Below are 72,089 nucleotides of genomic sequence, written 5' to 3'. Positions count from 1 at the left end.
TTTCCCCTTAGGGAGCAATGAACCAGACAAGGTGATCAGTCATTTCATCTGCTGATCACCTTGGTGGTCTTTGGCAAAGCTGCTGTCAGGGATTCCCCTGGTGTGTGGCTGACCTCTCCCTCAAGCCTCTCCAGTCATCTGCTGGAAGGGGAAACGCACCGTGTTGCCTCGGCTGGCCCTCCTGGCCGATGAAACCTGAGCAGGTTGCTTACTTTGATGTGAGGGCAGACAGGAAGGAGCGCCTCGTGGTAAATTCATTACTGTGGAGCACCAGCTTCGTCACAGCGCTGCAGATCCAAATCTGTAGACAGTTTATGTTGTGGTTGCTTACAGCTTTGGTCACTCACCCCCTGTCCTTTCTGTAGTAAATAAAACTAATTTATTACTTGTTGCTATCACGTATTATCTTCATTATTGTGTTTTTTCTGTCTTTATTATAGGTCAGAAAACTAAAAAACTAATGTTTTTTAAAAAATAATAATATTAAGATTTTCTTCTGTATTTTTTATTGAAAAATCACAAAAGACTGAGTCAGTTGCAAATATTGTTATAAAGTGACTGTAAACCAACCCAAACACATTTTGTGCATTACTTTCTTTTTTGCCTTTGATGACAACATTGCTGTCAGTGTGCATTACTGCCACTGACAGAGATTACATGAAATGTGCAATAATGTCATTTTATTGGGATTCTAAATAACTGCTCTTAATAATCTTAAACCTGGTTTAAGATTATTTAACCGGGATTAAGATTATTTACTGTTAAGTAAATAATCCTATTGTTGCATCTTATTCATGTTCATAAATTTCAGGAGTTTCCAGCTCAAAAATTAGACCAAATTTGTAATAAACAGTTGGGTTTTCTGCAGGCTTTCAACCATATAATGTGTGGAAGCTCTGAAGTTGAAGAATGACAACATTTTTATTTATCATATTTTCAGAAACTACATGAGCTCAGGGTCATGTGTTATTTTATTTATTTTCATTTCTTCATTTGATATTTATCCTTGGCTGAAATGTTATTTTATTTAATATCAGTTACAAAGGCAGCCCATATTATGAGAGATTATGTCAGATGTCCTTCATGACATGAAAACATACTCAGAGTGATCTCTGTGAGCTTTGCTGTCAATCTAAATCTTTATTATTTGTCATCCACTTTATCAACAAACTATGATAAGATAACCCAGAAATGCTCTGAAAACAAAAGTTAAAAAGTCACAGCCTGCAGTGTCTGTGATGGTTTTGGGTGAAGGTTTAACATTTGTTACATTTGCTTCAAGAGTAGTTTATTTCTTTTCTTAAAAGGCAGTGCAGACACTCATATTTAAAGCATATGTGAAAAATTGCCCAGGTAGCTGTAATTCTTTATGCTTTAATCCCATTTAGTGTTTATGTACTTTCTTATTGGGATAAAAACTATCCTGTGTGTGGGTGTGTTTGTGCATGTGTTTGTGCGTGTTTGTGCGTGTGTGTGTGTGTGTGTGTGCAGGTTTGTGCGTAGTGTGAGTAGCCAGGATCTGGCAGGTCACAAAGGCAGCTTTGTAAAGGAAGTTAATGAGTGTTTTGTGAATGCCTCTTGATGCTGAGCAGCTCTGAAACACCTCTGCAGCGCATCAGTCTGGGATGTGTGTGTGTATGTGTGTGTGTGTGTATGTATGTGTGTGTATGCATACAGTAACTGTGAGAGGTGTTTGGACTTATTTATATCTTCTTTTACACAGTGATTTATTATGTTTGTTCTCTATTTATGTTCTGGTGGTTTTGAGGATGTGTGGAGTTTGGTGGGTGGTTGATTTTCTTTTTTTTTTCATTATATATAGATATAGATATATAGAGGGTAAAATTCTATGGAAATAACGCATATTCAACCAAAGTGCACATATTTCCTTTCATGCTGCACATCTCCTCTACTCCTGTGGTCAAGTACCTTGCAGTTATTATAGCTTATTTGTTCAAGTGGTGAGGAAATATTAAATATCACAAGTTCTCTGCTGAGACTGGCCAGTAATTATCAACAGATGTCTGCCAGTTTGGCAAATTGCATTTAAATATGTGTATGTGCACTTGTGTGTATATGTGTGTGTTCTTGCATGGATGCTGGTACATTGGGCAGAGACCAAGGTGCGTGAAAATGGAGGGGTTGTGTCATCATGAAGCTGATTGAAGGCTCCCACTACAACTTTGGAAATGAGGAATAAATTAGATGGAAAGTTTGGAGCAGAGAGCCTCTGAGCAGCCGCCGGACGCCCCAGGTGACCAACAGTTGGCCGTCCTGCATAGGATCAGTGTGAAGTTAACAGCTCAATTTTTTCCACTTTGGGCATTATCTTAACCTTTCCTGTGTACCTCGGATGACTAATATGAACCGTGTGTCAGGGTGATGTGAATTCTTCACCTCCAGAGAAGAGACAAACATTTTGAAGAGTAAATGATGTAAACTCATGGGTTTAAAATTTTCTTTCTTTTTTTGTTTCTTGGATACAAAAATAGTCACAAAGATAATGACAAGACCCCTTTTGTCTTTTAACATTGTTATAATGCAACAACAGTTCTACTTCATGATAACATTTTTCAGATCTGTATCATGCTTTTCTTTTTTTTTTAAGTCAAATCAAGTATGGCAGCTGTTGCAACCTGCCAGTTAGACAAAAGAAATAATAAATGTACTGAACTTTATTGCACATTCTATCTTCTATCCCTTTTAATGTTGTACAGTCAGATTTACAGTACTGTGCAAGTCTTGAGACTCCCCTGTTTTTTTTTTTTTATTTTTCTTTTTTGGCAACAAGAAGCCAGAGTTTCTTGTAATCTCTAAAGGTGGTCTTAAAGAAAACTTCTGAAAATATTATCCAGGTTTTTCTTTGCACATGCTGCTTTTTCACTCATTTTCAGTCCTGACTATTTTTCAGAAGAATGTGTGTTTGCTTAATCGCTTGGTATATATGAATCATTACAGCAAAAAAGGCATTTAATTCAGCCAGATTTGTTTACATGACATGACAAAAAACATGTAAACATTTTCTTTATGCATTTTGTTACTAGCGACCTGTTGAAAAAGACACATAATTCACCCTCGTTTCTTTGGTTGCATCGATATTTTTGCATTAACAAGATGATTCTGTAAGAAGTTACTAATACATGATAGATCAATTAAAATTTTTATTTATAAAGCCCTTTTTATACAACAAGTAACACAAAGTGCTTTCCAAGTGCTTTTTTTTTTTTTTTTTTTTTTTTTTTTGCAAATTAAAACACAAGCCAGCACACATTCAAGTTTATATCAGAACAATTTAAGAAACACACACGCAATCAAACTTTCCCTTTCTTTGCCCCACACACGTTTTAGTACAAACTTTGGGGACAACTAAAAAGTCAGTGCCAGAATTGATTCGTCTACTCTCTGGCAAAGCCTTATGGTCTCTTTGAAAGGGACTGTCAAGAAGCTATTCTTCAGGGAGGAAGAACTAGACTGAAAATCAGTGGCAGCAGGTTTTACGGTGTGATGAATCCTCCCGAGTCCGCTATTCAACAACACTGAGACAGTGTGGGATCATCTTTATGAAGTGCAGAAGAAGAGCTGTGAATGAATGTTGTTCAATAAGCCTGGAGAACTATTCCTAAAGTCAAGTTTTTGCCTCATAAACTTTATTTTCATTTATGTTTGCATGTTTCCGACCTTATTTTACAGATTTAAAAAAACTAAACAAAAAGAATGATGTCTTAAGGTCTTTGCAGAGTATTGTATATTATATTTTTATATCCATCTTTATAGTTTAACATGTTGCTGTTGCTGCACAACAAGCTCTGTGGAGTCTTATAATCTGGTTCCCTTAAATACCCACTGCAACAGTTGGACAGTACTCCTTCAACATTTTAGATTTGGTCACTCCGCTAAACTAAAAAGAATTAGCTAAATGTAATGTTCACATTTCAACAAAAGAAAGAAATTTAAATCTGTTTAATTTCAGTAAATAAGTTTAAGCCACATGCTGAGGTTTCACTTTTCCAATTTTTATCTGTATTTTTATTGGCTCTAAAATAATATCAACTAAATTTCATATCAACGTAATAGCATCAACTGAATTGTTTGTTTTTATTCTTTCATTTAGAACTGTTTAACTCGCTGGGTAGGTTTTGTGGTTCACATAAAGTAAAATGAAATGAGGTGTTAAACATTAGCTTTTTCTTACACAGTGAGGTTGAGATTGTTGGTTTGTCTGCATGGAGGGTCAGAGGTCACCAGGGCTCAGAGAAACGAGCGCTGAATGACAGGAAGATCCCCCACACTTTCTCCACACGTTCCACCCAAAACACTGACCTCTCTTGTCCCCCGTGGGTGCTCACCCACCACAGGCATTAGGCACTTAAAAGAAACTCTAAACCAGAAGAAGCACATTGGACCATGTGCCAAATTACATTAAGAGGTGACACCGGCCCAAACATGTGTCGATCTGCTACACTTCTCCTTTCCCTCGCTCTCTCCTCTTTAATCTCTTTGAGACTCATAAAGACTGTTGTGCATGCTGATCCTTTTTAACTTGATTAGAAGTTCAAAGATGGACAAATTGGCACCAGACACTGATAAAAACAGATATGATCCCATTAGTGTGAGTCTGGAAACTTCCTTAAATGGTTCATAATTCATAATTAATGCCTTTTGTTTAATTTGTTTAATTATGTTGTTTTTTATTATAAAAATCAATAATTGTACGGACAACTTTATGATTCAAAATTATGTCTGCAGGTTTAAACCTTACTAGGTTATCAATAAAACCCACTTTGGTTAATAATAAATGAAGTGATCGTGTAGAGTTTTGCACAGAAGTTAAGCTCGACTACTATTTTTCCAGGTAACTTCTCAAAACCCCATCCAAGAAATTTTGGTGTCTTGATCTAAAGAAGCTGAAAGCAAAAATTAAGTATCTAAAACAAACTAAATAATAACTAAAAGTGAAAGAAATAATTGACTAAATATACAGAAATATGGAAATGGAAAATTGTTTCTACCAGGATCAAACCAGGATCTGTAGGTTTAACATCTGGCCTTTGTTCCATACAACCATTGTCCGTAAAACATCGGAAAGTGGATCTTTTTTTGTACCTGACAATTCCTCAAGTGATCATGGGAATCTCTGATTACCACAACAAGGAATCAAGTCAAATCAAGCTGCAGAAAGCAGCTGTTTTTACTTACTTATTTTGTATATTTGTTTTGGTTTTTTTGTGGGGTTTTTTCCATGGTTTCTTCACACTTTACACGCCACCTTCATGCAATATGTTGCTAAAGACACTGGTTATTTCTCACATGTCATAGCTTCCTAAACCTACAACAGATTTTAAGCTGAACTGGACCACAGTCGAACCAACAAAGACAAAGTTTTAACATCATCTGAATTGTCTAATAAATCTACTGTAGTGTGTCACTATGCACTGATGTACAGTAAACGACAGATTTGTACTCAGTCACTTCTCTGCATTTTACAGCAGGAATAAGTTGCAAAATCCATTTGATTGTCTTCCACACCTCCTCTGCTCATCCCTGAGCTTCTCTATCTTTGCCTGTATACATGCAGTACAAAGCATGCTGTGTTAAACTGCTGCTTGTCCTCTGAGAGCCAGCCTTGCTTTTTTAGCTGGAGAACATAAGTGCTGACCCCAGGACAGAACCCTTTCTCCCCTACTGTGAGTGACAGCCCTGCTTGAAATGTGGACACAGGACCTTGTTGCCCCCAATGGGAGGTAAGGGGCACGCTCCCTCACAACACTACAGCCTGGGTGGCCTCAATCACAGAGGATATCTTCTGCTGGTGGTACAGTACATGCAAACATCCTTAAATGTGAATCAGTATATTATGTTACAGTGAAAACCTGCAGGGCTATCTTTCGGCCTGCAGGTTATGCTTGTGAAGAAAAGGTCTAACCTGCGTTAGGTCTTTAAAATTATCCGTGCTGATTGAATTTCTTGTTTCTTTGCTCTGCAGATTAAACCTGGTTTGTAAAACAAGAACATTAAATAATCAAGCGTCGATTTTGGCCGTTAAAGAAGAGCTACACACACAACTCCACCAATCCATAACATCATATGAAACTCAAACTGACTCACCCAATGTCTGCCTTTTTAAAACAAGCTCCCTCTCGGGCCAAAATCATTAGTAAAGTAATCCATCAGCCTAACTCTGGCTCACTGACCCAAACCACAATGTCAGCCTGTACAGACAGAGCTATTCACTGTTCAGAAGGCAATACAAACCTTATCTGTCAGGATTGGGGGGGGGATGAACTTGCAGATTGCAGAAAATGAGTGACAACAGACTGAATCTTGGGAAAACAAAAGCATATCTCCACACTTTCTTTCACAAATAGGGTACATCCATGAAACTAGAGTCCTTACTGAGGATTGACAACATTATTCTCAAACTCTGAAACCCATTCTGCTGCCTCTCCTCTCACCTTCAGGCTGTTCGAGGAAACAGTGGTTACACTAAACCAGGTTTTCTTTGGCCAGAACAGAAGAGGTGTGCTACACACTGACCACTTATTGCACTAGATGCCAGTCATAGTCCGCTGATGTTTTTGTAAAGAAGTTTGGTGAAATATCAGTCTTCTTCTTGCCCCTTTGGTGCATGTTCTCTCAAAAAATTTGCCACTTTATTAGCCCTTGAACCTCGAACATCTGATGAACATATATGATTCATTGGAGTGCAAGTCAGCCAAAATGCTACATTCACAGTCCAGGACAGCTTTGCCAAAACACGGCCTGGAAAAATTTTTATAAAATGAACGCAGAGTAGTCTCTGATGAAACTATTGTTGGCTGAAATAACAGAAAAAAATGCAATATATATTAATTTAATTATGTAAATAAACTGTTTTATAACGCAAGCATTTGCTTACTGTATGTATTTAAAGTGGGAGGAAAAAACTCTGCTTCTGCATCTCGCCAAGTATGAAGCTGTGTGGTGTACAAACAAATAAGCCCAAACAAGTCCAAATAAAGCAAAGTACTTTGGCCTCATTTATATAACTGGGGCTCTTACAGTTGGACTGGCCTCCTCTCTTTAACGTCCTTTGATGCGTTCGGGTCTGTGGTGCAGTCAGATCCCATCAGACAGGCAGACATAACGTAGATACAGTGCACCTGAGCTGCTGAAGCTACCACAGAGAGCAAGTGGGGAGATGTACTGGTATGCAGGAAAAACCAGCTCTATTTCAGGCCCTTCGAGGGCTTGAAAGAGAGAGCTTCCTTGTAATCCCATCCGTCATATTTACTCCCCCCCCAAAACATTCACAGGAGCCTGAGCTCACCCCTTCTTCAAACAAGAACTGTGCGTCTGAATTAAACATCTTAATAAGAGGAAGAAGACGGAAAAGGGGATTCACTATGCTGATCACTGCTAAGAGATCAGCAGAAGGCAAGTACCTCCTCTAAGATGATATGCCATTGCACTTCAGATTGTGGTGAATCACTTTGTTCAAAGCTAAAAGCCTGCCTCTGCATCCTCAGGGTCCAGCCAGCTCAGCAGCTTGTCAGCCAGTCAGACTCTTAAAGGGGTATTTAAATGTGCGCCTGCAGCAATGCACTCTCTCAATGACCTCTTTATTTGTTAAAATAGATTATTTTAAATAAATTACAGAGCACTTTCACTGAATAAACAGAGACTTTGGGGCTGCGGCCTGCATCGCATACTTACCACAGCCACAGAGATCCTAAATGACTAGTGAGCTGTGTAATCGCCTTTGATTTCACTGATAGGACTCTGATTCTTTGAGTAAAGAGATGCAGCCATTGAGAAATTTGAAAGGCAATACCACTAAATGGGGGGAAAGCCAAAAAAAAAAAACGCCTCATGTGGGGAATATGAACTTATGATGTTTCTAACCCTGCCATGTCGACGGAGTAGTCCATTAGAGGAACAGAGGGGAGCTTGAGGGAGTCCTGTCATTTATTCCCCCCACAGCCTAAAAGGTTTAACACTCCTTCAGCTTGGATCTGTGCCATGCATGAGACGCCACCCTCAGTGAGGAAAAAAAAACTGAGAGGAAAAGGCACAGACCTAATTTCTTCCTCCTCTCTTAACCTTTAATATCTTTTGTTCTGATCAGCCAATCACATCACAGGTTAGAGCTGCTCCAGATGAAGGCGGGCTTTTCCACCACCACAGCAACCACAGAAATGCAGCATAAGAAGAAAAATAATTTATGTAACTCCAAACCAGTCCAAATATTCTGTCCCTTTACTTTTTAATTAGTTAATTTCTCTGTATGTTGTTTGATTTTCAGCCTATGTTTTTATATTTTTTCCAGGTTTTTTCTTAGAAGGTGAAAAATGCATGCTCTCACTCTGTTCTGCATCTGTTTGCAGCTAATTTAGTGTGGCAGGGTCTAGTTATGCCTGGGTTACTGTTTCAGAGAAATGTAGAATAATAAAATGACAGGGAAAGAGTTGGCCGACCAAAGCAAAGAAACCATAAAGAAATTACATTTGATTAACCTTATGAGTGCTTGTTTCAATTCTCACAGGTCTATTTATCTTTGAACATGTGGTCGACATTCCTATAGCTGCACATTTCCCGGCATGTCTATTACATCTAATCTGTGACTGGCTCAAAAAAATAAAAAATAAAAAAAAGATTTGCAGCATGTGCGCATACGTCATACATGCAATTATGAAATAGACATTTGAAAAGATAATTTGGCCCCAACTGTCATTCTTCATGAGTGCACAGATCATATATAGCAATAATTCATGTTGCTTATGTACAGAATGTAATGTAACATACTGTAATAATTTTATCATTTGGTTGTGATCTAACATCAATAAGGTTTCAACTCATGATTGACATTGTGCTAATTTGCTAATTATTCTAGCCAATCATAATTTTATCAAGAAAAATGATTAACCATTTATTTATTATTATTATTTTATTTATTTATTTTTATTATTATTATTTTATCCAGTCAGCAAAGACATAAAGAGAAGCTCTGATCCTAACATCTCTGGAGCTGGAACAAATGTTTTTGGCACTTTTGCTTGAAAAAAAAAAAAACTGAAAAAAGATCCAGTGGTTTTCACATTTGTTGTCAATTTTCTGTTGATTAATGATTAGGTTCAATTCCAGACGTTTTGACCTGTGACTCCTCAAAATAAAGCAGTCATCATGTGGCATATGTCTGTCAGTTCAACCAAAGAAGGATTTTTTTCCTTCTTTGGTTCCTTCTTTTTTATGTTTTTTAAAGTGGATTAAGCTGGTATACAAAATAAATGGATAGATTTTAAAATAGGAAATTTGAGCTAATTCACTGAGGCAAAAACGAAAAAGCCCCTAAAGTACCAGCAAGAATATCATCATTGTGAAAATTAAAAGATGATAATAATAATAATATGTACAAAGTGTCATCTTTGCTTTAGTTGCTCCAACCCCTGTGACCCTGGTGCTGTCACCATAGCTGTGATTTTGATTTGTCAAAACTTAAATATCTATTTAATTTTAAAAAAAGAGAGAGAGACCCACAGGAAGTCTGTTAAATCCACCACATTTCCTGAGGTCTCCAAAGCCAAACATGTTATTATTACTCTTTTTTGTTGTTGTTGTGTGTGTGATTATGAATAATTAGAAGGAAAACTTAATTCATAAGCCATTAACTATTATGAATAGCAATTTCTGTGACCCTCTCAGTGGCTCTTTAAGGCCACTCTGAATGCAGCGCACAGAGACGGCTCAGTTCTCCCCCTTTCTGGCAGCTGTAATTGAACCTAATAGCTGCAGCACAGACATAGGGAACCTCTTTGACACCTAGACCAAATTTTCTAATGAAACGATCAAATAAGCATCATCCAGCCTGGAATATCAAAGCCACCGGCAGCTGGCAGCATGTCACAGTCTGACATTTGTGTTTTTTTTAAGCACTGCCAGGCCCGTTTTCCTCCATGTCCTCTGGCCTTGTATTAACACTAATAATAGGGAATGGGCTACAAGCAGAAGAGATGCAATGATGAATGTAGGAGACTTTTGCCAGCTGCTGAGCATGAGAACTTGGCTGATTGCATCTTTAATGGAGTATGACAAGTCATAGAGCCTGTTTATATGTGTGTGCATGTGCATGTGTGTGTGAGAGAGAAAAAGAGATAAATGGATATAAAAAGACACAATGGATGAAAAAGGAGAATAAAAAATTGGTGGCATTTAAGACGTATGTTGTGTTAAAGCTGAAGTTATTTTAACTTTTAGATTATTTTCCCTCACCTTATTCTTCTTCTTTTCATTTGTTTTTCTTCACATAAGTACATTTTACACTTGGTCATATACACATTTTTTTTAATCACTTTAGGACAAAGATATTTAAAGTGTAAGTTTGACTGTTTCTGTGGGGCTCCTGACAGTTTTAGGAGAAGCTTCATAAATGGTGGCAAGAAAATATTGTGTGAATATTATTGTGGAATTTTTGTGATATGGTTAAAAAGTTTAGATAAGAATGTGGGCTGTTTTTCACAAAGTCACACATCAATAAATATCTCAGAACAGACAGTCAGAGGTGTCAAAAAAAACTTAACTGAAGCTTTTTGCTCAAGTAGAAGTGTAAACGAACTGGTTTCAAAACTGTTTAAAGTATAAATATCAAAGTAATATCAGGGGGAAACTGCCATTGAGTACAAAACCTTAAGCTGCACCACAGGGGCCAACACTGCTTTACCCCACCTCCCCCAAAAATAAACATTATTTCAAACAACTATAATGACTATAATTATATATTTGAATGTTAATGTTGGAAAATGTGCAACGTGTTCTCTTGCGTCTCTGCCGTGGACATCTTTGTGCTAGGCTGCATATGTCTGCTATGTGCTGCTGGAATGTGTTATGCGCAGGTGCAATGGAGCCCATACAAACCAATAGTGTCAGAATCAGTGTTGGTCGAAGGTAATGTGGAGCCCTAGGCGAACCTTAACTGTGGTATCAATATTTAACACATTGTCGTTTTTTACCTAAAATTCCAGCAGCAACAACTGAGGAGTCAGTGTTTGGCCCTTCATCACGTTTTTGCATTGAATTGATGCACTTTAAAAGTGCATTTGAAATAGTAAAAAAAATATCTCTTAAAGCTCTCACAGTTCAGTTTTATAATATGAACTAATTATTTAAAGTAAAGCACAATGATAATATTGCTTTGTTACTTCCATTTACAAAACCATACTGAATGAACTGGATTGTTCTTTTGCAATATGTTTGCCTTTTAGGTGGGCTTGCTACCATCTTGGTATTCGTTTTTTCTATTTTAAATACTTCATAACTTTCACTACAGGCAAGCAGCTAGCTGAGTCTTCTGCTTATTGGAGTTTGTTAAACAACTAGCCAAAACATCGCCGTCACCAAGTGGTGGGAAGCTGCATTGGAACTGAGCTTCTCATGATAACGATAAAATTGTTCTTGTGTTGGTAAGAAGGCTACTCCTTATAACTACCAACAGCTTATGCCTCTTCATTTTGATACCTATTAACTACATGAATTAAACACAACTGATTTAGCATCCAAGATATCCTGAGAATTATGTAAAGAGAAACCATCACACCATATTGTACAGTGTTTGCATCATTATGAATTTGGTATAAAATCGACATATTGGTATTCTGTAAAGCAAAAATATGTTTTCTTTTAGGTAAATGACAGGTTTTATGCCAAATACAAGTCTCTTTAGTATTGCAAGCTAAACTAAAATTTATTTAGAGAAACCCACAAAGATTAAATTAACATTTAAAAAAAATTGGCAAGCCACAGGTTTCTTACTTTGCTGGCGTACATGCGTTAGTATCTGCCTTCTTTGTGAATTTATAAATAAGTCTGCAAAGTTCTTTTCCAAACTTGTCCTAAAAGCTCATCACGGATACAGACATCCTATTTTAAATGGCTAAATGAGTTCCTAAAACAGGATTGCACTTTCTTAGGGATTGCCAGATTATACACATTTGAGGTTCCAGTATGAACCATCATTATGTAGCATTCTGACAAGTCTTTACCAGATTTTGGACATTATTATTTGTTAATGGTACGGGGAATTAAACTGTTAGCTGAATCACTGAATAACAAAATTACAGATAATTACAAGATTTATCTGTTTCAAAATGCTGCCTTCAGCTGTCCTTAGAGTACATTTCTAAAACAAGACAGTGATTTAAAAACAAAGGAATCTGCAGATTAATCTTTTTTTTTAAATTCTGATTAAGTTTGTTTTTTTTTGTTTTTTTGTCACATTTCTGATTTGCATGATTATTAGAACAAAATGCTGGTTTGATCTTTTTAAAATGAATAAGAAAATACAAATAAAGTATGAATTATCATTGACAACAGCATACAAAATAGTTAAATGAAATTCCTTTGAAATACTTTATAGACTGTGGGAACATAGTCACATTAATGCTTCTCCTCTTTAAAAGGAATAAAAACATAAAAAGATGTTCAATTCTTGCACTTGGTTGTTAAATAAAAGAAAGAATATGATTTGCTGAAGCTCTTCCTTCTAAGTTTGATACCCCACCCCAGCAGGAGTGGTTGGACCTTTTCAGGAATCCCCCGTGGACCTGCGGATGTCGTCAGTCCGCTGTCTGCTTATTTTTCCTGTTTCTATTGGGACTGAACACGTGCAGACCGGTGCCCACTTTTTCCCTGCACTTGTTTAGTTACATTTGTCGTTCTCTGAGATAAGAACCAGATTTAACTTGTTGAGCTCCAAGCAGCATCTGGGTGAGAGGACGCTGGCAGAAAGACCTGCTGAAAAAAGTCTTACTGGGGGCACGACTGTGTAGTCTGCTCTATCTCTACAAACTTGCCCCTATCATGTTACCTTTCAAGTGCTTTGTCACAGCAGAGAGGCCAAGCTATTCTGGTTTGCTTCTCCTGAGGGCCTCAACGTCTGAAGGGGCCTTTTTTAATAACTGTATGGACAATGACTGTATGGAGAATGTTTCCAGCTAGCCATACACTGTTTATTTATGGAATATTTTCTGACACCTACTTATGCTATTATTGCCCCCTTTCTTGGAGAGTCCCTGAATGCTGCTTTACCTCCAAAAACAAAAGAATAATAGTTTTTTTCTTCTAACTGTGACTAACAAAAGTAATAAAAAGGTGTAATACGATTAGGTAATACAGTTTCTTATACTGTGATTTGTATTATTCAGTGTTAAAATTATTATCTGAAAATTTAGTTCCAGGGTAGGTGCTTTTCAGCAACCACAAACGTCTGTATGTAATTACACCAATGGCTTGCAGTCTCATTTAACAGTGACATTACTGCATAATATTTTCAGAACATCGCCTAGATAGCAAAAAAAAACGTTTGATCAAATATTTCTCAAATGTGCATTTTTGTTTTGCCCAAATTTGGCCATGATTATGGTGTTAACTAAATGTAAGTGCGGCTGCCAAAACTCAGCTACTTGACCCCCACATGTGGTCCACAAGGATATTGCCATAATCTGTGTCCAGGCAGGCTTCCCGTATTAGGACCACTTCTGGCCCACACAATAATTGCCGTAATCCACTGGCCAACAACTGACATCTGGACCACATGTGGCCCACAGGAGACTTGTCACAATCTAAGCCAGGCTGGCAACTGACATCCAGTCTACGTCTGGCCCACACAAAAGTATCCTGGATCCGGCCCAAACATGTCTGCTATCTGGGTCAGTAACTCGACTGAGGATAAAAAAGAGCACCTTAGAGAGGTAGAGTCTCTCAGAAAAGATTAATATAGGTTCTGCAATCTGAAAGAAAACTACATTGTCCAATTTCAGAGCAATTTCAGGATAATATTCCTTAATGTAAGATTATGGAGACTTTCAATATTACATTATCTACTGTACATAATATACCGAAAAGATTCAGAGAATCGTATACAAGTACGGTGGCAGGGAAGTGCAAAGCAATATTACATCAAGTGGAGTTAAACACTTAACTAAGTCACTGAAATCACTGCATGAGCCCAGGAACACTTCCAGAAATCATTGTCTGTGAGCATATTTCACTGTACTATCAAATGTGCGAAAAGCTTCTATTGGACAAAGAAGAAATTGTTTGTGGCCCTTGTCTGGGCCAAATTTAATTTAAAATGGACTGAAGTAAAAGAAAATGGTTCTATGGTCAAACAAGTCCAAGTTTGAATTTCTTATATCAAACTGTGGATGCTTTGTCTTCTAGACTGAATAGGAAAATTATTATCTGGTTCATTTCAAGCACTCAGTTAAAAAACCTGCATCTCTGATAGTAAGGGGCTGCAGAAAAGTCTACTGTCAGAATGCTCTATACACCCTAAAGAGGCATGGTGACCTCTAAAGGGCATGTGATTAATTGCCAAAAAAAGCCAAATTGTCAATGATGGACCGCACATAATATTTACAGTAAAAGTCAAATCAGATGATATGTGATGAGCTCTGAAATTTCTACAGGAATAACAGCATGCTGTATTACCTGTCACTAAGTACTCAGGCCAGGGTCTATTTCTGTACCATACAGTGGAAAAGCTGTTTATTTCTAGAGTCAAACTGGAAAATTATCCAGCAGTACCTGCTTGGGTTAATCTATCCCAAGGTCATCTGGAATTACAGCGGTAGAGTCTGTTGATGCTGAAAAAAGCTGCGACCCAGACCGGGGTGGCAGTGGAGGAAAAGGCGAGAGACTACCTACAATTTTGCAAAGTGCTGCCTTGCTGTTTTTATTTACATATTACATAGTTCCAAACTTTTGTTGGAGCATGTAGACACTTGAGTTAAATGGATTTTTAAAAATAAAATCAAAGATAATGAGTTAAAGTCAAAGATAAACATTTATATGCTATTTATGTATGTTTTTATAGTGTTATGTCAAAGTCCAAGTACGTCAATGAAAGCAGGAAAATCTACATCTTATAACAAAATACTAGAAAGCAGTGTACTTTCCACTGTGTCTGGGTATGTATTGCACAGTTATGTCAACAAACGTTAGATGTCAACAGTCCTCAGTCCACCGTACAGCATATTAAATACTCTTCATATACACGTAATTAATACTGTCTTAACCACAGTCTGGGTGGAAGAGAATGTAAATTTAAAAGATGTTTTTTCAGGGGGCAAAAATCCAAATGACTTTCATCAGCATTAACATAAAAGAAAATTAAACAAGCATAAAACCTCATTAGCTCATCTTCAGTATGCAGCTATTTCATAAACTAGTAGAAACTGATAATTGCTGGTTTTTCACAAATGTAAACTAGCACCACATCAGAGTACACAGTACATACATAAACAATTACCAGAATTAAAACCCATGATACTTAACTTGAGTAAAAAGGAGGAATATCACAGTATAAAACTGTAACAGTATGAACCTTTTAGCCTTTTAGTCCTGCAGATTTCACCCACCACAAAAAAAGAAAAAGAAAAAAAAAAGTGAATACTGACACCTTTGAAGGGTTAAATCTACGTGTTGTTAACTTTTGAGTAGGGTTTTAAATGTACATGGTCCAGGGGGTGTTTGTTAAACTTTGGTCAACCATTTGATGATAAATAATGAATAATATTTTTTCTATTTACAAATTACATGTAAAAACTTGGAAGATCTTTTTAATCATCATGCTGAGACAAAGTGTTTATTTTATGATTGATTAGAAATGCAGTGTTCCTCACCTAACATTATATTCTTTATAACATGGTGGGTTTGACATTATTTAAAAAAAATCGCTTCTATATATTAAGTCACTGAATTAACGTTCAGCTTATCTGTGTTTTATGTTGTCCCAATGTTTCGCTTTTTAAAAGATTTAAAGAAACTGCTCTCTCAATTTTCTGTTATGAATCTACCTGGAATCACAATATATGCAGTGATTACTTTAATGGTAAAAAAAAAAAAAAGAAAAATTGTTGCAAAGGCAACACGTGTTAAATGTTTTTAGCAATGCCACTGTGTTTTATTATATTCTTGTTCATGTTGTGGATTTTTGCATGTGTATATTTTTGTGTCTGGATCGTTTAGCTAATTGTGGCATATTTTAAATATCAAGAGTCCCACCTTGTTAAACTTGGGTTAAATAAATTAAAATGAGCAAACACGCAAAAAGAGCCTTCTATGAAAACATAATATATTGACATGTACAAGACAGACTCTATACTTTTAAGATCAAACAATCTATCAAACTCATAAGTCGCTTATTTTAGCTTACATGTTCATCTTCCCACTTACTTAAAGGTGTCTTCTGAAAGTAGAAATATAAGTGTTTGTGTGCCACAAAGTGTTCCTTACTATCAGGGATCAAACCTGAGCTAAACACGTCTAAAAAATCGAACTCCTTGTGACCATCTTTCATCAATCTCTGTCACTGTTATTCGTCTAGACTCCCGTTCTTCTAAACTTGGTGAGGATTGTTGCTGTATTCTTCTCTGTTTAGACAAGACCTTTCCTCTAACACCGTCTGATTTGCCAAAGGCTCTGCACAATTAGGAGTTCAAACACTTTTCTAACAGGTAGGGATTTTTCCAGGACTTCACTCAGTCGCTGCCGCTGACTTTTACTGCCTGAAGGTATGGGCTTGTCTTGTCTAAGCAGTGGGCGCTAAAGCTTTGAGATTGACAGAAGTCCTCTCTCCTCTCTTCTCTTTTTATTTTTTTTTTTTTTTATCCCCCATTCTTCCCCATCTGGTGCAGCTGCCGGGAGAGGGGCTTGTCTATGACCCCGTTGTCAAGGACACAGATGGGAATTAGGAAAAGTGGACTTGTTTCAAACAATTATGGAAATTACTTTAATATCTTAAAACAAAAAGACGGGGCAATATATTTATTTGAGATGTTGACTGTCATCTTAAATTTCCACTCCAGTGTGTGAGCATATGTGTTTTTGTTTGACGTACAAACTCCAGTAAAGAATGATGTGGAGATTGCATCCCCAGGTGTGTTTGGTGTAGGACGTAATCTTTCAGTTTGGTCATTGATTTTAAAAATCAGGTCTAATGCAAGCACCTGCCTGAGGAGTGGGTCGTGACCTCGAGCTTCCAACCCTGAAATGAAAACCAACTAATAGAGACCCGTCTGTTAAATTGTAATTGAATGTTACACAGCACTCTGAACTCAGTGTAGTCCATTTTGTTGAAGGATTTAGGGAGACGCTCCAATGACAACTTAATTTCATCAGGGAGGAGCAGCAGCAAGTGTTTTAGTTTGAGCTTCTTTCTCAAAATACTGCTCTTATTAATGATAATTGGTTTTAAAAAGGGAAAAAAAGGTGACACATGTCTGACTCTTGTTTATCTTACATTTTAGATAATTTAGGGCACACTTTTTTCTGAAGGACAAATTAAAAGCCTCAAGCACAATGTCTTTTTTCATTCAAAATATAAATATAGCTTTGTCATGTTCACAAGCTTTATATATATATATATATATATTTATATATATATGTGTGTGTGTGTGTGTGTGTGTGTGTGTGTGTGTGTGTGTGTGTGTGTGTGTGTGTGTGTGTGTGTTCTCATAAAATGTGTTTTGTATATTAGTTATTTGAATGCTTTAAACTTCACTGCACAAAATATGCAGTGTTACATATTAGAGGTCTTTTTTAACACGGATTTACATGTTAGATTTGAATTTTGTCCATTTAAATACATCATTGTACTCAGTCAAATATATGATCCAGTCTTGAAATTTTCACATCACAATGAACTGAAATGTGGAAAAGGAGAGCGTGTGAGTTCAATACAACAGAATAACTAAACTCAAACTGGAAAACATTATTACATAATTAATAAATCAAAATATCCAACACTTGACTGCTTTGATTTATTGTGAAAACATGCCGCAATATCTAAACAAATTTCCAGAAAAACAGTTGAGCAGTTTTTTTCTTTTTGTTTTTCTTTAAAGTATAGATGTTTAAATGGTTTCACATCTAACTGAATTAATCCCAAATATTAAATTTAAATAGTGTTTTCCACTTTCATTCCCATTGTTTGGGAACAACAATATTTAAGTATGCACAGTATAATAACATCAGTCATTAGTATAGATCTACATTTGGCTTCTTTAGTCACATACAGAGTTTAATTCAAAGAGTCACATTACCTGCCAGAAGGTTTTATAACTAGTGACTGATATAGTATTTGGATTGGTTAACAATGGTTCTGTTTGGACAATAAAATAAAGAAGCAGCCAGGGGGAGCTGTGTTTACAGAGGAAAGGAGGAAACAGCATAGTCTGTGGGGAATTGTGAAGGTGTGGTCCTCTTGCTGTAGGGACTTAACTCTGTTTACACAGTTATAATATAAGGGATGCTTTTCTAAAGCGGATAAAAGGTAAGTCCCTGTTATATAATTTCAAGGTGAATACCAAGGATTAAAAAAAATAAATAAAAAGGCTGTTCCTGTGACCTAAATTTGACTTATTTTAAGCTTAGACTATTGCTTTGACTTAATCAATTTAAGATCAACCAGAGCTGGGATCAAAGTAGAAAACTAAGAAGTTGTTAGACAATATTAGGTCTGATGAGGCTCCGACTTGGTTTGCTCAAATCTGCAGTGTAACTCCTCCGTCTGTCCCCTCCCATCTTACCTCCTTATCAATGTCTTCGGATACTTTAGACTTGTGCAATATTACATTTCTGACATTTTTGAGTAATGCAAAACATAAGCATGTTAGAAAAGAGAAACATGGTCATCAAACTTTCTGGAACCTGGAAAATGTGGTAAATATACAGATTTTATCATTTATGGGAACTTGACTTAATGCAAAACGTGCACATTATGATGATAAATAGCAGATCTATATTTTTAATATTTTGGAAACTAAAGTTAGTCAGTAAAGTTAGTAAGGTCTCTTTCGTCAGACCGCTGCGTTCATATGGACCAACATAGAGCACTTTTGTATAACGTAATCATGTTTCAATATAAAGACTAAATGTAAGTAACATTAGTCATATTGTGTGAAGAGGGAAACACTGGTACAAGCAAACAAACAATTTAGGCCCACATGCGTTTCTGCTGGGATTCTGTAAATGCTTCGTATTTTGTTGTGCACTCCAACTGGGGGAAAAAAGGGGAAATAATACATTCCTGAAGATGACATTTCTGTTTGGCTGATTTCAAAGCAGGAGTCATGCACAATAATAGCCAAGGGCAAACCTGGGATTGAACTTGTCTAATGTTTCCAAAGCGGACAAATGTGAAAGGCCCCATAATTGATACACAGGACCCCAGAGGGCACGACTCCTGTCAGGTCGGCTACAGACAAGAGCTGCCAGAGCCACGCACTGCTGGGAATACTGGCTAATTAGAACAGTTTAAACATTTCCTGGTTTGAAGAACTTAAAGACCAGAGGCCACAATCACATGAACAATAGCCTCTCACTTAACAAACCCCCACATGAGATTGGAATGCATGGTGACTTTTTACAAAGAGTGGAACAAAACAGCTAATTAAACCTTAAAAAGAAAAGATGTGCCTATAGATCATCCATCCGTTGTCTTAATCCAATACTGGGTATGGGGCAGTTAATTAAACAGAAATCAGTGATCCTGACATGCAGGTTTTTTGAAGGGTGGAAGGAAGCCAGAGAAAAACCATACATGCACAGGGAGAGCATGCAAACAAATTTCCCTAATATTCTCTAATACCAGTTTCTCTTTTAAAAGATGTTTGGCTTATCTGCAAATTAAGTGAATTTAAATTAAAACCAAATCTGTATTAGTCTCAAATACAGACTTACTTGCATTTGTAACCACTTTACTGTATTAGAGAAGGTAGTGGTCATCTAGATGGCCTCTAACACCCAGGTTAAAGGGCTAGATGATCACTACTGCTTGTGCAAAAGATAATAAAATGCCCCAAACCTACTATATGTGTTTAACCAAACATATTCAGAATTTTTAAATGTAATGTTCATAACTGATATTCTAAATGTCTATTTCCATTAAAAATCTTTCCTCTAAAACTACTTATAGACCCGCCTTTACACTGTTTGCTTAAACATAAAAACAGTACAAATATAAATAAATTTATCTCAGCTCATTTCAGCTTATCATGAATTTAATTAATTTATGAAAATAAACCTGCCTGAGCCATCAGTACCACTTGATTTGGGTAATTCCCCGAATAATTGTTTGTTATCGCATTTTTAACAGTTTTACTATTCTTACTAAATTATTAACTGTCATCTCAACCATTTGTTAAAAATCTTTGATTCTTATTTAAAAATTTCTCTTGCTTTTTCTTAATGTGAACTTTAAAGGGTTAAAATACACAAATTCATAAACATAAAACTTAAAACATAAAACATAAAAATAGAATAAAAAAACAATCCCCAAAACACACAAACATTACAACAATGATATATCACTATAAATTAGTAACAAAAATATAATAATAGTAGTAATAATATAATTACAACACAAAATGGACCATCCCCATCTGACACCATCGCACAACTTCATGGGATTATCTATAGGTGTCTTCTTTTCAAAACATGCCAGACCGGTACTGAAATGCTAAAAATAACAAACCACCTGAGGCTGTTTGCTGGTATTAGTTGACCCAGGTGTAGATCTCTAAGTGTGTTTAATAAGTGGAGACTAAACCAGATGGGTTGTTGAGTTGATTACCTGTATTGTGTAAACAAAATAAAGCTAGGCATAGATCTAAAAACTGAATCCATTCCTGTTTTTTATTTTAATTAAAGTTAAAAATTTAGAGGGCAGGTTAAAACTTTTCTGGATGGACAGGATCTTTGTTGGTTCACACAGTTTTACTGTCAGGTTGCCACACTAAAGGCTTCTCACTTCCACAGTGTGTGTTTCCATGCTGAGCCCATAGCACAAAGGATATCATGAATACACATCAATAAATTATAGACAGCTGAAAAGCATCTCTACACATGCACACCTTTCTGAAGAAGACCCACCTCATCCTCCTCACCCTTCAGCCGTCTGTGGCAGATCATCATTAGCATTGTCTTGCCATGTCCCTCGGCTTAGACAGACACACACAGTCCACAAAAGCAAATAAGCCTTTTCACTGGCAGCAGCAAGATTCTCAGTCACTAACATCTGACTACAGGATGCTGAATGAGCAGTGTCACACCGTGGTCATCTGCATTTTAATTAACATGGTTTACTCAGATTATCGCATGTCACAAACACAGCAGATCAGAGCAGCAATGCCACATTTAACCTTTGCATGTAACGCCTTCAATGCCTTTTGTAATTTAATCGTCTCAGAAGACAACATGTGAGGGAAATCAGAGAGCAACATAACATCAAGTATTTTATAAATATACACTGCAATTTTAGCCAATCTTGTCATTTTAGCAGGCTTGAGTCTTTTTTTTATTTTCTGTCAGAACCTCAGGACAGCGATTTTACATGCTGACATTTTTTTTTAACATTAGTGTATGTTATTTTATTTCATTGGCTTCCAAGAAAAAAACTTTCTTGGAAAAGTTTATTATTATTGTTTTATTTATTGATTTTTCATTTATTTTAGTTTTATAATTTATCCATCCAAATTCAGCCAGAAATAAAGCTCAAGTATGTGGATAAATTATTTACATTTTTCAAACACTCAAGCTTATTCCATTTTTACATGTGCATGTGTAATTATAGTAGATAACATTCTGTAATACTTACTTGTTGTATTGCATTCAACACAAGCAGGATGTTGCTTGTTTTTGTAATTTTTGGTGAAAATAATTTTCACTGGAGGACATTTTTGTGTCTTTCAGCCATTAAGGTCTTTCCCTTAATGTGAATTATTTTACTGACTGAGTTGCAGGGGAAAGCGTAATGTATGAGGGATGAATTAGAAATAGCATAGCAGCGTGGTTTGTGCAAAATATCAATGTATCACATCATATCATATATGATACATTGATATATATTATATCAATGGAGTATATTGGTAATAGATAAATATATTGTGCAGCAATATGCTTATATTCGGTTTGGGGGTGTATGTGGGACCAGTGCAGAGGAGGTGGATTTTGGGACAGGATTGGTTGGGAATAGAGAAGCTGTGCAGCCCTTGGAACAAAAGTTGCCCTTCTCCTCTGTGTCCTGCAACCAGACAGCATAACTGGTGTCCTGAGGGAAGACTGGGAAGAGTGCATGCTCTCCTCAAAGTCTACTGGTCACACATGATGGAAGGTTACCTGAGGTGAAGTCCAATAATAATTTATATTATATTATTTTATATTATATATTATTTTGATACCCTAAGATGACAACAATTTCTGACAGCTAAAAAGTGTAGCTACCAGAAAAATGAAGCAAAGGTAAAAGTGAAATACATTTTTAAAATCAATAGAAGCTTGAAATTATTTTAAAAGATGCTATTTTGTGGAAAAATTAGCTTGAAAAAATGTTTTTCCATCTCTCTACAAGTAACACATTTTGGCTGAAATTCTACTACAGGGAAAGACTTTCTTTTCTACATTTTTTTTCTTTATTTTCTTTAAAAATAAACAAAAACACTTAACCAACATTCAAACTATTCATTAGTTGAGTATTGATCAGCTAATAATTCAGCACTAGCTCCAAATTATTAATAATAACACCTTTCATCATATCAGGTTTGCCTCCTGTGATCTACATCCTGTTTGGTGGATCTTGTACTGAAGCCGGGTGCTTTGTGTTCCCACCTGGCCCCGGGTTAGCAGGTCGCCAGGTAAGCATTTAACAAGCTCTCCATTGGCTTGTCTGCTCCACTTAACACCTGACATACCCCCTCCATGCCGACCTCTCACCTCTGACCCCGAACTGACAACCTGGGAGGTGTCTTTGGAAACTTCCCTTTCTCCGCTGCACTCCCCTTTTCTTCTCAGCCTCTCACTGAGTGCTGCAGAGTGAGACGAGGTGAAAGGTATCCTGAGAGGGGGGGGGGGGCTCATGCAGGTGTTCATGCCTCTGCACCTCTCAAGTTCAAAAGCCATTGAGTCCTTAGCAACCAGGTAACATTCAAGCAATGTGTCACCTGCCCCCACCCTGAGGGGGACACTGTCAGAGCAGAGCTTTAAAGAACTGAATCTAAATGCCTCTTGTTCATGTGCCCCCTCCTACACCAGTCACACACACACACACACACAGACAATAAAAATATACACATTAACCCAACCACTAACACCCGCGGATTTATGACATCATCGAATATTATTCAATCACAAAAGCATGTCTAAAAATCAACCCGACTCAAACATGTGTGAAGCAGAAAAATGAAAACACAGGACAGACAGGCTTGTGCTTATCTAACAAAACACCCCCTGTATCATGTCTGAGTCTGTCACCTTTTATTTTTTTCTCCTTAAACATGTTCTCCTCCAACAGCTTCATGGGTTCAAAAATGGGAGCCAGTCCAAGCATTACCAGTAACATCAGTGTCAGTAATTTAATGCGCAGGTGTGAATAGATTCTCAAACAAGCCGGGGAGGCCCCCGGCGAGGCCTGCACAGGACAGCCAGGGCCAGCGGCAGGTTTAAATAAATACGGCGCTGAGCAGACATGTCGGCAGCTGGGGCTTGATGCGGCTGCTGCTGTTTGTGTTGTGGCTTGAGAGGTGGCTGAGCAGAAAGCAGCAGAACTGTAGTGAGTTTCCTGGGAGAAGAGGATTTAATAAAAGGCTCATGGGAGAAAAGAGTGGCACCTGAAGATTACAAATTTTTTTATGTTATTTAAGCTTATGTTTCTGTTTTGTTTAGTTTTTTTTTTTTGTATGCTGATGTTAGAAACTCAGATCCATCAGGTCTTACTGTTTATTTATTTATTTATATATTTATTTATTTTTGCATATTGAAAGCTGAAAAGGACAATACAGTATTAGTCAAAAGTTTGGACTCACATACTTTTAAATTTAATGGGTGTCCAAACATTTGACTAGTAGAAGATAACATCTCCATAGATAGACCATTACTGTGATGACTCAAGTCATTGTTATCAGGGTTAAATCTAAATATTGTTTTGGTCAAAAATGTCTCTACATAGAATGAAAAGTTACCAAAAATTGATAAAGATGTAAACTTATTAATCAGGGTTTGTTTTATTGTTTGTTTGTTTGCATCTATCAGCAGTATGCAGCTGAATCAGGTGTGGCTTGTGCAGCAGCTTGTTTTCTGTTATTCAAACTTGCACAAGTACAAAAAAGTTTAGACATTACTGCATCTTCATCTGAGTCAAAACAGCTCTAAAGATTTGTCAGAGTTCTGGTGGTGATCATATAGCTCAGTAATGTATCAGTATTATGAAAAACATCTTTATCTTAATGAATGTTTATCTGTCTTTTATTGTTATAGATAATCTAATGATTAATTCCTAATATTACATTCAGTCATAAAGGACAGATTGTCTTGTTGTCCAGCTGACGTAGCAGAATATTTCTAGTATGTTGTATGGAAATTAGTATCCAGTTCATCTTGGAAAATTGTGTAAGTTATTTTAGTCTCTTGCTGAAAATATTGAGCTTAAATAACTAAACAAATACTTTCAACTTGTTCTTACTGTAGAGAGTAACAATCTGGTGAATGTCCGTTTTTTAATGGACAGGCTGACAGAAATATTTTTTTAATGTTTAGTCTGTTATTTCGGAGCAAACAGTTAATTTGATCTATAATAATTCAAATTACAAGCATATTAGCGTATGTGACATAGAAAATTAGGTAGTGAACTTGACTTTGTGTTTAATGGCTGCCAGTTAAACTTCTGCCAACTGACTAATAGTTGCAGCCCAAGCTAAGCTGTTATTGGAATCATCATTAACTTCAGTTAAACCAACCCATCATTTAACCAGCATGCCTGAATGACAAAGTGATGGAGACGAGAGGAAAACAAAGATGAGAAAGTGGTGCAAAAAGATGGATGTGAAAAGTGAAATCACAGGCACAGAGAGGACAAGAGCCACTGCTGTCTGTAGGCAGCAGAGAGGGAGTCAATTAGGAGGCCACCAGATGTCAAATGGGCCTGTTCGGGAATGGTTTATGGATTAAGAACTGAGCAGAAACAGGCAAAAAAAAAAAAAGAAGAGAGGTTTGGTTTCAGTGTTTCTTTCCAAGCTGCCAAAACTCCCTCATGGATGTTCTTGACAGTCGTTAAAGCCAAAGCAGTTGATTCTTTCAGGCACAGTGCCAGAGGTGGTATGAAGAGAGTGCCCCGCTTAAGTCCTGCAGTAAATCCCATGGATTCCCACTGAGCCACAGAGAAGACACCTGCAGGATATATGATACTGTATATTTCGTCTTCAACTTTGAGCTCACTTATACCAACAATACTGTGCACTGACTCGGCCTTAACTCGGAGAGCAGATTTATCATCACTCTTCTCTGTGATGTCAGTCCTGCACAACATGCTGCATTATGTTTACATAAGCAATGAAATTATCCCAAACACTTTTTACAACCTCCAAATTCTGGATTATTTAATTTCTTTAAGGGTGTTCATTTATTTTAAATTAGTAGAAATGTCTTATTTATGTGCAACAATAAATTATAGATTATTGTTTTCATAAATTACAAATTTTAGGGTTCATTAAATGGCTTTTGCACATAATTTATTTTATTTTATGATAGCACAAAGGTCCATAAACAAATACAAAAACATGTGTCTGCTTGCCTGTTAGTCATTGCTTAACACAATTTGGGAAACCACATCTTCAAAAATCAGTTCTGAAAGCTTGAAATATTTCGTTGAATGGCTAACTGTCCTGGCTGCATAAGCTAATGCAAGAAAAATGTTGCACTTAAAGTTTTCTCTTTTCCTAATTTCAAGTATTTTTACCTGATTTTCTTTTCTTTTTCCTGAGTTTCCTTTCCCCACAAACGTTTTCCAGCAGCCTTTAAAGCATAGTGTGAACTTGTTGTGATGAGCAGTGAGTCATACATGCAGGGCAGGCGGTGACACTGTCAGCAGCAGCATGTCAGAGGTCAGGGCTTCCTGAGGTGGGTGGTGATTAACAGAGGAAGAAGTCAGGGCTACATATATGGAACTATTTGTTGGACCAAAAAAAAACTATGATGCTGACAAAAGCCATTTTTATTAACAGATTTTTGTATATTAGCATTTAGCTATCAGCTTTAATTTGTACAAAATGTAGAAACAAATATAGTTATGTTTCTCCTAGCAAAAAAAACACAGAAATTTAAACTTTACTACTTGCATCAGAACAGTTCCAGCCTTCACTTTGACTTAATTGTAAACAGACTAACTGAAATGTAACCATTTTACATGTGTTATTGTCCAAGCTGTTTTCATATTTTACATCATATTTCACACTTGCAAAAAATAATTTCTGTTTGGACTTTGCCCTTCCTTTTGTAAATGTATTCAACATTACATGTGTCTTTTTGTTCTTGGATTTTAAAAGTACTTAGACCAGTGGTGTCCAAGTCCGGTCCTCGAGGTCTACCATCCTGCAACTTTTAGATGCAACCCTTCTCCAACAGATCTGGATCAAATGTCATCTGCATGTTCAGCTCTGCAGAGGCCTGGTAATGAACCAGTCATTTGATTCAGATGTGTTGGAGAAGGGTTGCATCTAAAAGTTGCAGGATGGTAGACCTTGAGGACCGGACTTGGGCACCCCTGACTTAGACAATGCACTTACTCCCAGAAGTTTAGGTACACATTTTGCTTTCTGTAGGACAGACTGCAGAGTTAAAACCAAAAAATAAGACTGCTTTTAAAGGTATATTGTTTTGGGGCTGTACAGATGCAAGGAGTGAGCATAAAAATATAGTATATGCACGTGTAAAATGAAACTTGGATTCCTCTAAAGTGTCTGCAGAACCACTACAGAGGAGCTCCCCTGATATTGATGAGAAGGGCATAGTGATCTTTGTTATCCTGACTTCATTGTGTTTCCCTCCTCTGTGAAACTCTCAGACTGGGAGCGCAGAACCCTATCCTCGGCTCTATGAATAGCAGGGCAGCACCAGGGCAATAACAATAGCAGAGGGTTTGGGTGTTCCCTGCATCACACACTCAGAGTCTCGCCTTTGGTTCATCCCCAGTCGCTCATCAAATATTAAACCAGCTGTCAGTCAGCAGCAGCACAGCCAGATCTGGGCGGCTGAAGGGTAACACTTTTCACAGCTGGTGGGTTACCGCAGATGGATCGACTGACGACGGAGGCTGTAAACTTGGAGGCATGGTTGGCGGTGTCACAAGATGTAAATACACCTTATGAGAATATGCACTCTTTAGGTTTCACAAAGTTGTCCATATATTGTGTAGCCCACATTTTATAAAAAAGACAACAGTAATGGTCAAATTATGGCCTCAAAACAAGTGAAAAATCCAGCCCCATCTTTTATTAGATTAGAAATGCCACAGAGCATAAACAGTTATAAAAAAAAAATAAAGTTTATAAAATGGGAATGTATGAATTTTCACTTACTTTACTCGCTTAAATAAAATCACAATTTCTCTGATTTGATTCCAGATGAAGACCTGACAGCAAATGATTGTTTTTTGTATAAACATAATCAAAATGTATTTACTGTACAATTTAAAAAGATATACATTAATATGAGTGTGGCTGCTTTGAGTGACAGGTGGATATATGCATGGTATGCTTTGTTTTTCAATAGGATCCATATCTTTTTTCATCACTCGTGTCTCTAAGATGGTGACAGCCAAATGACAAACTAGAGGCTTTAAAATATGGTTATGTCCATCCTTTCTCTACAGCTTTTGTCAGTTCTTAACTATCGGCTCTCTAGTTGTCAGGAAAATATGCTGCCATTTTACATTTCTGGAAACCAAAATCAGCAAAAGGAGCCCAGTGTCATTGCATGACGCCATACTATGCTGTTATCAAACCTTTAATGGCATTGAGGCCATGGCCACCCCAAGGACATCACAGCACAAGCCGTTAGAGATTCCCCTCAGAGTGGCAGCTGTCAGATGTGACCAAACAACAAATAATCAGAGGCACCTGGTATTCCAGGCAAATGCTTGGGCCCCCAAAGCTGGCCAGCTTTGACTCGCTACAGAGCATTGACAACGTGGAGCGTTTGCAATGATAGTGATTGACTGGAGCAGAACTCCATAAATGGTCCCCGCCTCCACCCCTCGGTCTTGCTGCAAATAGCAGTGTGTCTTATGTAAACAGAGAGGACAGAGCAAGTTGATCAAAATAAAGAGAAGTTTTCTGTCTATGACAAAAAAGAAGAAAATCAGGCAGAGCAAAGAGAAAAGAGTATTGGAGATAATGTAGAAGCTTTTTAGCTGCAGCTGTCTGTCCCCATGTTGAATTCCTGGATGTCGTGAGGCTAAAAATAAAAACATATCTTGGAGAATACAAACTGAGGCTGTGTGCAGTTAAACTGTCAAGTTAATAATGTTAAGTTAGAATTTGTTGGCAAGAGATTTCGATACTGTTCTTCTAAAGTTTTTAAATGTAAATTGTGTGTTGTCTGCAGGTGTTTATATTGTGTTTTCCATTGGCTTTATGCTACTGAAAACTGCATTTATTTATTTATGTCCTGTTTGTTGTAAAGAAAGAAAGAAAGAAAGAAGAAGAAATTAACACTTTTTTGGGGGGATATCTACCATTTATTACCATGTGATAGTTTAAAAATATTATAATGTGGTTTTCTGCTTCTGAGGATCTATTAGGGGACAGAAGACAAGTATCAGATTGTGTTTAACAGAATTTTAAGCAAAGTTTAAACCATACATTGAAGCAAAATGTCTCAGAAACTGTATGTGACAAATATGTCACGTCGGGTTCTTATGGGTTAAATCATATTGTTCCTGTTGAATGAAATGGAAATTGAAAATAATAAAGTAGAAAAAAAGTGAAAGTTGCCATAGAAAATATATATTATATTAGCAACAAAGACTACAAAGATATTATTAAAAATGTAATGGTTATTAATATAAAATATCATAATAAAAGGGTGCTGATTGGAGGAGCCCCTTGTGACTGCTTTGTGTATTATATTGGTGTGTATGTAGAGAAAAATTAAATGATGTGTGAGAATGAGCTTGTAATGCCACTTCATCTACCGTCTAAAAACAGAAAGCAGTCATTTATTGATTGATAATACTGATGACTTGATGACTAACACATTGGTAGTTCATGTATACTAAATAAATAAAGAGTATAAAGGGGAATTGGACTTTTTATGTAGTCCTGGTTTCCAGAAATGTAAAATTACTATTAAAGCTATCTAAGTTCAAAAAGTCAAATAATGCCAATGTGTTTCTTTGTTTGATGCAATTTTTTTATACAGTTTCACATTTTTTAAGAATATTTTTGTTATGTACAATACAATCATTTTGTTCCCACACTTAGCAAAATAGTTCATGTTTTTTCGAGCTGCTTTTATCATTTTTGAATAAGTCATGACAGCTTGTCCTGTGATTTATTAGCTTCTGTCCATCAATTTAGTGTCTCCTTCATAAATGCTGTGACAACTCTCCTTTTTTTTTATAATGCATTGTTTATTAATATTCGGGGGGTTGATTTCCATCTTGTAAAGTACAACATCTAAAGTTTCCCATGAAAGCTCCCACCTCATCCTGTATTGGATCAGCAGGCTCTAAAATAATACAGATGAAGAAAAGGTTGAGCATCCCCACAGAGAACGCATTAATTTTTATGCTGTCCCATAAAATCGTGCAGTAACCCCATCAGCTGTCTTTTCTGTGTGTTGTGGTGTTATGTGTATAATTGTGGCACTCCTCATTTTTAAAACATACCTACATCAGCTATATTTTCCATACAAAAATTTTTTTTCCAAATTTTAGATCAGAAATTCTGAGCTTCCAGTGACCACTGAATGCAGCATTCTGCCACTTTAATTTAGCTTGTAGTGTCAAGTTTAACACACTCATAAAACATATAATGTATTGAAACAAGTATAATTACTATCATTAATCATTGTGGGGTTTTAGAGGGTGTGGGGAAACTGTAGTAAAGTTTGCAGCAGAGGTTCTTGTGTTGAAATTGTGAATGAAAGCACCAAATACAAAGTGTTCAGAGATGATAAATCAATGCTCATCTGACTACTTTTAACTCTAGAAAGGCTCTTTATTTATTTTCTAATTTTTCACTTCTAAACCTTTCAGATTCTATTTGTTTCTGACAATCCCAAACTTGTTTTTCTAGATTCCTCCCAGTGGATTATTTTCTTTCAGGGTTCTGCTGTGAGTTTGATCTGGCAAAGAGGAAGGAGATGATGAGACAGATAAAGAAAACTTCTCTCACAACTCCCCTCCACCCTACCTCTTTGTGCCAGTTTTGGGATTAGTCATAGGATACCACAGATATTAATGACTCCTGTTAAAATGAATATTACGTGTCATCAAATCCCCTGTTGCAGAATTTAATTTCCACACCCGGAACATAATGGTGGAAAATAAAACGCCTGGACCTGTCAGAGAGGCTGTAAGTGGTGTTACGTTCTATCAAACGAACAAAAAGGATGAAATTTTTTTTTCACAGGGTCCATCACTGCGATACTGTTTCAGCTGACATTCTCCCTCAATACACCTGAGACAGGTGACTTTTGCGTTGAGAGGATTATCTGTTATGGAGTTTGAAGAGGTTTCTTTTGTCTCAGGTTGGGAATATGAATAGCCAAAGATCTGGCGTCGCTATCAGGAGAAGATGTTGGCAGCCATCGGACATGAAGAACAGATTAGTTAAAAAAATATATATATGAATTAGTAACAGTGGATGATGCTCTTCATGCAAATGAAACTCTATTAGCTAAAAAAGACACTGAATTTCTAAATTAGACTCAATTATTCAAAAGATAACTGGCTCTGCTTAATTGACAGTGGCGCATTAAAGATTAAAGGTGCCTCTTAAGTGCAACACATCAGGTGCCACTTATAATGATGACAGATGGCTGTTTGTTGGCTTGGGTGTCAGATGGGAAGCCTTTGTCATATTCACACATCCCCTTGTTAGGAGACAGATCAGGTTTTTCCTCTCAGAGCGCTGCACAGTTTCTCTTTTTCATACACCAACTGTGACTGTGGTGAATTATTGAGATGTAGAAAACTGATGAAGTGGCAGCCAGCGCTCATCTGTCTGCCTGCGTCAAATGTTTTGTTGCCGTTTCTTTGAACTAAATCAGCTTAATGAAGTACTTCATGGAAAATGTCTCGTGTTACCAGCTGAACTTTTTCACATCTAGATTTGGAGTTACATAAAGTTTCATCAGCTTGAATTTCAGGCATTAGTTTTGTGGAGGGAATTTTTTTAGTGTTTGCTTTTGGATTAATATGATAGAAAGTGATCGTATACAGGATAAAGTTATAATCATGGCAATAATTATCCTGTGTGACTCCACTGACAAATACATTTAAATTACAGAAAAAGGTTCCCCACAGATTTTTTTTTTTTTTTTTTCGCAGCTCTTCAACTTCTTCCTTAACTTTAAATGAGATCAACCACAAGTTTATTTACTTATTCATTAGCTTTACATTAGAAAAGGTTTGAATAACACGAATAAAGCCGTGGGCCTTTACAAACATCACTCAACTTTGCCATTTTGCAAAGTCACTAATGATCTATAAGCATTGGAAATACACACCAAAAGCTGGTTTTATCCTGAATTACACACAAAAAAAACTCCATTTGTATGAGAGAACAGTGTGTGCACACTCTTAATGTCTTCTCTCAGATTGCCTGATCATTAGAACACACTCAAGTTGGCTCATTAGCTGTATGAAGACTTTAGGAGGGGAAATACCTGTTCATTTACTTAAAGGGTTCCTTTAAACATTGCAGTGTGTGTAAATGCAAGAAAAAAAAACCGAGACATAACATAGGGGTCTCAAGACATACAAGTCTTTAATGGGACTGCAGTAGTAAAAAGTAAATAGCACTTCTGCTTTTATTAATCTACCTGCAGAGACAGGCTGGAGCAGCTTTCTGGGGCTGTAAATCAAGCGTTTCCTCCCTTTTGCCTCCCACTGGAAAAATAATGAAAGCATTCGTGAGGCCTGAGGCAAATATAAAGGAATAAGGTAAATATCCAAAAGACACCATTTGGATTGTATTAATGATATTTCCGTGTTCACACACAAGTGAGGCAGAGCTGGTGAGGAAAATGACAGGTTGTCTTATTGGTGCAAAACCTGAGAGGGAGTCAGTGCTGGTGTGCATACAGGGTTGAGGACATTTTTGTTTTTAAATGCATTATTTTTGGTGCATTTATACTTTGGGTACACACAGCCCTGTGGTTTTAAGATCCTTAAAAAACCATTGAAACTGCTGTTGACCATATGTCAACTCCTGATTGTGTTTTAGTCCATACTGACAAAAATATAAGATACAGTTAAAATGTCAGAAAAACTATGTACAATGTCTTTTCCTAAACACTTTTCCTTGGCCGTATTGAAAACGTCATGAGTTTAAGGGAAGATTATGAAAAACACATGTCACAAATGCATCTTGTCAAAGAATACTCCACAAAATAACATTTTAGGTTCTGTAACACCTTTTAGAATATAAAGGTGGATTATGAGGAATTAGTCCTTTACCAAAGTTGGTAATTGCAAAAACTCAGAAACTTCTTTGTTGGGTAATGGGCGTTCAGGAAAACTATTGCCAGGAAGCTAACGGAATAACATACATGCATAAACTTATTGTTATAAGTTGCTAACCACTTATTTTCCCCCTCACCTTGACCATTTTGTGATCTTGAGAGAGCAAAATGTGTTATCTTACAATAACCAGCAGTCATGTAGAGAACACAAAATGTGGATTTCTTGAGATAAGGAAAAAAATTTGCCCGGCATCTCATATAATTATGCTTTGTGATGTGATGTTTGAGATATCGGCATCAAAAATAAGTTCCTGCAGACATGGCCACTCATCTTTCGTGCAACAAAAAGGAAAGAAAAAGCTTTTAAAAGAAAGATAAGGTTATTATTTATTTTGAGTTAAAATGACTTTCTACTCTGATAATCACTAAATCAGGAGCCACAGCTCCAGGTGACTGACATTCTGATGTATGTACATATTACCCTTTATATTTGGAGGCCTTCCCTTCTTGTTGAGTCTCAAAGAGGTTGAAGTTGCCCCCTATATGACATGTGGCCAAATTAATATATAAATTAATATAAATTAATATAGCTCAGAAGGAAGAGCAGTCGTCTGCCAACCAGAAAGTTAGTGAAAGTTGGTGGATCAATTGCAGGCTTTCCTCTGACTACATGCCGAAGTGTTCTTGGGCAACACACTGAACCCTACAATGCCCCTACGATGTGCCTATCGGGTGTATGAATGTGTGCATAACAATAGAAGTGCTGTATAAGTGTGTGCATGAATGGGTGAATGTGACACATAAAGCACTTTAAGTGGTCAACAAGATCAGAAAAGCGCTAAGTACAGTCCATTTACAGTCTCCACTAATAAGTAGACTTTAATTTCTACAACACTCTAATCATAGCTATCACTTATAATTCTGGATAATTTTACTTTCTTAGGAACCCTCTGAATAAAAAAAATGCAATTCAACAGCCGCCTTAGAATTTGAAAACGGTGATGAAAACACTCACATTCACCTCAGACTGTATCGTGAGGCGCGCTTGATTATTCCTGCTTCCCTCCTGTTACCCCTTTCCAGAAGGAAATCAAGATGTCAGTCTTCACTACCTGTTTAATGTAGCTGAGATAAGGACTTACAGACCTTGTTGACTTAATTGTCCATGCTCGCAGCAGTAGAGCAGCTCACTTCTGCATTTCATCATATTCCTGCTGCCTGTATTTGCAGGTGTTATTATGCAGCTCTAAATCAATGTAAGTGCTGCTCTATAACTGTTAGATGAGAAAATAAGGAGTTATTACTCACCTGTAACCTAATATTCATTTTAAACCTGGAAGTGGTTAGGTGTTTAGTTTAGTTTCCACTGCCCACAAAATGGCAAAATAAATTAATCATAACAGCTTTTGAATAACGATTTACATTTTTTTTTTTTTTTTTTTTTTTTTTGTAATTTTGGCTCATGATACTCACTTTTGGTTCAAGTATTTGATATGTTATAAATTTGTAAAATTGCTTATTGGATTTTGCCTGAGATGTTTTAAGGATACTCTGCACGATGTAGAATAACAGAATAACATTGTTAAACAAGTGTGGTTTTGTCGTAATCAGAAAGTGTAAATAAAGTTGTTTGTACATATATACATTTGAATCGATGGGCAGAAAGGTGCTGGTGCTGCTTACTTTACTCACACTGCAAACTCTCTTTTTTTGTGTCTAATTTAAAGTATTTTTTCAAGTGGGCTACACATTTTAGGCAAGTCCACTAATTTATTTTTTTTATTTAACCAGCCAATAAATCAAACCCCAGGAACATTTTTAAAACAGCTCCAGCTGAATTGTGACTGAAAATTTGCCAAAACCTTGGTATGTGTGGATAAAACTACCCTACAACATGTTTCAAACTGACTTTCAGCAATAAAACCTCTTGAAACAGTTTTGTTCTTTATCAGCCACTATTGAAAAGGACACAAAGATGAGCCTGCTACATCTTCTATACTGACTGGGACTAGGGCTCAATTTTATTCTAAAAAATCATTTTAATTTCAGTCTGATTTTCAGGCTACATGATTATCCTTTTCTTGGTTCATACATCTATGTTCTAACAGTCTGTGTGTGACGGAATGCTTTTCACAAGAGACTCACAGTTTCTGTCACCAGTGATCGATGTGCCGACTTTAAGATGGACTTGGCCCGTGCAGCGTCACCCCTGCCATCTTCCAGCACCCTTTGCTCACAGCTCTCTGTGCAGGAAACCCAAGACCACAGGCCACAAAGGGCTGTGTAAAGCATCTCACCCTTCCCTCTCAGTATAGTAATTAACCTGCCTCTCACCTCCCTGTCCAGCAGCGTCTTCAGAACAGCCTGGCAATCACCAGACACTTCACACAACAGCCTGCACTCGGGAACTTGACCCTCATGGGTCCTTTTCTTCTTTTGTGACACTTTTCTCTGCGGCACTTCTCCTTCCAAATGATGGCGGCCTGCCATGCCTCGTACACGCAATGTCGTCACATTCTGTAATGATTCAATGTCTTGATAAAAAAAAAACTGGCAGATCACATTGAATTAGTAGCTTCTTGTGATTTCATTTGTTGTAAAATGAAGGGAGGGGGGGGCTCATTGATGTGCAGCTCCAGTGACAGAAGTCAGTAAATCACAGGTTCCACTCTCTCCGTAGGCAATTTTCAAAGTTAGAAAACATTAAAGACTTATTAACTTTTAGTAGACGCTCAGTGTAGGTCAAGAAATGGAAATAGACTAAATGGCCAATAAAAGCATGAGTCTGTCTTTGGCGCAACTCATGATAAAAGCAGCCCTTAAATCAGATGTGAACAACTGCCTTGTTCATAGTGCAGCCTGTCTAGAACTCCACATTAAGTATGTTCATAAAGGTGAGCCTTTGGGGCAGTCCAGCACCTTTATGTCCATCAATAATTTCCTCTTCTTGGCTGATGACTGTCGTGCCCCCAGAACAGGCTGGTTTTGATTAACAGTGCTGTGTACAATAAGTGAGACCTGCAGCGTTCATGATGCTGTGACGGATACTCTGAAAAAAATCACCTCATCCAGGTTTTCCACACTGGCCACATTGTGTTGGACAGAGAGAGGAATTCGAACGTCACCTCGCATTATATCAGCACTTTACATTTTTTCTAGCATACAAGTTTGCTTACCAGCAATCTAGAGGGAGAACATTGTCTGCAACCACCAAGAAATGACCCACGCACTGTCGCAGCACATTTCTTTCAAACGCTGCAAGAAAAATCCCTCATTTCTGTGCTGGCTTGTATCGTGCCAGTCACTCATTTAACTATATTGTTGTTGGCTATAGCAGCAGGGTGCTGTTGTGATTGGTGTCATAGTGCTTCAGCGAGACGGCTGGGGCTCAATTCTCCTTGACAGCCAAAGTCCACCCTGCTGAGGTGCCCTTCAGCAAGATATGCAATTCTTTCCAGCTGCAAGGATGCAGCTCTGAAGTGGACTTCACCTGCATTTAAATTGACATCAGCCCCATGACGGGGAAAAAAAAAAACAGTCTTCTCATACATTTGAAGTGCAGCAGTTTGACAAAACACAGGTTTGTACTTCAGAAAATGTGAAGAGTTAGTTAGCCAGTTGAAACTAATCTAGATGAAGACTTCCAATTCTTCTCCAGTTTCTATCAAGCAGTCCCAAACTGCATTGTCTGGATCATTTAACTACATACTCTGAAACCTGAATTAAACCTTGCATGTCTTGATAAACCAAGGGCTTTTCAAATCCTTTTGGATTTGAAAAGGCATTGCCTTTACACTAAAAATAAGTCATTTTTCTTGGTTGTAGATAAGCTGACATTGTGGAGGTTCTCTGGTGATTTTTACCTTCTGTAAACATAATGAAACATGGCATTTCTATAGACACCTGGTGGAAAAATTCACATTGCTACACTTGCTTTTGTTCTCTTGCAGAGTCAGGTTAGACAGACCACATATTTTCAAAACGGCTGAACAGATTTTCCAGGTTTGAGCCACCTTTGGAAAAATGAACACCTGAAGCAGTCGCTCATGAATGTCAATAAATATGGACATGTGCCCTATTACATGCCATCTTCACACACTATTGTTTCTCCACTGACTCCAGAACAAGAGGCTCATTTTTGAAGCCACGTGCTGAATGAATTTTCCAGTCAAACATGTAGTGAAAGTTCCACTCTGTCGCATGTTAAATGGGAAGTTATTTGTGGGAGAGATCAACATGGAATTAATATATTTCCTCATAGTCAAAACACATGCGTCCTCTGTTATTAGCAATAATCCTCAATTTACTTTGACCATTCTTGCGACGCAAAATCCCAGAACCATACTCTCCCACCTAAAAAACACCACAATGGAACATTTATATGGACACTCAATGCACTACAGTATGCATATTTTTGCAGTTACCCTCCATCTTCATTTACAACTGTGCATAGATTTTATACAGTTTCACTAAGTATCCTTTTAAAAAAGCTTTTTCAGCTTCATCACTGGATGAATGCAATTTTCAGTGAATTGTAATGAATAGCACTTAAAAAACTGAATAGCTCTTGTATCAGGTTTTGAATCTAAAGTATACTGGAGGACAACGAGTGAGGAATTACAAAGCAAGAGAGAGAGAGAAGCAAAGCTGAGTCATGATCTTTTAATCTACCTCCCTTTTTATATCTTCACCAGGCTTATGCTTTTATGTATTTTATGTATAGACGTAAGAAGTGACACCCAACACTGGTCCCACCCAGTAACAGTCTCTTTGTTGACGGATGGGCACAGGCCGGTTCGAGGTGCTAAGAAGAGGGTAAGTGTTCAGGTAGTGGATCATTACTGTCATTTTTACATGACAACATCATTGTGTTTTCTTCAAACAGAGCAGATCTTTTATCAAACATGATCTGTGTAAGCCTGCAAGTCAGATGAGATCTCAGTTATCAGCTCTGAAAAGGCCATGTTCATTCATCATCTTCTCTGGGAAGAGACAGCCTCTGACATTTTGTTATGATGTGAACACTTGTAGCATGTCGGATGCTCTCACAGGATCTAGTCCTGATTGTTCTGTAAACAGATGAGATAATTGGGAAATGTTTTCATTCATACAGAAAAAGCTGAATAGATTTGCACTAAAACAGTAAACTGTTTCACCTCAGAACTGGAAATAATTAATAATTTTGCAATAATAACAATAAATAATCAAGAATAAACTGATTAATTAAATGTTAAAGATCAAGTTTTTACTATTTAAAATGATCTATTGACAGAAATGCATTTAAAAATTTATCAGTATAGAATGGCACAACTGTGTTTTCATTACCTCATATCAAATCTTTTACATCCACAGAACCAAACACTGGCTCTGGACCAGGCTGCATGTAAGAGTGGCACCAACTAGAGACTCTCTCCTTTCTTTTTCTTTTTTTTTTTTTAATTTAATCATGAAAATATTTACAGTGCATTGTGTAGTATGTGATAGAGCAAAACAAAAGCAAAGGATGAGGATAGAAGAGAAAATAAATGAAGGAAGAAAGAAAATTAAAAAAAATAAATATAATTTTTAAAAGTCTGGTAAATTTCAAGTGTTGAGATTATGCATAGCCATATTACTGTGTTGAGTAAGTTTAAGTATAAACAGTAATCATGAATAAATAAATATTCATTCATTGGGTTGAGCCCACTGCCTCTGGCCACTGAGGCCCTGTGTTGCACCCCGCCCTTCCAGCACGCCTACACTACCAGCATGGGCTAATGGCTGTTAAATACTCAGTGAAAAGCTAAACGTCTTTTCTTGTTCTTAATGCCACAAAAAAAATTCTGTCATTTTGCTTTTGTGGACATGAATGGGGGCAGACTGCGGCTTGTTTTTCGTTAAGTATGAAATAACCCGGTCAGCTGTGAATTACACATAAAACACATAATAAACAAATAATGACTGAAATAATGCTATTATTTTATTATGCTGTTAATAATGCTTTTATTAAGAGTAATGTTTACAGCTTTCGCACAATAACATAATAAAATAGAAATACTAATAGATTGACTGGAGGCCCTCTTCTGGCTGCAGAGACCAAGCTGAGTTGACGCAAGCTTCCAGAAAATACTGCAAGGCTGATGCTTGTTTCGACGTTCCTTTCTTACCACTTAATCTTTGAAACATTTAAAAAATAAGTGGCAAAAGAATAAACAAAAAAAAAGTTCGCCTTATGAGTAAATAAACTTAAGTACAGTTAGAGACTAGTGCACTCTCTGGGCTTTGCAGCAATGATTAAGTAAAATTAAACTTGAGCTTCATGGAGCTCAGAGAAGCCTTGATTGTCTTCAATTAAGCTTGTTAACGTCAAATACTGACTCATAGTTAAATAAGTGAAATTTTTACAAACACTGTTAAGTAAATGGCTGTAAAAGTGCACTTTTAGGTAGTGAGTTTTCAATTGGTTGATGTTTGCAACTTCAACTCTAGATGTCACCACACCCTATAAACATTACCATCGAATTTACCAAAAGACTGCAGTCAAGTCTTGTTTTGGGTCCTTTCCATACTTTCTTATTTAATGCATCACATGTGAAATTGGTATAAAAGTAGGTCTGAAATATTTTGTTCCATCCAATCAAAGCAGAATCTGTTCAGCCAACTTTATTTCTCAAGACCAGAGGTAACATTAACATTAAACAATAGATAAGGATCAGACCAGTGTACGGAGTCTATCTGCCCAAGATCAACAGCACAGGAGTTAGTTGATCACCTAGAGTAACAACTCTCATTTACTGTGTCCACTCAACATGACAGCTATCTGAAAGAACCACTTCGATTAACCTTTTGGGTGCATGCTAAAAAAAAGAAATACATCTCTGAACATTTGTTTGTTTGCTTGTTTTTAAATCAATTAATCAGCTGCATTAGAATAATTTGAAGTAAAAAGATTGTTAATTTATTTTCATATGACCTTGTATCACATCCACAAGTTGAATTTCTTTGCTGTGAGAGTTCATGAATGTAAATAAGTCCTGTGGAAAGGCTGTTTTAGTTATTGCTCTAACTGCATTGGCTCTACTCTGCATCTAAAATCCAAATACATATAGATTTAATTAAGAAAACACTCATACGTGCCCTCTGAAGAGAGTCAGACTTTGAGTTTTCTGTCCCCTGTGCCTCACATTCAGAATTTGCTTTTACTGGCAGGTCTTCTCACCAGACCAGCAGACTATAAATATGACCCCTCAGATTGGCCACACCCTTACCCCTAAAATAAATTGTGTGCCTCTCGGCAGGAGCAGACATACAGCACCTTCCGGGACAGTCCTCTCTGTCTACAAAAGCAGCAAATGAGGTAAGTAGAGTTCTAGCTTCACCATCTACCAACATGGGATCGACATCCGCAGACAGAAGAGGAATCCTGTGAGGCACTGTGGAGCTAAGCAGAGCTTAGTTCTGGAGCTCATCACAGGGGTTGACTCAGTCCTGCCTACTCCCTCAGCGCTGTGGGTCTGGCACTCTGCACAGGTGGAAAATGGAAGAGGGTGAGTGGGTAATCAGGAGGGTGTTGGCCCCATTCTGCCCACACACAAAAAAAAGATCACAGCCCACAACTATAGCCCTCTTACCAGCTTGTCATGTGTGTTTCTTCTGAGACAGTCATCACAGGTTTCGGCAATGAGAAACACAGACCAGGAGAAAAAGGAAAGAGAAAATACCAAAAAGCAGGACTTGTGCTCAATAATTTCAAGCAAGAGGAAGACTTCCAGTGGGAAGATGCGTTCTGGTTTTTTGGAGGATCAAAACACAGTCTAGGATTATAAAGTACTGAGTAAATTTAAAGTGTTAGAGTAAATACTAACAAATAGATCTTGTCTGTTTACTTCTGTATCTTTGCTGGTATGTGTACCTAAATGGAAAGTGAGCAAACAGCAAAACCAACCAACACACAAAGTGAGTCACACTGGACCTTCTATGGGAACAGGTAGACAAATTTATTCTGACTCAAATCCCTCTTGACTTTTGCCAATCTGTCAAAACCTCACCCTTCTCAGGCATCATCCTCGCTCTGATATTCTTTCCTTCCGACTTCGGGGGGATGTTGTGAGTGTCTAAGCTGGAAAAGAGCTGCAGTTGTTTTCTTTGCAAAAACACCTGTCTAAACAGCAGCAAAGCCAAGGGCAAGTCTCGCCTGTCAGCGCTGGTGACAGCTCTTGAGAAAAATTCTGCAGAGACGATTCCTAAGACGTCCACTCAAGCATAACAATGCACGTGTGCTGGAATGACCCCAGCTGGGCTGCCTCACTCGCCCTTAAGACTGTGTTGTTTGTAATAGCTCTGAAACAGTCAGTCGCATTTAGCAACACCTGGGAGAAGATAAAATGGACGATATGCCCCATGAAGATAGTGTTTGTTTTGTTTGTCTCAGTGGTTGCGAATGCACTTAATCCCTCCAAATATGTCAACGGTTTCAGTGTAATTGACAAAGCTAAAAAAGAAATACCCAAACCCTCTTACAGTTGTGTGACAGCAACAAAAGGCTGGACTATGTAGGTGATTAATTAATACAGCTTTCAGCCATTTATAAAGCTGTTTGTATCATCTGTCCAGAGTGGATTTAGGCATTTCAGAGAAGATTTACTGAACAAAGACCAGGTGGCTCATTAGCTACCAGAGACTTAGTTTGGTTTGTGTAGAGGAGGATCTCTGGCGTGGTCAAGTTTCTGTCCTTGCGCTTAAATTTCAACGCATGGATCTTTAATCTGCAATGTCTTCATTAGCAAAAGTCTAGTTCCCATCCTCTGCTGCTCACATGACCACCTCCAGGGCCTCTTCCTTTTGGTTGGTGTTTGCAGCATGAAGTGAAAAATTGCAGTGACACCAACACCCGAATGTGGTAGCATGCTAACAAAGGTTGAGTAATGGGAAAGTCTGCACGCATTCACAGCAGCTCATACTGAAGTAAAACTATACTTCTCAAACCACCAACATTTGCTTTTTCAGGGTTTCTACAGAGTTTGACAAAGTAAATTTTAGTACCACACAAAAGGGAGTTCAACACCATAATTTCATAGTAGTATGAGCTAAATCACCATAACAAAGTAGCTTGTAATATCATATTGTTTTCCAGTGGAAAACAACAAATGCATTAATTAAAATACTAATAAGGAACTCATTTTCTTACCTAACCAGATGTACTTTAATGCAATGAATAATTAATCTTACTAATTTGCATGTGTGTGGCTAAAAGCTAAAAGCCACATACAATAACAACTTTGTTGTTATTCTACATTTGTCTTTTTTTGGATAATAAACGTAGAATAACGACTAAAGTTCCAAAGTAAATTTATCTTCAGAGAGTCAGTGCTGGTTTTACAGGAAAACCAAAAGCCCAGCAATGGTAGCATTTGTGTGATGCTATAAATACAGTGTCAGCTAAGGGCCACTCAAGCACTCCATGATGGCAGCTGAAGGAGGGAAGACCAAAGAAATCTAGAAATAACTTGAGAGGTACAACAGACAGATATCCAGTCAAGCAGCTTAAGTTGATCGAAACTCTGCTTTATGACTCAAGCCGCCACCTATGATGTCTGTACAAACATACACATATCAGTTGATGAACTAACATTTTTCTGAAGATCTTCCTTATAAAGTGTTAAGTAGAATGTTTTTTTTTTTAGCCCGCATGTTAAATAATCTCAACAGTTGAAAGGAACGAAAAATTTTTAAAAAGAGAAAAATGTTTCTATCATCTGCTATTCCTATTAACGCAGTAGGTGTACACTGATTAGCCACATTATGCCAGTCAGAGAGTGAACAAAGAACAACTGAGGTTGTCCTGTATCTTTTCATTAGCAGTAGATCCTTTAGGCCCTGTGGGTTGTGGACTGGAGTCAATTTAGACTGACCTTTCTTACAACGGATGCAGTGGTTTTCATTTTTTATGGCTAATCAATGTATGCATGTGCAATGTCATGAGATAACATTCTAAGGTACTTGTTAGATTTTTCAAAGCAACATAAAACATCCCAGATTGTTTTACAGATGCACTGCACAATCTGTTTTTGTTTTCATTGTAGTATTTTTTTATTTAGAAACACAGATCAGTGTCACTTTGCAACAACATATGACTGTACATTCTCAAAGAGTACATCTTGTTTAATGATCAGATTTTACAGGGTGCCTTCTGATTATCTTTAAACACCATAAGGAGCTTTGAGATTGAGCATGTCTTGCTTTAATTGTACAAATGCATATTTTACACATAAAGCATGTGTTTTGTCTGGTTGACAACACAATAAATCCCATAATGACAACATATGCTATTACATAGAAGCTGTTTTGACTAATCTGGTTTATATCTAAGGCATTACTAACACATGAGCTAAATAACAGGTTATTAAGATGGACAAAATGAAGATCTTCTCCATCACAGCCATTCTCCAATACAACCTCTGTTCTATAACGGACAGCTGAATAAGGCTATGAAGAGAAATCTAATGAAAGGATCAGCTCAGCTGATGCTCAGCATGACACCAAGTCATATTTATCTAGCTTAAATACTTCAACATGTCAACTAAACAGTCCTCTAACATGATGAGCCTGGGAATGCGAAATTATATTAAGCTAAATAATTAAAATGCATTGAAGATTCTACAAGAAACATCTGGACAACAGAGATCCTAACTGTAAAACTGTCATTATGTTTTAGATGTAACCTGAAATTTAAATGTAGAAAATGTAAATCTTTATTTAACATGAATAAAATTGGAATATTTCTAAGTAAATTAACAGTACGTAGTTAACATCACATCACTGCCAGTGCAAAACCCCTAATTGGCAAATAGAAAGCAGTAATTTGTTTCAGTCCACTTCAGCATTTTAAGACCTACAGTATTTCCCCTCTGTTCAACTAATGAGCACCACAGACATAAGAGAGGATCTCCACTAATGTGTATGATAGTTTTCACACATGAACACCATAGATGCTGGGGAGACTGTACAGACAATTTGGTCTGGTCCTTTTTGTTTTGTTTTGTTTTTTACACCATTGGTGTTGACACAAGCGCTTCACAGGGGGAGATTTTACACTGTTTTGGTGTCACTTTCATGTCTATGCCCCATCAATTTCTACTAGGACGCCACTTAGCAGTCTGAAGTAAAGGCATGCATTAAACAGGTGTTAATGCTGATGCTTTTAGAAACATATTGACTAATTGAAATTAAAATGAGAAAATATGCATTCATGTAAAAATGTGTTCAGTGCTAGCGTGATTGATTACAGAAGCTTTCCTCTTCTAAGCAACCAGCTTCATACTAATTATTGAATCATGGAATCACTTCAAGAGTGTCATAGAAATAAAATAATAGCTGCACATAAACATGTAAAATCAGGTCCCATGTCATTTTTAGTTGCCCACCCAAACTTCCTGCTAAATACGTATCTGAACTACAGGCCAAGGCATCCAAGCTGTGCGGTCTGTTTTTCATCCCACCCATCCAACTGACACACAAAGACCACATACAGAACACTTATCCTGTCACCCCTAAAAACCCCTAACATGCTAATACTGGATACAGTTTTGTCATCTACACAGGTTTGTGTGTTGGAGGGGATCACTGCACCACACACATGGAGCTGCGGGGGGGGTTGACTGTCCTGGCCACGCTGTCCTGACTGTAGTTCACAATGTCCGCCTTCACCACACGCTGTAAAGGTGGAAAGACAGAATTACAAAGCTGCTACAACATTTGCTTTATATGAAAGGAAGCTGTTTCTAGAGACTTTTAGAGACTGACACAATATTTCAGGAATGAGTTGTTGCATATGGTGAAATAAAGCCACTGTCGCAGACTAAACCAAGGGAAAGCTATTTCTTTATGTGGAGATCACATCTAAACTAATGAGACCAAATAACTATGTCACAATGTTTCCTACAATTACAAAGCACTCTAAAAGGGTTGTGACAGATCTACTAAGTAACAGCAGCAACATACTTTCAGCTACTGAACCAAGCATATTTTGCTTTGTTGAGTGTTCTCTTGTCTATATGGGCCTTCATCTTGAGGGTAATCCACCAGCTCAGCCTTCACAATCCTCTGAGCAATGGATGAAAGAGAAAAAAGCAAAGATATAGGAAAAACAGAAACAAGACAATGACACAGAGAGAGAAAATTTCAATGATTAGAGGAATGGAAATGAAGTAAAAATAGCAGATGAGAAGGTCTGAATGGTGGAGAGCACAACGGGAAACATATTGTTATGGCTTTTCCCAATTCCTTATGTTCATTTTGGTTTTTAGTTTTTTTTCCTTTCTTTCTAGTAATTCATTAGCAACATAATACAAGTAAATGAAGAACATGTGTCCAAAATGGTTTTCAAGACCCCGTGTTCCAATCTTGATGCTTTTTCCAGCCACACATACATATTAAGTTTAATACATACATATTGAAGCGAGGAGAGGGGAAATCCAACCTTTCATTATAAACCATCCAGAAAATATTTAGCTATAAATTTAATACATTTATTTAACATTTTATAGATACCCTTTTATATTTTTATCCATGAATTATTAATGATGGTGCCTTTAAACATGGAAAAAAAACAAACATATCGGTCAGTGATTTAACTTAACATTGCCTTCCCAAAGACACTTTATTTTTCCAGACCAATCCCAAGTTCTCAATGTGTTTTTTTTTTTGTTTGTTTGTTTTTGTTTTTGTTTTTTTTTGAGAACTCTCTAATGTATTTTATGAACTTGGAATTATGTTGGGGCACTTATTTATTATTATAATCAAATTAGCCTATATTTAATGAGAATTATGCACAAAGAAGTCCAACTATATTCTACCTAACCACTGGAGAGCAGTCTAAAGGGTAAAATACCCTGGCTGGCTGTCTGATTAACGAGCTGACGAAGCCTGGTGTCGGGGCCAATGAGTGATCCTCGTTCTTGCTATCTGATCTAGCAGACAGAGGACCATGACGGAGAAGGCTGCCAGGCAGATATAATACTGTCGGGGGTTGTGACCTTCGTGTTCAGCTCTCCAAACGTGACAGCTGATAATGAGGCTTTGCTCGCCCCACGGCTGCACTCGGAGCCACGACCTGCTCAAAGCATCATCTCTGTATCCAGAACACAAATTTTGAACTTAGTCTTTTTCTGTTTGTTTAGATACTTTTATTAGATGATAAATTACAAGCATTCCTGGGTTAATGTCCCCCCGAGTGTAAGACTGTTGCTTGGACAAAAAGTATCTGAAAATATCAGTTTGGGCTTTTAGATGAGAATTTAATTATTTTCTTTTCTTTTTAACTCTTTTTTCCATAACATAGTAGTCAAGGGAATACTTTTCCGATTACTCTAAAACTTTAAGACACTTTTGGTTCAAAGCACTTTTTATGAAGCAGGAATGTATGCTTGTACTGACTTGAATCCAGATATATTTAGAGTGGCCTGGAAACTTTTTTTTTTTTTTTTTTTTTTTTTTAAGATCTTCTGTAAATGTTCACTTCTCTAGTGGATCTGTTGACACACATTTATAGATTAAGATACAAAAGAATGTCACACAATCATCATAATACCATCATAAAATGAAAATTTATACATCCATTTAGTCTGATATCCTCATTATAATGCTTTTATTTCCTTACTATATTAACAAATGTTGTGTTAATAACTTAAGCTGATTTATCTATCTTCCTTATTAATCCTTGTGTGTTTCTGTCATCTAGTCTAAATCTTTTTTCTTGAGGTGTAAACTGGATCCATCCTCTCACCCAGTCTGATTAGTGTGGATTAAAGCACTTTGCTCTACTGACAGAACTATCAAGGGAAGATTGGAAGAAGAGCGTAGATGGACAGCTTCATTAGTCTGTAGTCATTTTCAGTAAGTCAGCAGCAGTTTTTGGCAATGGGAGTGGAGCATGAGAAGTTGCCCAGTCCTTCCCCTATGTGCTCTCCTTTCTCTGAGGGGGGTCCTGACCTCTGTGTAGCCCCCAGGCTCATCAACCACTGCCCAGTCAATGTGGCTCCAGCCGCTCATATCAGACCCGGGATTAATGCTTCTCAGGGAGGTGACCTTATAAATCCTACAGCTGCCACCATTGGGCACCTTGGTCTGACTGACAAGCTTAAAACTTATTTCATCCAAAAACGGTGGGAGATAAACCAAATAAATCAGACAGCCAATCCTGACCTCCTCACCCTTACAACTGCCTACCTTTGACCTCCGACTTCACGCATTAATGTGGTCAATGTGGGTCTATTTACAGATGGGCAGCGTCAGTGGCAGGTATACCATCACAGGAGACAGACGTAACAAACTCATGTTTACTCAACAAAAAGTCCTTTACAGTGTGTGGTAACCTCCACTGACCTAACACACTCCTTGTGACCTCGCTTAAGTTCAAGCATTACACTGCATGTAATGCAGGGCAAAAAAAAAAAATAATAATAATTAGATACTTCAAAAAATAAAATAAAATTAGAAGTTATTAGTTTAGGGCTGAGTAGAGGGAAAAAAAAAGTTTTTTTTTTTTTTTTTTTTTTTTAGGAGCAGATAAGCATTTTAAAACATGGTCAGACAGCTGCTTTATAGACTTTGCAAGGAAATTTGAGTGAGAATCATTGATGCCATTATAGCTCACCTGGGACTGCTCTATTTCTGCTTTGTTTAGCTTTATACCCAGAATCTCAGCAGCTACTCTCTGGAAACAAAGATACACCTGGAGAAAAACAAAAAAATAGGACAATCTAAATATAAATATCATTAAAATCACTGAACATTTTTATTTGTGACTGATTAAATCATCAGACACTCACCGAATCCCCCGTCTTGGCCGAAACAAACTGACTGATGAGGCTGTTTTCTTGGCAGAAGCGCTGGTGTTTGTCAGCCTTAACTGTCCTCATGTGCTCCAGATCGACTGTGGACAAAACACAGTGTAACGAAAGAAAACTTACAGAAGATGAATAGATAGATTTATATGGTGGTTATGCAGCACTCTCACAGGGTTAACTGTTGCACATCAGAACATAAACAGAAAAGATAACTGTTTACACTTTAGTTAAGATAGAAGGGGTCTGCTTAGCGTACAGAGTTGGTGCACATAAAGGCATGTGAAAGCAAAGTATATTTCAATTGTTATGTTGCTTTCAAACCCAGCTGCAAATTACACTAACTTTTGCTCTTTTTTTTTAATGGAGGGGGTTTAGGCTTAGGGGTGGGAACGATCAGTTCCGTAGCCCCAAGCCCATTTTCAGCTGGTATTAAAGCTGGATGTTACACATTCTTTAGTGTAAGCCTAGTACAGTTGCACCCTGAAGCTATGAACCTCTGCTTGACTCGAAATAGACAAACCAACCCAGCTGTGGAGCAAGACTTATGAAACAATACATAAATGAACAAAGACTTGAGGCTACAATCACACAAAGTGTAGATGGAGAGAACTTTACTCATAAGAGTGCTGGGTACTGGGCTTCTAGGAATGGTGCAAGGACCCAAGATTTGGGACTGTCACCTACACACTGATTTAGTGTGGACACAATGACAGTACCTTTCTTTTTAACTATTGTGAAGATGTCTATGTGCATTCAACTCTTGTGCAGTGATACTGAGAGCTTTGCTCCTCTTCTTCCTTACTACAGGGTCATGCTGGGGTCGATAAGGAAGGTCACCTGGGGGTCTTGTTGCTGAAAGCAATAGCTTCGTTCTTTATTTCTGGCTTTGTGCAGGAAGGTGGCTACGCCCGGTATCTGGTGCATACATGTCTGTGTTAGCTGGAGGAGGTCAGGCTACTGTACGGTGTTGCATTTCTTTCACCCCTCCTGAGTTTTAGTCTTTGTGTGAGGTTTCATTGAAGTTGTCAAGGATTTACCCTGTTCTCATGCCCCTTTGTGTGTATGAGTATGTGTGTAAATGCATGTGGGAGGTGGAATAAAGCCAAAGGCAGAAAAAGACAGATGCACTGCAAGGAAGAAATATAAACACTGTAATATTCCTATATTATTAATATCTCAGTTAAATGACATGTGGCTCAAAGTGCAGAATGCTAAAAGAATACATTTAGAAAGAACCATTTTAGACCAAAACAAATATCGTAGTCATCTTAAGTGACATATAAACATAAGCCTTTCTGGGTAACAGCAGACACTTTTACAACTACTCAATGTCCAGGGCAGACTGTCATGTTTGTGTCTCTACATAAACATAGCTGTCTTATAGGCGTCAGCAGGTTATTAATTCCAGTCATTAACAACGGAGGTACCCAGCATGCTACTAGGAGTAAACACTGCTAATCCTTTGGATCCTGCACACTTGGGGAAGGTTATCAATCACCTGTCACAGTCAGATTAACCAACATTAACACTGTAGCTTGAGATCTGATCATGTTATTTAGTTAAAAAAAGTTGTGCAAGTGAGTGAAATTTTGCTAGTTGCTAATTAAATTGAGAAACTGTTACATGATGTGTTCTTTTAGAGGGCTTTTTGAACCTTCAGTACATCCTAGAAAGCCCCCTAACAAACACACACACACACACACACACACACACACACACACACACCAAAAGCTGCTGTGCAAGGTGGATGTCTGACACAGATAGAGACTTGGGATTTAGCATTTAGACAATAACACATCTGGAGGGGTATGGATCAACCTCTAGCCCCTTGGTTGCTCCCTTCAGTTTCTGTGGAGAACAAGCATGCTGTCTAACTTTGCATTTCTGTGGTGGTACTTTAAAGATTTAAAGCTAAAGTCCCCACTGATGGCTGATTTTGAAAATTCACTGGAAGCCTAAATTCTAAAAGCAGCTGAAATTGTAGTTTCAAGCTTAAAAACAGTAGTACTGTTGTAGTCTATTGTTTTTGTGTGGTGTGTTTTAGGCAGCATAGACAACTGTTATTTCCACATTTTAATCCTGTCCTTTTCTCCCTTTTTTTTCCCCCCTCTTCCTCTATCTCCCTGTCAGGTTCAGCACTGACATATAAAGACTAAAGAAAATAAGATTACAATAAAAATAATAAAAATATCAAGGGCAGCCATGTATATAACATGTCTCCCTTGGTAGAGCAAATCTGTCAAGCAAAATATGGCACACAGACCACCGTTCTGTATGTTAGGATGCTGGACAGGACAGGGTTAAAAAAAGGTTTGCTAAACTCAAAATATTAAACAAATTTCACTGTGAAAACACCAGAAAAGGTGTAAATGAATTTAGTCAATGTTGGCTGATTTTTTACATCAGATTTAGTTAACTGCTGTACATTCAGAGTCTCTGTATAAATAAGGACAAGTGTTGCATCTTTATTCAGTTGCTTTTTATTGAAGTGCAGTTCTTTTAAGCAAACCTTTAAGATTATGACTGAAAACCTCAGGACATAAATGGACCCTGTGGTGAGATTACTTCATTTTCTATTGATAAGTTAACAAGACTGCTCTCTTTTATACATGATAGAGTTCATGGGTTGTGAGCATTTATGTAGCTGTTTTAGTTACAGAATAATACTGTAGGTGGGCCTCCTTTTTCACACAAAAGAATTTTTCAGCCTGTGGCATCTGTCTGTGTTAACTGAATACAAGACTAATCCCACAGTTTTAGCCTTTTGCTTCATTTTTCTCCCTAATGTACCCATTTCTACTTATCAGGTCAAAACAATCTTCCTCCAATGATCTGGTTTCCCTCTGTTTCTGTCAAACTGTACATCAGCTTAACAACTCATAGGAAGTGACTGCAAACCCGAAATAAACAGTTTAGGCCTCTGAGCACATAGAGATAGTAGAGGGGATCATCACTCGTCAGAAGCGATGGCCCTCCCTCGCTCTGGACGCCACCAGTGTTTATTTAAAAGGTCTGCCTTTTATTGCACTGAATAACTACACAACAGTGAAGAGATTAATATATGGTGAATGAATTGGGCTTTTACTGTAAATAATTGGTTTGTTATTGCTGTGACTTATTAAATAGGAAGACAACCAAATGCCAAGAAAACATGGATGCTCCCCATCCACAAGTTACGGTCTATTCAAATGCTCCTCCATGGAAAGAATACTTTCACTGGCAGGTCCTGAATATCCTAAAACCAGACAGGGTTGAAAAGGTTTTTTTGGCACTTGAACACTTTAAATTAGTGAGGAGACTGGATCCAGTTGAAATGGATCTGCATAGAGCATGCTTTTTTACAAATACCCCTGCTATTTAACATTTCTCTGTCAGTTAGTTAAATTACATAACTAAAATCAAGGTTCCAGCACACTATGTAGAGAAATTAGTTAAGATTAAAGAAAAACTTGCAAAATTGTTCTCATCATATCCCAAAGAAGATTAAACCAAGATTCTAACATTCATGTTAAAGTGCTCAATGACTTTAGATGCAAGAAAAAAAAACTTATCATAGGAAAATATATATTACAGAAATGTAGAAAAAGAGTAAAAATCATAGTTTAGCCAACAAAGTTAGTTCAACTGAGTGTACAACAACCACAGCACCAGCTGCTGGTCATTCAACTTCAACTTCACTTTGAGGGCTCAAAGAGTATATACATACATATAAATATGTTTCATATGTTAGATAGTAGTTACTTCAAATGTTACAAAGCTGAGAACTGTGTTATACTGAATTGTTGATGTAGTTGGTTTAACTGTTTTTTTCATATACTTTCTGTTCAGGAATTTTAGGATGAGTCTAACAATGTTCATGATGTAGTGGAATTAAGTCACTCAAACTTTACATAAAGCCCTACTGTGACACGTTAGCCTTGGACAAGTAATTAGCTAATTGTTCTACTTTCATCACCAACGTTAAAGATACACTGGAAGCTATAATTAGCATAATTTGGGGACTCTATTTAAACCACAGAGAAATACATTGAACAAGAAAAAATGTGGTTGTTACTAACTGTATATGCTTAAGCTGCAGTTATAAACCATAAATTGTAATTTACCAAACTTGAACATCGCACTATAGAGCTTTCTGAGCAGCACGCACGTCCGCTCAGAAAAGCAAAGTTTGTGGAGCTACCATGGTCAATGGATGCTTAGTAAATGCTTTTTTTATTCTTTTAGCAGAACTGCAGTGATAAAAGAAAGAAAGAAAGAAAGAAAGAAAGAAAGAAAGAAAGAAAGAAAGAAAGAAAGAAAGAAAGAAAGAAAGAAAGAAAGAAAGAAAGAAAGAAAGAAAGAAAGAAAGAAAGAAAGAAAGAAAGAAAGAAAGAAAGAAAGAAAGAGGAAAATCTAGTGTTCTTGGGCATATATCCTATTCCTATATAAGAAAAATTAAAAATGATTCCCCACAAATTGTTTACCAGATGTACCAAGTGTGGTACAGCTATACCTGAGCCCTCCACTTATGATCAGGTAAGCCAGAATGCATTCTGCACCAGGTGTAAACAGTCTACTGTTAGCATAATGGGCCAAATGTGGACAGTGTGATCATTCATGAAGAATTCTTAGGTAATGGGCCTACACTGGTTACCAAGCTGAAATCCTACACCACACTGTGTAATTCTCAGTGGGCTTTTTAAAAGTGTGTTGTGATAACAGAGACACCAACTTACTGTTCTGTTCAGGTGGCTGCTTGGGACCAATTGGAACAGTTTATCCAGCGAGCAGCAGCCAAAGAATAAGCTTGGCATAACACAGTTAATTGCCTGCAGTCTAGTTTTAAACTAAATCGCAGTCAGTTTGTCAGGATGTGTATAAGGGCTGAAGGCAGAATGTGTGAACTGTGTGGGCGTCCTTGTGTTTGTGTGTGTGTGGTTGTAATGGTCGTTACGTGTGTGCAGTCAGAGACTTGGGGCTCTGAGGGGTCATATCCCATTAAGTGAAAGTTGCAGAGTTGAGCTAATCAACCCTAGGGGAGAACCTATCACTTCCAACATTACCTCATTCTATGCCTTTAAGACCTTGTTAACCAGGTTTGCCTCAGTTTCCCCAAAATGATGACCATAAACCTATTTAGACTGTGCAGTGAGGGGTAGGACAATCAAATCTAATCCTGCACCTAATGACATGACTTACAATTGTCTGGGCCAATTCTAAGTTTTAACTTTCATGCACCAGTGACTCCAAAAATGTCCCAGAATAATTCTGCAGCTCTGACATTTAAAGTGGACATGGCATAATCATTTCCAACCATTTAATTTTTAATCCTGGGCACCTCTAGATTAGCTTTACACCCATCATGACCCCAAATAGTTTGTAATTATTTCAGAACAAGGGACAGCTCAGTCCAAGAACAAGAAGATTTGAGCAACATTTCTTCTGACTGGTCAAATTCCTAAATGCTTGCTGAGGGGCAGGGAAGAGAACAAGGGTGATTCTTAAAAATGCACTATTTCAGTCACGAGTGAGCAAGCTACATGTTCAAGTCCGAACTGGATACAAAATATGAAGATGAGCAGAATAACAAGCAGCCACACCAAAGATTACGGCAGAATGTCTCTGTTTAGTGAATATGGTCATTTTCTGCCACTGTCCAACAAAATGAACTATCTCGTCTTTTAGTTAATCACCATGTATATTCCTGAGTCAATAGGTGCAAATGCACAAACTGGGATAGAAAGGCTACTGAGGCAGAACACATCTTCTTTCAAGATCTAGGAATGTAATGATTTACCTGATGTTATGCTGTTAAGTGCTTTTATGTACATGTTAATTGTATAGGGAGTAAGCGCAAACTACAGCTGTTTGTGTGAGTAACTCCAAGTTTCTGAGCAGCTGTAGAGGCAACAAACTTTTGGTTGACACAAAGTACTGTTAGCTATCTCAGCTGCCTTTTCACTCAGTGTACACCTGATGTTTGCACTAAAACCCATTCATATGTCTAATGCCAACACAAGCTGCTTTTCCATTACAGTTTTTTGCAAAATAATAGCGATATTTCTAAAATTTCTAAAATGTACAATTGCAATTTGCAGGCGTTTCCATTGAATGGTGTTTAGAACATAAGCGTCACACTCGTAAAATGCCGTCCCGTGAGACTCCATTTTGAGGAGGAAGGAGATTTCTAATTCCTTGTAAAACTCTTGATTTCACCGTAGTTTGCTATAAAGGATGGTGGATATAGTTTTTTCTTCAGATATTTGTAAAAAGATTTCCGTCTTGCCCTCCGTCCATACCATATTTGAAATTAACTGGTCACGCGACCCCCTGCGTCACGTCCAGGGACATGTAAATGTGAAAATTGTTTCCATTACATTTTGCAATATACTGTACTTCTATATCGACATGTCTAAATGAAACCACCTCATGAGTATAAAAACTTTATAGCAACACTTGAGAAGTCTTTCGAAATGTAGTTGTTTGTTATGTGTTGGTGTGTGTTTTTATTGCAATATTTAGGTTTTGTGCAATTCTAGGGGTAATGGAAACGCAGCTACGGACATCTGAAACTATTTCACACTTCATGAAGTCCAGACTCCTGCCCTTTAAGCATTGGAGCAGCACTGACTTTTAGTTTCAGTCTCATTCCTTGCAGCACAAAAACATTCACTTTTAAAATGTTTGCAGTGGATAACACATCTGCCTGGAGAACTGGACCAATACAAGGAAATCCAGGAACTATGATGTGATAGTGGCTACGTTTCTGAAAAAAGCCTACTGAATTAAATGAGTTCATTCGGCAAAAAAAAATTACAATAATTCATAAGACAGAAAACACAGAAATGTATATTACTACTACCACGGCTGCAATTTTTAGTTTAAAAAAGCATGGTTTAGTTTGCATTCAGAGCAAAACATTAAACCATTTCTAGCATCTATTGGTCAGCATTCATATTGCACTAATAAGAATGTGATGCCTTTTGATGCCTGTTCATAAAGAGGATGATCTCAAATGCAACTAGTAGTCACACAGTCCTCATGATAGCTTTACAAAACCCACAACTCATGTGTCACCACCCTTCTGAAAAACCCACGAAGCATGAGACTAAATAGATAGATACTTACATTCATCTTAAGCATCTACTTTCATATTAAACTGCAGGGGTCCAAAAAAAAGAAGCAGTACAATATTTTCCCCTATGTCTGATAGCAAGGGGGTAATATTAATTGTAACTGGCTTTAATTTACTCATAAATTTCTAGTAAAAGATACAGGGAAATACTTGGCAGTTTAAAAACTCAGTAAAAGTAGAATAAATCCCTCTATGTGATCCCTGATTCAATTAGACATTGATTTAACTTTCACAGCACAAGTGGCTAATAAAACACAATGAGTAATAAATTTTATGTGAAGCATTTAAATGATTGAGTCCAACTGGTTTACGTGACTCAAAGAGAGCTCTTTAAAACTGTGGCTTTTAAATATGAAGGCCATGGTTATCTTGAACCTGCACTGAAAATGCAACATAGTGCAAAAAATTGCTTTGAGAGTTACAGGTTTGGTCTTTTGTTTCTTTTAGAGTTACAGTTAATCAGAACTCAAATAACAGCATATTTTTAAAGCCCTTCAGTGATGTGATAGTGTTTATTGATGAAAATGTTTATTTTTCTAGAGGCTGGTGCATTTCATTTTTGCAAAAATTCTTGAATCTTTATTTGCTTTAATATAATCTCAACAACCCTCTATAGTACAGGAAAACAGAGCATCAAAGTTGCTAGACAATTACATATAAATCTATTACATTTGCTCTTATCCCATTCTGTAAACACTGTCTCAGCAGTTTTTGCACATCCTGCACTTTTTCGCTCATGCACCTTGTTTGGCTACCACCATCAACATATGTACATACTTGATCACCTGTACAGTATATATGTACATAGACCATAATAATGGTCTTCTTTATCTACCGTTGCCTCTATTTAATTTTAAATTAGTCTAGGTATGCTTAAGTACTGACCCCTAATGTCAAGTACTAACCTTTGATGTATGTATATGCTACTGGATGCTCGAATTTCCCTCGGGATCAATAAAGTATCTATCTATCTATCTATCTATCTATCTATCTATCTATCTATCTATCTATCTATTTATCTATCTATCTATCTAATCTCAAGCCTGTGGTAGAATTATTAGAAATAATATTCATTACATTAAAACTTGAAGTTAAGTTAATAATATTATCTTGACTTTATGAGTGAGTACAGACAGATGAAGTACTGTTAGTTAGCCGGGTGTTATCTAGGTGAGCAGGGCCCGTGCAGGAGTCCTGGGGGGGGGGGGGGGGGGGGGGTCCTGACAGAGACAGAGCGCTCTTTGTGCAATGGCGCCCCTGCCCCGGTGGCCTGAAACGGGCCAGGACCGTCAGGGGACTCGCTTTCCACTAGGTCAGAAGTGTTCTGTCGACAGCTCATTGATCACAGCTCATCTTGTCATTTGATCGTTCCTTGTGAAATGATGTGCAGACACAAACACACGTGCAGATGAACACATTCACATACACACATGAATTCACACTTTAAAACATAATCAGATACTCCAAAGCGGCTAGTAAAACAATGTGACCCCCCCGGTCAGGGAATGCAAAACAGAGAGTGTCCAGCAGTAGCTCTGCAGGCAAGGAGTGAGCTGGAGTGCCAGGCTGTCATTGGTATAGTAAAACATGAGGCCGAGGGACTTGCAGCCTGGGTTAACAGGCTCCCAGGACTCATGAAAAGTGAACAAAAGGCCCAGTTCTGAGCCGACCGCACAAGAAGTTGACCGGAGTTTCACTGGCCATGTCCTCTACGCTCTCCTGTCGCTGTTAAACTAAGTGGACTTTTATGGGAGAGCAGTAATACTTGCCTCTGTGAGTCAGCAGCATAACTATAATAATTATGCAGACCATGAGGGAGCCTTCATAATTGTATGTGTGCCATTGCTATAAGTCTATTCATAATTATAAAGTCTTCCTATCTGCAATGATGCGTTAGACTGGCCTACATACAGTTACCATAGAAGCCACAGCACTGAACCATAACGTGGAAAGAGAATTCTGCTTACGTCGGTCTGAAAAAACATCTTTTAAGGTAAAACCTTAAGCAGAGTCAGGCTGCAAAGCTGTGATGTAATATTTCACACCATAAAAAGTAGATATACAGAAAAAAAAAACTAGGGAGAAACTGTTGATATTTCCCATACAGTTATAATATATGCCCATGGATCTACATCAATCAGTTATTTACCCAATCCTGTGTCAGCAAGGCCCCTTCCAGGAATTCCTCCATATCAATGTTGTGGAGCAGTGAAGAAATAAAGTATAGCCTGAGTGTGATGAGGGTTCCAGGCTGCGCTCGGGTCAGGTGGCTAAGCTGTGCTGTGCAACTCAAATGGCCCATGACTTACCACACAAGAAGGTATTCGAAGACTGATCATCTACTGCATGTGCAACAATATTTGCTTTATGGATGGCTAAAATGAATGAGGACTTTCCATGTTTCAACAGGCATAAGAATCAAGGGAGATGAGTGCAGAGACCATAGCCAGGTCAAAAGTTGTTACAATTAATTCTTAGTATTTACTTCATCTAGCTGGACTGTAAGACTTAACTTTGTTCTGCAAGGAAACACCACCAGAATATCTCTAAAGAGAAAAGGACTTGTCTTAATCAATGGCGAGTGCAAGTCTGATTATCATAAAGTTGTAATTCTTTATTTATCACAACTTTTGTATCTTGTAACCTAAATATTAATTTCCAACCTTTTCTTGGCTTCAAGGCAAACAGAAGGCTACAATCAGTGGAGTTACAATCTGATACACACATCTAGTCTGACCCTTTACCTTAAATAAAATGTGAAGAGAAACAGGAAAGATTGGATTTGGAGTAAACTGTAAACATTCCAGGTCTGTACCCAACCATGCACCATGCCTTACTGGGTCTATATATTGTATATATAATGTTTTACAGTGTTGAACCTGTGGTTGTGCTGCCCACAGTGCAAAACAGACACTGCTGACGTGTTCATCCCTCCTATCTGGGGAGGGTTGAGGGTGCTGGGTAAGAGCACTGGGCTTTTGTCCCACCACATGTCTATTGTGGCTAAACCTTTCCCTTGGGGGCAATTAGGACCTTTTAGTTTGTTGTAAGAGGACCTAAGTACGAGTGGGTTGAGCCAGAAAAAACATTTTTGAGCTAAACCAAAAACAGAAGCACATTGAGCTCCTCTGCACTCCTGGACTTCTGAGCATCTCTCTATTAAGAAATGTGCAGGCCTACACTGAACAGACAGGAACTGTGGCAGCTTTACAGGGGCAGAGAGGTGACAGAGCTGAGAGAGCTGAGGAGGGGGAGCCTTCAACTCCACCCAAGGCCAAGCCAAAAGGGCAAACAAATCAGGGCCAACAATGTTGTTAGGCAAAGGACATGCTTCATGAGAAATCTAGAGTTAGGGGAGATCCATGTTTCACTTGAACTTTCACATGGCTGAATGGAAATTTGAGGAAGAAAGGTGCAGCGGGTAACGGTATGCAGTAAGATCTGCCGTAGCATGCAGAAAGCAAACATATGCATGTTGTTTAACACAACAGAAACACAGGGCCAATAAAAAGCCATTACTGTAAGCAAAGGCAGCTATAGCTAAAGTGTTAGTCTACACGTGTGAGAGATAAGTAAACAGAGTTGGTTTAAGTGTGTGATTGAAAAGAGTCTGTATTTGCACAGGGATGAAAATAAAAGCACAACTATGTTTGAGAGATGGCCAAAGACATGAGCTGTCAGAAGAAAGACAGCCGAAAAGAGCAGAACAATAAGGCAGGTAAGCCATAATTAGGGTACAAATTCTTCATGCTGGGACCTTATCTCTTTGAAGAAGAGAATGTTTCCCATGGTAGGCCTGAGTCGATCGCCAGTGAACAGTGGTAGAACCACTGAGCAGAAACCCATGAGTGATGAGGAGGGGTTAAGAGAACTGAACCCATTTAAGTCACCCAAATAAGGGCTGTACAAGTCAATGATGAATGCTCCAGGGGTCCTGAGGGAAAGAGCACTGCCAGTGGAAAGGGTGGTGGATGGGGAGTAAGCAGGGGTCCTGCGATCGCCACTTAATGAAAACAAATGGTTTGATAAATGACACAGGCTTATGTCTAAAAAGAGATATGTGTGTTCATTTTAAACAGCCATTTCAAAACAAAAACTGTCCATTCAATAATATATGTAAAATAAAGTACAGAAAATGTGCAAATTTTGAATTACAGGGTGTAATAGGTTTCATATCAGTGACTTTGGGCACTGATTTAGAAGGTAAACAGTCACAAACAGGCCAAATGCAGCTAAAGCAAAGAGTAACCAAATTTATCATCTGGAGCCTTTTCAAAACACACCACACTTAATACTCCACTAAAAACGCAGCACTCAAGCAGTCAAGTGAGTGACTGCGCAACCAGCCAACATTTCACTTGAGATGTGCTTGTGTGCCATACGGTATAACATGAAGCTGCACTGTAAGCAAAGTTCTAGTATGTTTAGACAGACCAAGAGCTCAGCATTCTTCCATTACCCATGTGTTCCCAGAAATTTCACACGTGTGTTTCACCTAAGTGCATGTTTCTATGTGAGAGGTAGCCTGCAATTGCATAAATAATTGTGTGCACACATGTGTGCCCTCAATAAAACATTTCATTGGCTTCCTCTTGGAATTGTTACAAGTGGTGCCATTATTTAACACAAGGATCTGGACAGCAGTGTAGATGACAAGAGTGTGCAGCATACTGGTCCTTAACAAGCATACTTAATCCCAGCTGCCCATGCTGAGCCAAAGACAGAAAAGGCTGTTCCCTAGCAGTGACATGGCAGGAGGGCCAAGGTAAGAAGAGGAGGGGACAGCATCATTTGGGTTCAATGGCTCAATTACCACATACTAAGTAAAGAAGATGGTGTTTAAATTAAACTAAACTAGCAGCCAGGTACATTAATTCTGGAAATTCAGTCTCAATTTCTGTAAATAAACCAATATAATATTCTGATTTAGCTTCTATGCTCCCCATATTTACAAAAAATGTTGCAGTACTTTCACAGGTCTTTTAGTACGCAGAAAAATTCTCAGCTACATACATTTAAGTGTGACCTCTAAATCCAGCCTTGACCTTTACTTTAACTTGCTGGAAACCTTAAAAATGTCTGAGTGGCGAAACACCATAATCTCCCCTAAGACAAGCCCTCACATAAACATAAATCTGTAGTGTTTTTTAAGCTCCCTGTTATGTCTGTACTTCTATTTCGGTCATCACAAACATGTTGCTTCTCTTAGTGCAACATCATGGGAACCATTTGAAATGTAAACTCCACTTACAAAAGAATGCTTTGTATTCATTGGCTAAACTCATTGTGCCAAGTATTTTACTTTTACAAATGAAATAAAAAAAAAAAAAAGCAGAGTCAAAAACATAATGTAAAACAGAGTGTAGGTGAGGGCATTTCTACCTAGATAACTAGACTAACTTGCCACAGACAAAGACTGATTATCTCACTCACTGGTTCATGAACTGCAGTTTTGATGCCAGCATTTGGCTGTCATCAGTTTGTTCTTTTTGGAGGCCAAAGTAACCACATCTGGGCACGACAGGACAGTGGAGTTAGAAAGTGATACTGAACCTAATAACACATCTTAGTAGAAGGATTTTTATTTTTATTTTTTTATGTGGGGCTGTGTAAGGTATTCAGCAGTTGGGGGACTTCCAGTTTGGAGTAGAAGGAGAAATTGTCAATAAGCAAAGGAGGGTAACAATTACACACAAAAAAACACATCCTCCTCCCTGATTCTTCAAACTGAAAGTGAGCTGCCTGCTGTTTATTGTAGGTAGAACACTATTTATTCATCAGTACACCATAAAATCCCAAATGACTTGATGAGAAGAAAAAAAAACAGAACATCATTTTAAATTGTGGAATTATTTTTAGGAGAATATCCTACACACTATTCAACGAGACAAAATCTAATGTATGAATCCATAATAACTTGCAGAGGAAAAAAGCTGACATTTTTTTAAATCAGATTATATTGGAGCCAGTGCCAAGCAACCATTATTGGTATTACACTAAGATATTTTAGCATTGGCTTCAATTTGAAAAGAAATCAACCACATCCATCTTTTCAAGCACCCTAAAAAAAATGAAGTAGTTAATGAAGGGTTCAGGAATTCATAAAGTCTTGCAAGGTAATTGATTGCTCCTGGAGGAGCAATCTGTGTGGGACTTTGTTTTTCTTTTTTCAGCCTGTAGGAATAGGAAAACACACATGGACTAAGCTTAGCAATAGAGCCATTAGAGGGAGAGCATGGGGGGGGGGGGATGGGGACGAAGAGTGGCATTGGGATGTACACTACTTAAATATTACAGTACACTCACTAACCCACACAGCCAAAACCTAGCCTAAATACAGAGGCGCCCACAATTTAAGCCCGGGCATTAGAAGATGCACAAGATTAGAAGATGTGAAGACAAGGGAATCCTCTCTAGACAGCCGAATTAAAGAATGACCTATGGTCCCTGTTGAGTAACATTAGTGAGGGCTTCCTGTGTGCAGACATCATTCTGTTGACTGTTCATCATGGCTCAGGAAGGTGGGCAGTCACCATTACATACACACTGATGCCTCACTTTACAATAACACAGCGGCAGGCATGACTCCACATCTGTCAAGGGGATGTTTAAAAAGAGTCATTATTATTGGTCTTTATTTTGGAGATTGGGGGTGGGTGCAGGCTGATAGGAGGAGAGTTGTCTGGTTTACATCGATTTCCTTACCTTAACCAACTACATGGGACTGGAGAATAAGCTCAGACTGAGGGGTGGGGGGGTCGGGGGCAGACCGGTACTGACTTTGGGGGGAGAGGGCTATAGATAAGCGGTAACCCGGGTCCGTTGGCCTGGGATTTTAAATCATCGTGAGTCACTCCCAAGAGTTCACAAACATCAGCATTCCCATCGCTCTAAAACGCTCTTATCACACCAATCAGTTATCTGTTGCCCTAACAAACATGTCTGCTACCATCAAACACTCACTCCTCCACACACAAACACACACACCAAATGAAAAATGCATCAGAATAAAGTTCATCCAGAAATGCACAGTCTAGTAATTATAAAATAACAATCAATCATTCATGGCTACGTAGAACCCAAAATAAAATTATTTGCTAAATTTACAGAAACACATTTTAAAAGCATTTTTTCCATATAATACTCACTTTTGTTGCCCACCAAGAAGACAACAGGCTGAATATCAGATTCCTCATTGGCTTTCTTTACCATGTTGAACCAATCCTCCAGATTCTCAAAACTTTGGTAGTTGGTGATATCATAAACAAGGAGAACACCCTGCATGGGGCAAAAAAAAAAATCATAAGAAACAAGGTTACTATTATCAGACTCTCATCTGAGCACCTAACATGAACATTTCTCCATTGGAAGAGTGTAGATAGTTTTGTTTTTTTTCTTTCTATCTTTTTTATATTAACTACTATTAACTACTAATGAGTAATAGTTAGGAAGGGAACAGCAGGTGGCACTGCTTCTCTTCTTACAGTCTAGGACAGATGCTTGTTCATGGCAACACACTCAGAGATAAACTTTGGTAGTTTCAGTGCTATTGAGTTACACATTCATGTGGATGAAAATAGTGGTTTGTCATAAATAAGTCACAGTTTCGTATGCATAGTCCAAATTCACTGTAGAACAGAGATCAGATCTAGTTATCTACTGTCTGAGCTAATGAATGAAGGCTGTCTGCTGAAGAGACTGTTTTTCTCCACCTCCACTAATCTCAACACTGTGGAAATAGTCGTGTAACAAGGAGGTCAGAAGACGTTGTTTACATGAACACGTTAATTAACCAAAAAGTAAACAGATAAAAAAAAACTGTTGATTTAAATTAGCGTAAAATAAATCAAGTGAAATAATCACGTAACTCCGCTTTCTCCCAATCAGTACTTTCACTTTTATTTTTTCTAAAGGACTGGAAATGAATGGGAACTAAAGAAAATATCTACTCTTCTGCTGCATGATGCAACATGACTTAAAGGTTTCCACTGCTCTCTGTTCAAGAGACATGCACTGTCACAACATGCACAGCCAGTGACGACAGCTCACACTTCTGACAATTACTCTGAGCTTCTCTGATCAGCTATGATTGATTACAGGACACCGAGTGGCAAACAACAGGTGTTAAAATTTTATGCAACAGTGATGAAAAAAACTCCCGTGCAAAGTGTCATAATTTGGCAATGATGCATGAAAAGAAATAAACAAAAAGAATGGTAACAAATATGATTAATTAACACACTACAGGTTTAAGGTTTAAAATTACTTTTGAATGAGTCACTTTTATCATATCAAGTACATCTATGGACCAAATGTTTGTCTAGCTTGTATTGTTAAATGAGAAAAGTGTGTCAATAAGGCTGGTACATTGTCTCAGGTTCTACTTTTCTTGCTCATATGTTGGTCTTTACCGAGAAAAGGTGACAGGCACTCATTTTTAGCAACATAGCTTACTTGTGGACACTACTTGTGCCACCTCGTATTAACTGAAACCCATGAGCATTTTCACAAGATTCAGCTGGAATTTTAATCGACACAATAATTTTTCCAAATGACAAATGGAAGATGAGGGAAAATAGATAAATTGGGTTGTTTTGTAAAGGCTGACACTAACATACTGTCAACATTAGAATTTACAGTACAATTAGGTGTTTGTATACATATTAGTTACAATATACTGAAGTATCAACATTTGTTCAGTTTGACAGATCAGCACAAACCATTTCAGTTAAATAACAAAAAGTAGAGGTCCAATGAGTTTTAAATTTCTAAAATATTAAATTTTTAAAAGCTGCTTTACTCACATTGAATCCAAACAACAGGTAATTATAATGTAACTATAAAGGGACTGGCAGACTCTGACTGCAGAGGTTGTAATAACAAGAACTGACAGAGCAACTAATACATGACTATTAAAAAACCAGGAAGCTCATACTTCTTGTCCTGGCTTGTACCTTATTTGTCACGGTGACAATTACATATAATATTTGGTTAGTAAATTGGTACTGTCATTTCCTTCCTGTAGCGGATAGTAAAATAAAGTTGTTGTTTTTTTCATTTAAATTTGAATTCAAGCTTTTAAATCATAATTTTTGCTTCATGGAGGTGAGATGATTTTTTTTTTTAAAAATGGAAGCTATAGCACAAACTAAAGATGCTACACTTTATGCTTACTGGGCAGAACTAAAGAAAAAAAAGGAACAGTTGAGTTCAATGTGTGTGTGTTTGTATGTCCTTACATGAGCTCCATATACATATTTATCCAGCATTTTCCCCCCTAATGTTTGGCCTCCAATGTCCCACACCTGCAGGGTCACGTTCAAATTGCCTACGATGGAGAAAAAAGACACACTAAACTTCAATATCATACAATAATTACATTTTAATGACAAAAAAAAACATCTTTTAAATAAACTCTGTAAAAGAAGGCTTTTCTATTTCAGACACATGATTTCCACTTGTATTTCATAGAAGACTGCTTTACAGTTACAACATATAAAGAATGAAAAAGTAGTTACAAAAAAAAAAAAAAAAATGAAAAAGCTGCAATTAGTGGGTTTCCACTTCGGATGTTTTTGTTTTTTTCATCGTTCAAAATCCTGTGGAAAAAAATGGATCAGCTGTAACCTGAGCTTCCAATATGGGTTCGGGATTTCTATGATAAAAGTAAACATTGTTGATCTACAAAAATGAAAATAAATCAGCAATTAATCTTTCATACTAAGGGACTCTTGAACTAGCAAATCACCTCTAAATCACATCCAAGAATATCCAGCAGAGAAACAGAGGGGATGAATGTGTACACTTACCCCCTAATTAAAACATTCTACACTGGCTGTATGAAAATGACTTCTTATTAGCTTGGGAATAACTGTTTGCATTGTGCCTTGTCCTGCCAAGCAGGGAAAGTGAGGAGAATTATATGCTGTTAAGGAAAATAGCAATAATTAAATGCAAAATAAAAAAAGAAGACTGTTGCCCTTATGCTTGTGGAAAAAGAAAGGAGTGATGGAGAGGGATGAAGAGAAAGAAGGGCACAAAAACCAAATCCAAATAAATATTTTCTTCCTCTGGAAAATGAAAAGGGTGGTTTAAAAGAACTATTCAAGAAGAGAATGGAGGACCAGACAGCAAGTAGTTTATGTTGGTGTGATGAAGGCCCTGCGCTGGGCTGCAGCAGCGATGGGAAGAAAAGCATACACTGTGGACACGGCTGGACGACTCAACCCCTTCATAAGTCCCCTTTTTAAACCGAGGAGAGGAAACGCTAAGGTTCACAGTCACTACATCCAGACTATACACTGTCAATGTAAAGTTACACTGAGGAGTACAATGAATAACGGCTCCGTGGTGTCATAAAGAGCCATCCCCACCCATCCAATAACCTTAGACACTAGCTTTATTTTTGTTTCAAACATTCATGCTGATTCAACAGGGCTGGCATATTTTTGCTAATGCAGTACAAGAGCTACAAATGTGATCAAAAAGGACAAATCTGTAAAACTGATTATGTCAGATACAATATAATATTGATAACATTATTATCCTCTGAAAATGACTTGATGCTGGATCACACCAAACACTGTCAAAAGCTAGATCTTGACAGAATTTATCAAGTAAATTTCCCCCATAGTCAATCCCATCCACTGCCTGTACCTCTCTGGTTTGGCATGGACATCTGGAAGAGGCATTGTTATAAAAAGCACACACAGAGGAGGCTGTTGTGTGCCAGTCGGCCTCACCTCACCTCTGCCTGCATTGGAAAATCTACATTAAGTTTGACAAGCTGGGCCTTCATGGTGAGAGGGGCCAGCACTAGCTATAGGCTACTTTCCCTCTTGCTGCAAAAGACCCTTACAGCCCCATAGAGACCTACACAACCTCTCCAATACAAGGCAGAGTGGGGGTCCTAACGAAGTTTGGGACCACCCAGCTTGCAGAGCCACCCTCCTCTTCATCAGCTCATCAACACCCAATTCCCCAGAAAATGGGCCGTTTAACAACTCGGGTGTTGAGTCCAACTTTGTTGCTGCCCCAGTGAGACAGATATGTGTACCGGTACTCTATATTAAACAAAGCTTGCAGTTTAACAGCGAAAAAAATCACTGATTCTATCGGGACAGAAAGTTACTGGAAAAAGAAGCCTCACGATTAGCAGCATTTTCAGGTTTGTATTAAGAAGCTGAGCCCAGCCTGTTCTTATGGTTGGCTCTTTTCATCCTGACTCCACCACAACATTTTTGGGGGTTTAGTTCTCCGAAGTCTCATAAGCTAAAACTGACACAAAATCAAAATAAAATTCTTCAGCCAACTCACAAATCAGCATAACTTTTACTTTTAGTACTTAATTTGCCCTTGCTTAATGTTGTTTTATTAGTAATGAAAGAATGGAGCCACTTTGCAGATTTCTGGAGCTTGGGCTTTGGCAGAGTTTGAGAAATGCCATTTAAAATACTGAAAATCCACATAGTAGGAAGTTAAAATGGTATGTTTTACTAAATACAACATTATGCAATAAAAGTTTATTTCTGTGGGTTCAGTATAAACAAATAATTATCAGTATTTTATGTGATGCAGGACAACGATAACATGTGGATCAGCAGCATGCTGGTAAATAGAAAATGTTAATGTATTTACTCTACCCTGTCCACAGAATTATGTGCAAGGCTTGCATGTTTGGGTATAATCTGATCATTGGCCTTGTGGAGTCAAAAAAAACTGTTTGCTCTGGAGAGAAGAAATTTCAGCACAAATAAGCCTGAGAAGTGGCAGGCACTCTACAATGACAAACTACCAGAAAAGACACATTCAGCTTCTGAGTTAACGTAAAGGATAAACTCTGGCTGGCAGGACATATGATAGAGAGTGAAGGTGAACAACAAGCCTCTTTCTTAGATTTTAATAGAGTTTTCTATCAATATTCTAATTATTTTAAGTAAACACAGAATCCACAATCTTAAGACCAACATACACACGATTACTAACATTTAAGATGGTTGGACTATTTTTGCAGATCCACAGTATTTCACTGAACACCCAAGTCTGCAAAGTGCTGATGTGTGCTTGTGCAATGCATGCCTGCGCAGTATCTCAGAACATGCAAGTGCTCCCTAAAGATTATGAAGGTGTCTCACCTGGAAGGCTTATTCTCTTCAGAAAGAAATCCAGGCCGATGGTTTGTTTGTACTGCTTCCCAAAGGCCTCCTGTGCAAACCTGGTGGCGAGTGATGTCTGAAAAAGAAAGACAAAAGAAGAGATGTGGAGAATGAGAGCCAGACACTTCTAAAGCTATTAAAAGGACTAAAAATACACCATTAAAGCAGTTAAGTGTTTGTTTTTTTAAGAAAATCATTCCATGATTGTGGAAAAGTGTTCATTTGGTGCATATTATTTATCGTAACAAAATATCTACACATCAAAGCATGGCCCTGGGCAGAAGGCAAAATGCTAATAAATATGTTCAAAGGAAAATATACTGAGAGGATGATACTTCTATAACAAGCACACATAGAAAAACATTCAAACTGACAAAATGCCAAACAAAATGTTTTTATATTATTTAATTTTGCAATATTTCTAAAAAAATACAAATGTGTAATTGATCCTATCACAACACCTCTTCATCATTCTTCATCACGATAGCATGCAATCCTAATTAATAGGAAATGTAACCTTGAAGTGTATGCTGCAGGACATTAGTGTGATCACTCAAATCCTTTAAAAGAAAAAAAACTATATGATTGACAGGGCGGGTTGCTGATGTAATTGCCTGCCTCCTCTGCTGTCCCAGCACTCAGTCACAGGAGTGACAGTGAAAATTTGCGTGAAATACAAAAACAGGTGTAGCAGTATATGTCACGTCTCCAGACTGCCGACCTAATAATTGCCACAAATTATTAAACCTCAATCACTGTCACTGTTATGCTTGAGAAAGGGAAAAAGTGTCATGTTAAGAGTGTCTCCTGAAATCCGTGGGAATTCAGAGCACAGGCTTGACATGCCAACATTAATTCATTCTGATGGATGAGGATAAGAAAAAAGTATGTGTTGAATGTCTATTAGCTATCTTTAGAGCAGCATGCTTACATAAACACAGCAGAAAAGTGAACCAATGGGATTCCCTCGGTGTTCATGTGTGGCAGTAAATGCATTTTAATGTGGTGCTTGACAGTCACTGTGGGTTTAAGGATTTAAAACTAAGTTTTGTCTTTGAATCCACTAAGCTTTTACTTGAGCCTGGGTCCTTATCTGCCTCCATTCATGCTCAGACAGGTTTAGGTTTAGACAAACAGTGCCACATATATGACAGAACTTCCTTCAAATTACGTCAAGGAAGACACCAAGTGATATAATTTAAACAGGATAAACCCTCATCTTGGTTTTCCCAAATCTTCTTCTAAGTAAACAACAGTTTCTTTTTGGATGGGACGGATTACATGGAGACATAAAGTTTAGTGCTGCTTGAGTTAAATTTCTAATGTAATAAGCTAGTTAAACCCCTTCACCGCGCAGAACAAAGTTTACTCATGCAATTCTTTGAAGGTTTACTAAATCACAGCCTTTTCCCCCCTTTTCTTAATCTCAGTTGGTCACAGCATCAAGAGTGGCTGAAAAATTACTAGAGGTGACTGACGCAACAAGGAGAAAATCGACCATTTAAGTAGCCCAAACAATCACTGACAACACAGGAATAACAAGCTTGGACAGCAAAAATGTATTCCACATGCTCACGTTGGCCTCATCGACCATTTGTCTTGGCATTCTGGTAGCTTGGCTCTCCTCCCTAAACATAGTTCTTTTTTTTTTCTTTTTTTTCCCCCAAACGAATGACTGGAACTAACCAGCAAATGTAATAGCTGGTGTAATCTTAACAACCAACAGTGAATAGCAAAGGGTCGCCAATGATACTGGTGCCGGGAAATGGGGAAAATTCTACTGGGGGGGAAAAAAAAAAAAAACTAAGAGAGGGTATTTATTTTTTTATTTTTTAAAAGAGGAGACAAAGAAAAGGCATGTTCAGTATGACCATGTGATGCAATTTATATATCTGAAGCAGTGTATTTTCACAGCTCAATATCACTCCTGGATTCTTACTGTATTTAAAAAGTTAAGACATATATAAATGTTGTGTGATTAGGGGTCTGGAATTCAGCATCAATTAATATACAGGGTCTGCACCTAAAGCTCCTTTTTGCCCTATGGGTCACAGAACAGCAAATGTTGAGGAAAAACTGAGAGGCTCATAACTCAGGTTGAAAAATAGACTAGTGTGTAAGTTCAGTCCAGCGTCTTAAGAGTCTGGCTAAATGTGAGACTCCATATTTTAAAAACATCTCCGTCAGGTGGACAAGCCTCTACACATCTCCCTATATTTCTGAATGGACAACCAACCACAAGCAAAAATACCACTGAAAATGCTGTCCAAGAAAAACTGATCCAATTGCAATTTGCTCAGCAAATTGACATTAATAAGGGGGAAACAGCATTCAAGGTGTCAGTCAGCGGTGCCTACTCAAAATGGGGGGCAGGGCTCCTGTTTTCTGCCCAAAACAGACAAGCAGGTAAGTCATTCAGACAGTGACGAGCTGGACACCTGGCAGTAGTGTGAGAAGGATTATTAATGTAGCGTATCTACTGGGAAATGAGTTGTGTGTGTGTCCTCTGAACACACACACATAAACACTGCACCTCCCAAAAGAAAATCTCAACTTTCCAGAATGAGAACATTCATTTTTCTCATTGGGTCTCGCCGTTACAGGTACACTCATTTTCTTTCTCCCTGAGGAAGGAGACATTAGTAACAAAAGAGGATGTGTAGCTGAAAAGTACTTGGCATCCCTGTCTTACAATCATATTCATTCAGGGATTCAAGATGTAGTGAAGAGGAAACACAGCTGAACTGTCATGACAACCTCTTTGCTTTATTGCAAATTAATGTTTAGTGTGACTAGAGAAAGTCCCCTAATGTTGATGTAAGATTGACCTTTTTATTTCAAGTTTTAAACTGTGGTGATTATGATTCAGCTGTAAAGTTTTCTGTGAACAGTGTGTGGTAATGTAGGTAAAGTTGGTGCAGATTTAGAGAGGCAATATACTGAAAAAGCTATTTGTTTACAGTTCAGATTTTCAAGAAACAAAGTGTGAATCTCTTCCAAGGGTTATTGTATACCAATAATTGAAAAAACAGCAACATTTCTCACATGTGCAAACCAGGTGCAATGTTCTTAAAAGGGGGCCTCTGGAGTCGAATGCATATGGACTCATTTGCCAGGAGATTCCCTGACAGAAAACAACCACCGGCTACAAGAGTCAGGCTGGGCAATCTGCAGCCTTTGTCAACTTTATACTTTGTACAACTCTCCAAGTAAATGTAACTGTTGTGTGTTACACATTTTCTGTTTAATTTGGGCTGTCAAGCTCTAAAAGCTACATGGGTTTCCTACCAGTAAACCTAAGCGGGCAACGGTTTCTTCACAGCATAAGCAGATGATCTCAGTTACGATAAAATGCAGCACTGGAGGCATGTAGTCCACAACTATGCTCAATGGTACATGCAACATGGATTAAGGGCTGGGTAGACTTAATAGGTTTAGAACAACGGATTTGTGTCAGATTTAAATCCATTATGCTATCTTTAAGACAGAATCTGAACTAAAATTGTCAATTAGCTCTTTGAAAAATGCCTTCTTGAAGCGGAAAATGCACATTTACATAATTGGTTGTCTCACATTGCTTACTTATATTTTTGTTCCTATACGTTGCTGGGTTCTACTGTTGTTTGTCCCTTGAGTCCATATTTAACCAAAGTATAAAGAGGAATTTAAAATTATTTCTTGTATTTATAAGTTTCTATATGTTATTCAAACTAAAATGAATGATTTTATATATGCCAGTGCAGCTGTTATCACACAATTTGGTCATTTCATGCAATGCTATTTTGTCAGAGTAAAGGTAAGTTTTTACAAGAGTAATTCAGCACCAAGTTTGCTGCCAGCCTTTAGCGTCTCTACACTTCCATCTCATTGTAAACTACACTGACATAAAATGACTAAACTGACATAAAACTTATCAGATATAATCATTTCATTGTCTATATTAGGGGGTTTTGTCTCATAAGCTGATTTCTTAGCTTGCTTGAAATAACCGAGCAACCTGTTAAAAAACAGAGAAATTGTTCATACCATCTGTACCATTTTTGCATTGATGCACAAATTAAATTTATTTATGAACTCATCACAATTGTCTGATCACTCTGATATATGGAAAGTTCCATAATTACTCAAAAGCTTTAGCAGTATGATGGTTATTGACATAAAAATGCTGCTAACCTTTTTCTGCAGAGCCTGCTTCCTTTAGTGTTTGCATACAAACACTGTTATTGTTCAATGAACAAAACACAGCAGAGGATCGTGCAAATCCCTCTGTTTACCTTGCATTCTGATAACGACCAAGTGTTAAATTAATCCTATATATTTGTGAGGATATGTCACTTAAATGTCTGTTTCATGAGAGTTTGCAAAAATTGTTCCATTGCGGTTTGAAGTTAAGCGACTCTTTAAGTGTAAACTACGATGTGATCGCAAATAACTGACATTCTGTTGTGCTTTGTCGCTGTTGGTGTTAGCGGTGTTGTTTTAGCTTATAGCCAACTTAGCAACATTAGCGTCGGTCGCCATGGTGACCAGGAGGACAGTGCAGAGTCAGCATGAGCACAAGCTGAATAATGAGTTCACCGCCGTGTACCAGACAAAAACACTGTCGAAATATTATTGAGACACTTTAACGTCTGTCATCTTCTCTAACGCTGTATACGTTGTACGTGTATGCCACGGTCTCACCTTCCCACACGCTCCGTCTCCAATCACCACTATTTTCAGCTGCTTGTCCTGGCTGTCCTCCTCTGAGTCCGACATTATGCTCAAGTGTCGTCCAGCAAGTGCACGAAACCGAAAAGCTACAAACCAACCGCAGGCTGCTGAATCCAGCTATCAGGGTAATCACAGATGGATTAATGCACTGTTGAGTGGGCAAACAGACGCCATTTTGACTCCGCTAAAACTGCCTGTAGCTGCTCCGCTCGGCGTGATCCACTCCCGCACTGCTGTCTCTTTCGTTTTTATGTTGAAACGGGGGCCATGGCTAGAAGAGAGACAAGCCGGTGGCAACGAGTTGCTGGTTCAGTATATGAATAGTTTCGGTATCTCCATGAAGTCCACTGTCTTCATAGGAAACTATTAGAAGCCGAAACAGACACACCGGTGTGTGTGTGTGGTTGAGTCCTGAATGTGACGCGCTGCTGTTACCATGGTAACACAGGTCAGAAGTGCAGAAGTAAAAACTTAGAAATTAGAAAAAATAAATAAAATGAGGCTACCAAAAGAAAGTTTAGACGTTTACTCCGTAAGTATTGTGCCAATGTACAGTTTTGATTTAATTTAACATTTCATTTTTTTTATTTGAGATGTACGTTAAATCTACGTTAAATTCGAATTTTTGACTACACATACATCAGAATCATATACATCAATGTAGATGACACTGACAGCAGCTCCAAAACAGGGAGACTATTAGACCTTTTTTTTACATTTTGCTAATAAAATGTCTTGTCCACTTAATTTAATAAATGTCATGAAATTCTTACAGCGTGAGTTTGTTATTGT

The 72,089-nt window shown here is 37.7% G+C and overlaps 1 protein-coding gene across 2 annotated transcripts; it reads right to left on the bottom strand.

Moving 5' to 3' along the window:
- Positions 1 to 43,915: 43,915 nt before the first annotated feature.
- On the bottom strand, positions 43,916 to 71,708 carry rab28 (RAB28, member RAS oncogene family). Of its 2 annotated transcripts, none has more exons than XM_041991169.1 (7): positions 71,268 to 71,706; positions 66,564 to 66,660; positions 63,669 to 63,757; positions 61,578 to 61,707; positions 47,298 to 47,401; positions 47,123 to 47,200; positions 43,916 to 44,181 (listed from the first exon to the last, which is right to left on the bottom strand). In XM_041991169.1, exons 1-7 carry the CDS (start codon positions 71,340 to 71,342, stop codon positions 44,089 to 44,091), a joined length of 666 nt encoding a protein of 221 aa, XP_041847103.1. In that variant the 5' UTR covers positions 71,343 to 71,706; the 3' UTR covers positions 43,916 to 44,088. The 2 variants fall into 2 exon arrangements, with proteins under 2 accessions (XP_041847103.1, XP_041847104.1); XM_041991170.1 differs by lacking the exon at positions 43,916 to 44,181 and adding an exon at positions 44,212 to 44,571 and having other exon boundaries at positions 71,268 to 71,708.
- Positions 71,709 to 72,089: the final 381 nt, after the last annotated feature.

This window comes from Melanotaenia boesemani, chromosome 7, assembly GCF_017639745.1.
Source record: "Melanotaenia boesemani isolate fMelBoe1 chromosome 7, fMelBoe1.pri, whole genome shotgun sequence".
NCBI lineage: Eukaryota > Metazoa > Chordata > Actinopteri > Atheriniformes > Melanotaeniidae > Melanotaenia > Melanotaenia boesemani.
The sequence above is the reverse complement of the archived record's forward strand: the minus strand, read 5'-3'. Positions and strand labels throughout refer to the sequence as shown.

Excerpts from the sequence above, each read along its gene's own strand:
- rab28 (XM_041991170.1), bottom strand. The coding sequence starts at position 71,342 with ATGTCGGACTCAGAGGAGGACAGCCAGGACAAGCAGCTGAAAATAGTG. Across the intron at positions 47,201-47,297 it reads CGGCCAAGACGGGGGATTCG|GTGTATCTTTGTTTCCAGAG; the intron begins GTGAGTGTCTGA and ends GTTTTTCTCCAG. Across the intron at positions 44,572-47,122 it reads CAGAAATAGAGCAGTCCCAG|AGGATTGTGAAGGCTGAGCT; the intron begins GTGAGCTATAAT and ends TCCATTGCTCAG.